General features: G+C 25.2%; 4 protein-coding genes across 8 annotated transcripts; 1 reads left to right on the plus strand and 3 right to left on the minus strand.

The window, feature by feature from the left end:
• The first annotated feature begins 4,198 nt into the window (after nucleotides 1-4,198).
• Nucleotides 4,199-10,741, plus strand: LOC135923201 (sulfotransferase 1B1-like). The gene is made up of 6 exons (XM_065457822.1): nucleotides 4,199-4,483; nucleotides 5,120-5,334; nucleotides 6,154-6,283; nucleotides 8,064-8,155; nucleotides 9,154-9,328; nucleotides 10,127-10,741. Exons 1-6 carry the CDS (start codon nucleotides 4,315-4,317, stop codon nucleotides 10,489-10,491), a joined length of 1,146 nt encoding a protein of 381 aa, XP_065313894.1. The 5' UTR covers nucleotides 4,199-4,314; the 3' UTR covers nucleotides 10,492-10,741.
• Nucleotides 10,742-11,070: 329 nt separating this feature from the next.
• On the minus strand, nucleotides 11,071-15,980 carry LOC135923785 (transmembrane emp24 domain-containing protein 10-like). The gene is made up of 5 exons (XM_065458726.1): nucleotides 15,754-15,980; nucleotides 13,217-13,334; nucleotides 12,895-12,968; nucleotides 11,814-11,940; nucleotides 11,071-11,482 (listed from the first exon to the last, which is right to left on the minus strand). Exons 1-5 carry the CDS (start codon nucleotides 15,928-15,930, stop codon nucleotides 11,361-11,363), a joined length of 618 nt encoding a protein of 205 aa, XP_065314798.1. The 5' UTR covers nucleotides 15,931-15,980; the 3' UTR covers nucleotides 11,071-11,360.
• Nucleotides 15,981-23,923: 7,943 nt separating this feature from the next.
• On the minus strand, nucleotides 23,924-25,437 carry LOC135923825 (transcription elongation factor A protein 1-like). 2 transcript variants are annotated; one of them, XM_065458781.1, is made up of 9 exons: nucleotides 25,298-25,437; nucleotides 25,180-25,245; nucleotides 25,033-25,141; nucleotides 24,766-24,990; nucleotides 24,672-24,725; nucleotides 24,446-24,600; nucleotides 24,255-24,401; nucleotides 24,137-24,208; nucleotides 23,924-24,094 (listed from the first exon to the last, which is right to left on the minus strand). In XM_065458781.1, the coding sequence occupies exons 1-9, from the start codon at nucleotides 25,376-25,378 to the stop codon at nucleotides 24,086-24,088; spliced, it is 918 nt and encodes a 305-aa protein (XP_065314853.1). In that variant the 5' UTR covers nucleotides 25,379-25,437; the 3' UTR covers nucleotides 23,924-24,085. The 2 variants fall into 2 exon arrangements, with proteins under 2 accessions (XP_065314853.1, XP_065314852.1); XM_065458780.1 differs by having other exon boundaries at nucleotides 23,926-24,094; nucleotides 24,766-24,993.
• A 3,885-nt stretch (nucleotides 25,438-29,322) lies between these two features.
• On the minus strand, nucleotides 29,323-46,643 carry LOC135923496 (N-acyl-phosphatidylethanolamine-hydrolyzing phospholipase D-like). Of its 4 annotated transcripts, none has more exons than XM_065458280.1 (7): nucleotides 46,396-46,643; nucleotides 46,082-46,355; nucleotides 45,812-46,042; nucleotides 45,689-45,762; nucleotides 45,074-45,246; nucleotides 43,891-44,005; nucleotides 29,323-29,492 (listed from the first exon to the last, which is right to left on the minus strand). In XM_065458280.1, the coding sequence occupies exons 1-7, from the start codon at nucleotides 46,570-46,572 to the stop codon at nucleotides 29,385-29,387; spliced, it is 1,152 nt and encodes a 383-aa protein (XP_065314352.1). In that variant the 5' UTR covers nucleotides 46,573-46,643; the 3' UTR covers nucleotides 29,323-29,384. The 4 variants fall into 4 exon arrangements, with proteins under 4 accessions (XP_065314352.1, XP_065314351.1, XP_065314353.1 ...); XM_065458279.1 differs by having other exon boundaries at nucleotides 45,689-45,774; XM_065458281.1 differs by having other exon boundaries at nucleotides 45,689-45,747; nucleotides 45,800-46,042.
• Between the last annotated feature and the right edge of the window lie 7,102 nt (nucleotides 46,644-53,745).

The following is a 53,745-nucleotide window of genomic DNA, read 5'->3' on the forward strand; positions in this document are numbered from 1 at the left end:
TGTTTATATATACCCAAAGTTTTGCTGGGCAATTTTTTACTACCAGTTATCCTATCATAGGCGTATTCAGGATTTTGCTGGAGCCACTATTACAATTTTATTGGAAACCTTAAGGCATTTATAGTAGGCTTTTGGCTATAATGGATTTTTATAAATGTAATTTTGAAAATTATAGTCGTTATTTTAAAAAGTTAATAGCTTTTACTAATTTTTCTTTCAAATTCTTCCTTATAATGGTATATTGTATATATTTTTTGGGAGGAGAGGAGGAGGGGGATTTGTAGGACGAAAATTTTTATTAGCTTAAAATGATAATTAAGAGAACAGGCAAATTTGGGCCTCATTATCAATAGGGAGATGCAAAAAGTTCCTTGTAAATATTCGTTATGCCCTCACCACTTAATTCTTCTATTGGTAAATAAAAGCGGTATATTTAAGATTAAACAAAGGGAGATAATCCCTGGTTTGGTATATTTCAAAAAAAAATGGTCGAATTTAATTAGTACCAAAAACCACTTTTGAGTCAAATCTATAAATAAAAACAAGTCGTTTAGTAAAAAAATTTAGTTATTTTATTAGCAGAAATCTGTAAAAATAAATAAGAGAATTCTTATACTATAGAATATACAGTAATATGTTATATTATATAAATTATCAATTTGAAAAAATTTAATAGTCCAAACTACTTTCATTCTTTCTGAAAACGATGTTTTTTTTTCTTCTCTATGTTTGGAGTTGATTTCTGTTATTTTTTCCTTACCTCTGTCAAGCAATAAGGGTATAAAAATACAAACAGTTTAGAATATAAGGGTTTGTCATCTTTAAATTTCTATATAAATTTGTTTCGACACTTTGACCTCGGCATTGTGTGTTTTTCTCAATAATTTTTTTAAAATTAATTTAAAAAGTTTAACTATAATATATTATTAACCCGCCCAACCTATAAAAAATAATAGTAAGATTTGTTTTCATTCATAATTTATCTTTATGGAAAGGTAGAGTACAAAGTCGATTTGGGGTATAATATTATCTTTATACTTTATTGTATCCTTATCCAATATTTATAAATTACTTTGATTTTTCAAATTTATTTTTTTAAAAAAAATACTTAGTTTTTTACAGTTATTTTTTTTCTAGTACAAACTTACATAATTTAATTATATTATGAAGATGATAAAACATTTTTTTTGTTTAAAAAATAAAGATATATAATGTTAATATAACATACCTATATAAAATAAAAAAAATATTTTTCAAAAATAAAAGGTTCAGTGTCCCACAATTTATAAATCAAGAATAAAATCATTAAATATATCAATTTTATTTTAATTAATTTTAATATATCTTCTTACATATTTTGGGGAGGATTGATATATATATAAATTTTAATTCCTATTTTATTAATTAAGAGTTATATATATAATTTCAAATTATCAATTAAATATTTATATATTATATAATATGACTATAAATTAGATAAATATAAATTAACAACTAATTATGATGTATATTTTTTAAGTGAATCATTATTTTATTTTTCTTCAGGTATTGATATCCGTCTTTTTTTTTATTACGGGGAAACAAGTAAGAGAGAAAGAAGAAGAAAATGAAGAAAAAAATATAAGAAGAAAGAGGTAAAAAAACATCCGATTTTAATATAATTTTTTTTAAAAAAAAAAAGAAAAGAAAATGTTATATTTTTATCTAATATACGATGTATATTAGAGATCTGCAAAAGTAGGCCCGGCCCGTGCCGAGTCGGGTTGGGCCTTAGAAATTATTTAAAATATATCTAAATTTATTAATTTTATGTTGAATTTTTTATGTAAAATAAAAATATGTGGTTTTATTTATAGAAAGTAGACCCATATAACATATATCGTTTATTTTGAGTAATCATAAAAATTAATTTCTATATTAAAATAAATTAGGGCCGTGCCGGTTTTTAAAAAAATTTCGAGTTCGGGCCGGACCGGGCAAAACTTTTAAAAAAAATTCGGGCCGGGCCTGGCTTGAAAAATTAGGCCCGATGCAGATCATTAATGTATATTTGGCGAAGAATTAACAGTGTTTTCGTTATTATTTATTTATCTTATTATTTTGTCGCATAATAAAACCCTATTTGGGATTTTTTTTCTTGATTTCTATTATAAACTTATAATATATTTAAAAAAACAAAAAAAACAAAAAGTAACACAAAAAAAATAGATTTTAAATTCTTGGAATATTTATTACCACTACTCGGTGTGGGCGGTTTTTTAAAAAAATTTAAAGAAAAAATCAGATATAAATGTGCGTCTTGTTATTCTGCTCATATTTTAAATTTCCCCTTTTTATAACAATTTACAAAATTACGGCCGAAAATTTTTCAAAACTTAAAGTTTTTTAAACTCTCTATTTTCAATTGTATTTATCAGAGGCATGCAGTATTTAAATCTTCTTTTTTTTAAAATATAACCCGTGACTAAAAACTATACCCGGGCCGGGGCGTATATTTTTAAACCAAATATTTTAAACAGCTAATTATTAGTTATAAAAATTAAAAATAAATATAAAATTTTTTACAAATTCCGGACCGGGCCGTGACCTCTGCAGACTCTGGTATTTATATATTCTATCCCTTATAATTTTTCCGAAATTAAAAATTAGGAGAGTTCATAGTTTATAGGGTTTAAAAAATATTTCAAATATAAATTTGCCAAAAAAGGTTTTAAGAATAATTTAAGATTGGAGAGAGAGAAAAAAAATAAGAAGACAAATGTTGTTCCTGTGGAAACGCTTGGAAAAAATAAAATTGCAGAAACAAATTTCTTTCTTTCTTTCTTTCTTTCTTTCTTTCTTTCTTTCTTTCTTTCTTTCTTTCTTTCTTTCTTTCTTTCTTTCTTTCTTTCTTTCTTTCTTTCTTTCTTTCTTTCTTTCTTTCTTTCTTTCTTTCTTTCTTTCTTTCTTTCTTTCTTTCTTTCTTTCTTTCTTTCTTTCTTTCTTTCTTTCTTTCTTTCTTTCTTTCTTCTTTCTTTCTTGCTATCTTTATTGCTTCCTTTAAATGGACATACTACTAACAATATACAAACAGGAGTAAAAGTTGGAACCGAGATCATACGAATATTTAGAAGAGACTGGGGATGGCGCAAGTCCTAAAAAGCAAATGCAACAAAATCAAAATTATTTGATAATTTTATATATATATAGTTTTGTTCCAATTACTTTACTTCTACATTACGTATAAATATCATAATATTTTTTGATGAAAAAGATAAATATTTTGGGGATGGTTGAACCATATTCGGGTAAGGTTTAGCCTATTCATGGAACTGTGTCGAGAAACGAAATCATTTTTTTATCATTATTTTTTAAAACATTTATCTTATTTTTTTTAAAAAAAGAATGAATTATAAATTTCTGGTTCATATTATATAAAAATTTGTGCGTAAAATGCATCGTTTCCACCTCACAAAAGTAGCCTCAAACTTCAAAAATCATTACACTTCTATTTTAAGGTAGTTTTAACCCTACATTTTTTATTTAAAAAAATAAATAAATTACTATTTTATGCAAAATAGGGGGTATTTTTCTTCTTAATTTTTCTTATCCCTTTTCTGAAGGGTACAAAAATATTAATCATATATTGCTGTTATAAATTTTTTTTAAAAAATATAACATGATCCAATAAAATAAAAAAAAATTATAGCTGGATTGCCCTATATGTAGTTCATATATTATTATTTTTTTTGGTAAAAATCAAAAAATTTAACTATGGCTAGCAAAGACCCCAGTCTCAATCCACTCACTTGAAGCAATCTTTCCGGTAAATAACTCTATAAAAATAACAATAAAGGGTAAGAAAAACAATAATGGAAAAACATTTCTTTCTTATCTTTTTTTCCTTTATTTTGGATAAATCAAAATTATCAAAAAATTATAGATTTTTCTGAAATAAATTGAGAAAATAAGAAAAAAAATATAAATTTTGAAAAATTATACTTATTATAATACATAACTTTATTAGTTATTTATTATATAATTTACAAAAGGTAAAAAAAATAAAATAAATAATAATAATTCTTATTTATTTTATAAATCATTATTACTAATATTTAATTATTATATTTTTAAAAGAATAAATTTATCTAATTTTTATTTTAATTTTTAAATCTTTTTTTTTAATAATAAAAAAAATAATGATTGGATCAAGTATAAAAAGCGACAGGCGAAAATGTAAACGACACTCAATCTTTTTAAAAATAATTAAATTTAAAAATAAAATAAAATTCAATTATAAAATAAATACTTTTTATTAAAAAAAAATTTAAATTAATGACATTGAACGAAAAATACGAATGCTACGTGAAGGAAATTGAGGAAGCTCACATATGGCAGGGCATTCTCTACCCCGGGTTTCTGTTCAAACCAGAAGTTCTGAACGATATTCAAAGTTTCAAAGTGCGCAAGGATGATATATTCATAGCTACTTTTCCCAAATCAGGTTTTTGTAAAAAAAAAACATATTTTGAAATTATTATTAAAAAAAAAATTAGTAACGGCTAACCCTATATTTTAGCCAAAAAATGTTATGCAAACCTCGAGATTTCGTTTAATAGATGTCCAGAATTTTCTGCTATATATGAGCAAAATCTCCAGGGCCGCGTAAATATTTTTTGGCTAAAATATTTTATCCTTGGGTTTTAGCCCTTTTTAAAAAATCGAGCCATTTAACAACACTAATTTTTTTTTATAAAAATAATTTATATTAATATTCATTTTTACCAGATTAAAGGGGGTTTTGGTTGTTAACAATATTAGTTTTTTTTATTGGGTTGTAATTCCATTTTGAAAACTTTGAAAAGTAGGGGTTTTTTTTTGGTTTCTTAAATTTGAGCGGTTTTAGGCTTCTAGTACCGATTTCTAAATGCTCCATTTTTACCTAGTTAAATTGGAATGATAACTTCGTTAGGTTAAAATTTTTTAGTAAAACTGCATTACTTCATTGAAAGGTTTCTAAAGATTATTTTTATTGTCAAAGCCTTTTTTTTACTCCCATTCTTACCAAAGTGTATATTAATATATCTATTAAATTATAATATAATAAAAACATTTTATTAAAATATTTTTGCGCGTTAAGGTACCACTTGGACGGCTGAAATAGTTTCTCTCATCAAAAGTGAGGTGAATATTCCTTTCGTTAAAAGTCTGGACATATCGGAAAGGGTGATTCATTTGGAGACCCCGCCAAACAGATCCCTCAAATTGCTAGAGGATCTAGGGTCGCCTAGAATCTTTGGCACCCATTTACCATTCCACTTGTTACCAGATTCCATCAAGAAAGGAGATTGCAAAGTGTGTAAAAATTCATTTATTGTTTTTTTTTAAACTTTCTTTCAGCATTTGAATGAGATTAATTGTAACAAATGGCGATTTTTTAAAGACATAATACTTTTTCAATCTAAATAAGTAGTATAAAAGGAATAACATCTAAATCGCTAAAAATTGGGTAGAAAATTTTAAAAGTAATATCAAAAAAAAAATATTAATAAATACTAGGGAAACTTGTATTAAAATTAAGTTTCAAAAAAAAATCGCTAAAAATGAAGAAAAAAAACACAATTTAAGTGTTTACTTTCTTTCCTAACATCTATTGATATAAATTTCAAGTTTACAAAAATTTTAAGAGATATAACCGATATTCTCAATTTTTTTAGCGATTTAGAACGAGAACCGTAAAGATATTATGTTTTTAGAAAAAAAAATTATATAATAATGAATATTTAAAAGAAACGAAAAGAATTAGTTTTCAAATATATAAAGTAGAAAATGTTAATTTATTTCTAGCATGCAATTATTAGATAACTTTTGAGTCCATAAAAAAAAGTCATTTTAATAAAATTCTTAAAAGAATTTCGACTATTATAAATTTGAAAAAAATTTAAAGATTAATTCAATATCGAAGTTCTTATTATATATCTTAAATAAAGATTTTGATTCAGATATTTCTTTCAAAGTCATATAATCTCATAACTTTTATAAAGGTACGGGAATAGCCGCAGTATGAACTTTTCAAAAAAATAATTCAGCCTAATAAAGATAAGAAAGATTGTGTAATAAAAAAAAATACAACATAGTATATATAAACTCCCTTTTTATTTATTTAAAAAAAAGGTTATATACGTGATGAGAAACCCTAAAGATGTGGCGGTCTCGTTCTATCATCATCATAGGATGGCTAAAGATCTAGGAAATTTTTCTGGCTCCTTCAAGGACTTCTTAGCTCTATTCTCGGCAGGCAAAAGTAATATTTATAACTTCTTTTTCAAAATTTTAACGGAAATGGAGATGGCCCCCTTAACATTTTTTAAAATATTTTTCTTTTCTTTTTTAAATATGCTGAGTAAAATATTTTGAATAATAATAATATATTTTACAAGAAGAAATAATTTTTAACTAAAGAATGATTAGAAATTTAATTCTCTGGAGAAAAATCCTAATTTATTTAAAAAGAATTATATAATCTTTGAAGTGAAATGTTATGCATATTATACCAAACTAAAATACTAATATAATAATTTATCCTTCGCATTCCTATAAATAAAGCCATTATTTTCTTCGAAAACTAAATTGTTTTGAAAATATTTTATAAATGAAAAAATGGATCGTTAAATTTAAATTTAAAAAAAAAACCATTAAAAAGATATGGAACTAAAGTTTAAAAAAAAGTTATACAAAGATTATATGTTGGATACCTATAAATAATTTCAAATATTTGCCAATAATCTTCCTTGAGTATTCAATAATTTTGGAATATATTTTCGTGTAATTTAAAATTACTTTCGAATTTTTCATTTCGACAAATAATTTTATTCACTAATCTAATAAATTTTTTAAAAATAATTTATTTTTGGTAATAACATGATTTCTAAAGTAAAAATCCAGCTTTCTTCTCCCTCTCTATCTGAAAAGTTATTAATTTATTGTTGAAGTTATATTATTGGTCAAAAAATATAATTTATTTTCGGGAAATTTTTTTTTTGGTAAAACAATTTAATCATTATATTATCATTTATTTAAAAAGATGACAAATTTAAACCCTCACCCCCTCCCCTACCAAATTTTACATATTTTTTTGCTAAAAAAAAAATTAAATTATTCCTGACGTCATATCTAGTCAAAAAAAAAATTAGCATTAAAAAAAACGTAATTCACCCTATATTTTTTTTTATTATAAAAAATTTTTGCTGCTACTTTATTACCTTTTTATAATGTCCTTAAATAAAATTTTGTTAATGTAGTTATTACGTCATTTAAGTGTTTTTTTTTCTTCAAAAATATAAATTCGTATTTAATAAAATCTTGTAAAGTTTGGGATAAAAATTATAATATGGGGTTCAAATTACCTTTGTAAAACCGTGGAAAAAATTTTTTGATTTTTTTTTTAACTCGTTACATTTTTAGTTGCGAGCGAATTATATGGTAATATAAAATTTTTTTATATATATATATATAATGATTAATTCATTAATACGAATTTTATGCCTAACAAATTCACCTTAAAAAAAAGCAAAAATTGAAGATTAAAGGATGATTTACATTTTTTTGTCATTCATCAAAAGAAATCACCAAAATATAACCAGAATTTTTAAACATGAAAGCTCAAAAATGAAATAATTAAGTTTTTTTTAAAAAATAATGTCATCCCCTTCCCCTTATTAGCCCTTAAATTTTTTTAATACTATATATTTTGTTAATATTCTTATAGAGTTTGACTTTTTTTAAAAAAAAAAATAACAGATTTTTTACCCCTATTTTCAAGTCTGTTCCTGCCAGGCTATTTCTTAAGACCCTAAATTCTTAATTTTTTTTATCAAAAAATATTGTTATTATTATAAATAATCTTGGTAATGTTTCTCTTAAATTGTTTTCAACGGGAAATTCGAAAAACTATGAAGCAGTTAAAAAATGAATATTAATTAATATACCATTCATTATATGATTTTTCCACAAAAATAATGTAAAAAGGAATATTTTTTAAATCCTCAATTTTTTTTATGTTCTTCAAAAAAATAAAAATAAAGCTGTTTGTGGATCCTGGTTCGACCATGTAATAGGATATTGGGAGCAAACAGAGAAAAACATTTTGTTCCTCAAATACGAAGATATGAAAAAGGTATTATCATCCATCACATTATCATTTATATATGTGATGGTAATGTCTTTTTTTCCTGCAATGTATTATTTTTTTTAACTATAAATCATTTGTTGAGTAAGTTTTTTTTTAACATCATATTTGGAATACCTAACCTATGAATTTCGGGCGATTTTGTCATGAACTTTTGAACTTAATATAATCTATATTCGTTTTTCCATAAATTTTTTTATATAAATTATAAATGACTCAAAGACTAATGGCAAAAATGTATACAATTCATAAGACAGGTATTCTAAACTTGCTGGAATACATTTTAGGTGAAATCAGACCTTTAAATTTATAAAAAAAACGCATTCAAAAAATGATTCAAAGTTGAAAAAATAATACATTCCCCGAAAAAACACAATCTTATATTTATTAATTGTTTTTCTTTAAATCCCTGAAAATTAATTTTTTTTAAAAATTAGCCGCTAGTATCTATTAGAACTTAGTGGATAGACGATGTATAACCTGCCCCTATCCTAAAGGCAGATTTTTTATAATTTATTTTTTGAAAGTTTCTTTTCATTCCATTTTTTCAGATCATTATAAATCAAATAAGAATTCACCCCACTCACCCTTCCCTATTAATTTAGGTTATTAGTTACCTTATTGTAGAGCCTTAAGTTTGGCTTGTGGCTAAAAAGATTTTTTTCGCTTGGTAGAATTTAGGATAAAAGTTATTAATCACTTCTTTTTTGTCTCGTTTAAATTTATAAAATTGCGTTTACTTCATATTAAACTTACAAACTGACCAGGCGTAGCTCGATCCTAAAAATAAAAAATTGGGACTGGCTACAGGTCAAGGAATTCTTCGAAAGGGCTTTACTTCAAAGTCTTTAAAACTGAATAATTGCAAATAATTTTGATAGGAAGAATTAAATTATAAAACTTTTCCCGGGCAATCAAATAAATATTGGCCCTATTTATAGTCATGATATTTATATATATATATTTTAAAAAAAAAAATTTGAAAGAATTTCCGAGAAAATATAGAAAAAATCGCAGATTTCTTGGGAGCCGATCTATCTGACGAGCAAATCTTCAAAGTGCTAAACCATTGTTCATTCGAATCCATGCAAAAGAATGAAAAGGCTAATCGCGATTGGATTCCAATATTCGATAAATCCAAAGGAAACTTTATGAGAAAAGGTTTAATTTTTTTGTAAATTTATTTAGTTTATTGAATGGCAGGCATAGATATATATAATAATCCTCAAAGAGAATTTCTGGTTTTGAACTTTAAGTGTAATTTCTCGAGAAATTTAAAATTAAGGGAAAAACTGGAAAATTTCATATTTAAAAAGAATAATATATAAAATATTGAATATTTTAGGTTTCACGTAAAATCAGTTTACTATTAACGTTAATAATATAATATTATTACAATTGTTTTTGTCGTTGGAGACTCCAAATCAGTTCTTAAACTTTAAGAATTAATCAATTAGTTAATCATAGAGCTTAGCTTCTCTATAAAGTAAATATTCGCTCTTATGAAATAACTTTTTCAACCTCTTCATTTTTTGTACTTTAATTAAATTTACTATTTCTTTAAGAATATTTTTGGAACTATTATTAATTTAGGAATAATTAAAATTGGAAGATTTATCATCAATATCCATTAAGGTTTCTATTTCCATATAATAAACATGAGAAAATTAGACACTTAAAACTTATAAAAGTGTAAATATTTAATTTGATAAAAAGTTAAAGAATCGTATATAAATTAAATTTAAAAGAACCTTGATTGAAAATAATTTAGTAAATATAAATTAATTGTCCTATGATGATCATCGTTTTGATGATGAATATATGATAATTTTAAATTAAATTTAAAAACCTTGATTTAAAATAATTTAGTAAATATAAATTATTTGTCCTATGATGATCATCGTTTTGGATATTTGTGTATATATATTATTTTTTACTTATTAACTAAATAATATAAAGGTATAGTCGGCGATTGGAAAAACTATTTTGACCAGCAGGATAACCAAGCCTTCATGTCTTTGTATCATGCCAAAATGGGGCAGTATACCAACCTCAAGTTCGAATTTGAAATCCCTCTACAACCTCGCCTTCTGCCTAACCAGCCAAATAAGAAAACCAATTTCTCGGCTAAAAATTCCACTCCTCTCAGTATCACCAACTCATCACCGCAGGAAAATGAATATTCCTCTTCCTCCACCGATAACGCCTTCAATTCTATAAACTATGAATCTTCCATAAAATTTATCAATAATAATGTCTTCGCATACCATGAACGTTCATTGTTAAGTACATCTCCAACTTCACCTTTATTTATTGTCCGATGATTCTCAAGAGGTCAAAAAGTGTAAGGGGAAAAAAATTGTAGGCAATGATCTCCAAAACAAAATATACAATTTTTATTATATATTATTTTTTTTCCTTACCTCCATATTTTAATACTTAATCCATTTAATTATACATATTATATTATCGTATTTAATGCGCATTTCAAAAATAATATATATCTAGTACTATATTGTGCATACTTATTTAAATAAGCTCAAAATGATTGACGACTGCGCTACAATTATATCCTTTTCATAACAATTAAAAATAACTATTTTTTTTAAAGATATATACATATTATAACTAACAATATTAAATTGATGGTAGCTAGTTATTTTCCTAAATTATATATTCATATTAATTATTTGTATTTGTAGAGATAATATACTATAGATATTATTATAAACTTGTATATTTATTTAAATAAAATTTATGCAAATTCAATAGTAGTTCAAAAAAATATTTTATTTATCATCATCACATATCTAAGGGTTTAAAAAGGAGATAGGCATGAACAGTAGGATTAGGCTAAGATAGGGAATTTCTTTTTAAAATCGGTTTAAAATTCATATATTTAGGTCAATTACAAAAATTCGATAAAATAACGAATGAGAGTAAAATATAATTGAAAATATGATTAGAAGAAGAAAAAATATATAAAGCAATTTAGATAACGATCCAATTTAATAATGATTTAATGTTTTAGGATGTTGATTGTGATTTAAAACTATTAATCATAAATAAAAAAATAAATTAGGTATTATATGGGTTTAAAAAAGGAAGGTGTATATGGTTGGTAGTTCAAATTTTTTTAAAAAAATATCTATATTTCGCATTTTGTGAGGAAGGAAATGAGACTATTGATTGATTAGTCTATTAATTTTTTGGCTTTGAAATATCTTCTCAGATAAAGGACTTGCCAGAAGGCCAAAGAGAACAAGCATAGCATCCCGAAAACGCTAAAATAAAACACCCGATTGCTAGTTGATTCTGTGTGATTGTGAAAATGTAAAATATTATATGTATTAGATCCTTTTAAAATGACCAAAATAATGAATGAATGATAAAAAAAAATTAATAATGTAATTTGGCCGCATATCTATTCCTCGATTGTACAATGATATTTAGCTATTCTAAGAAAAAAAAGTTTCGAATAGGTAGGACCGTTGAAGTAAGATATAGTGGAATCACAATTAACCCTCCTCCATTTAATATATCACCTTTTAATCAAAATGGACAGGGGGTTAAAAGTTAATATCAATGCTTATAATTTCCGATTAAAATAGTTACTTTAAAAAAAAAAAATTATAGAAAAAATAACCATTGTTAGATCTCATATCTTTCTCCCTTTTTTTCATTTCGACCAAATTTCGGACCAACTCATAGGATAGATCCTCTAACCTCTTCATTTCAATCTCCAGTGGTTTTAAATTAGCGGCGGCACCCAACTAAGGAATATATATATACATGGTTATACGAATATAAAAGGTGTATTTTTTAAAAAAATGAATTTTGATATCACATTTCTATTATTCTTAAAAAATTATCATTCTTATTTCTAGGATATATTAGATGGATTATATATTAGGATTACAATTTTTTTTCCCCAATGACAGTAGAACTGAAAATTTATTTTAAAAATTTATAATTTACAAATTTATTGAACCCTTGAGTGGGATGTGAAAAAAATAACGGTAGTAAGTGGGACCCTAATTTTTAAACTTTTATATCTCAATCAAATTTCCATATGATATTTTGGACATTTTTGGCCTTAAATTAATTATAAATTATAATATTTTATATTGAATAAGAATTAAAAATAAGGAAATTTTCGTAGAAAGTATTAAAAGTAGAAAAGTGCTAAATATTATATTTATAATATTATAAAAAACATCAATAATAATAATATTTAATTAATAAATATCGGAACAAAATATAAAACTCGTTTTAATAATAATTTTTTTCCTTTTAAATATTAAAATGTGCATCTTTTACCTTCGTTAAATATTTATATCTTAAAATAATTCAATTTAAAAATGCATAAAACTTTACGCAAACTTAGTTTGTAATAATATTTTGAACATTTCTGGGGTGTCAGACCCGACAACCGTGGGGTTCGAATTTACTTTGGTCTTAGGTGAGCCTTATTTTTGAAAATAATTTTGGTTCTGGCTATGATATTTTTTTATCGGGGCCGGGCTTTTTTTGGTCAGGCCTAATTATATTTAGACTCAATGCAGTTATCTAGTCGTTTCATTTAAGTAGCTTAAAAAAAGAGGAGTCGTAGTATAATGTAAAAGAATCTTAATAGTTAACGTGCCCCTAGAAGGGTATATTAAAAGTTTATATCATCTAATATAATAATTTGAAACCGATATCAAATAAAAAAATATATTATTTACATCGTCAAAATTTTTGGCGTCTACACCGTGCTTCATCTCAAAATATATAGGTGTAAAGAGCTGGGGATTTGTCTCTAAAAAAAATAAATAAATGGTAGGATAAATATTAATTTCAAAATGTTAACAATATCTGTCTTTAGAAGTCGAGCAATAAAAATTAAACATTTTATAATTAATTCACTTTTTGAAAAAAAAAATCATCGCATCTTATGAAATTTATTTCAATTCTCAAAGCATATTCAATATACTTTCAAATTTCTTCCACTTATCATTTTTAGATGTGTTAAAAATAAATAAACAAACAATATAATATTGATAAAACGTTGTGATTTGACTTGGAAACAAATGTCGCAAACATCGTATTCATCACTGGTGAAAGAAAATTTCGCCTTTGAGCCTTCATCTTTCTGGTAAAATGAATGATCTTTGGTATTAGTGACCTTTAATATAAAAAAAATATATTATTGGATATATATATATATATATATCGTTTTAAGAGGGAACAAGGAATGGTATTACTTTAACAAAGTGACATTATATATAGGAATTATAATAGGGGTGGGCAAATCTTTAAACTGCTGAGTTTTAAGCCTAAATGTGAAAAATTGAATATTCTTAAATTCAAACCTTACTATTATAAGTCTAATTAGCAATAATAAATGACAAATTTTATGATCCAAATAATTGTTATTATGAAGAATTTGTACTTATTTTTTTTTACCAAATTGGGAGATAGCAAAGGCTATTGAGAATGTGGTAAACAAACGGTTTAGTTAAATATATGAATACTAAATGAATTTATAAGGACTCTTTTTTAAGCTACTATCTTCTGATCCGCATTTAAAAAATCGAGAAAAAAAGAATAATATGGAAAAGAAGCCTTTTAACAGGATTTTGAACAGGAACCGAACCCTTTTTTCCCCAAACCCGAAAATAGTTATTATAAACTCGAACCCAATTCCCTAACCAGGCTCAGGAATTTAAGTCATTTTATTATTTATTTCTTCGAAAGGAAAAGTAAAGAATATAAGAATCCGCCCAAAACTTGATTTTTTTATAGAGGAGAATAGCACTCCTAATGCATTGCGATACAGGTCTCCTCACTTGATTACCGTTTGTTTCAAATTTTTTAGGTGTAATAAAAATAGCTACCGAAAGATTTCGAAATAAACTTACATACCTCATTCTGTTTGATCGATAGTTTAGGTAATTATAGGGCTGTCGATTCACTATTTTCACCGATAGGACCGGGTATTACTATCCGATATTTATATCGATTTATTTATTATCTATATCATAGAAAAATGAATGATTCCTATTCAAAAAAAAATACCAACTAGCCTTTAAAGAATGATATTTTTTTTCTTCATTCTCCAAAAATTAATCTCATTTAAAATAAAAGCGATTATGACTGAAATAGTGTTTTTAAGGCTGGATTTGGAATATTTTTAAAAAGGGTGAAATCAATATTTTAGCCAAAATATTATAGCCTAATTAATTACGATACTTTTAGGCGTTTAGGCTAATTTATAGCCGACTAAAAAATCGGCTAAACCATGTATCATTTTAGGGTTTTTCTTAAAAGGATAGCAGCGCAAATTTGAAAGAAACTAATATAAATTAAAAGGCCTTAATGTTAACAAATTTTCTCCAAAAGGTTTCTGAAGATTGAGCAGAATTAATCAGCATTTAGCCATTGCCCCAACTACATAAAAATAGATGCCCGGACCTTTCTGTAATTTGTGGAGAAAATTTCCAAGCTTGGGATAATTTACTTTTGATTAAAATCTAGAGTTAGCCATTAAATAAATTTTGGTTCTTTTTTATTAATTAATTATTTATGTAATAAATTATTTTAAAGAAAATATTATAATCGTATAAACATTAAATTAACCTAAAAAAATAAAAATGGATCGGTTTCTTTTAAAAAATATCAGCCCAATCCGATATTTTTTAAAAACGTCAAATCGACACAGCCCTAGTAATTTAATACTCATTTAAATTTATACCGAACCTTATTTTTATAAACTTTATGGCAGCACACTGAATCTCATTTAAAAAAAAGAATTCTAATTTGGGTCAGTACTGAACCCAATGGAAATTATGCTGGGTCCATAGAACCCCACCTTTTAAAGAAGATAAATCCCTATTAAGACAATAATTTCAATATAGAATCAGAGCATATTAATTTTTATATTTTCTATGCATTCCTATATATGCAAATTGTAAATTTAATATAACAAAAATATATTTAAATTTGTTAGTATTAAAAATAGTTTCTAAAATTTTGGAAAGAAACAAATATTTCATTTTATCATCAGCTCTTGTAAATATTTAGCTTTGCTATATTGGACCAAAGAGATGATTAAATATATATATTAATTTAAAATCTTCTAATTACCAAAAAATAATTTTTAATTGTTGTAAATGAATATTTTAATTATATAATTGATGCTATTTCATATAAAATTATGTGATATTAACTTTTTTTGCTTCTAATGTTTGCAATAACATGCTAAACTTTAACACCAATTTGCAACACTTTAAATAATATAATGTGTGATTTTAAAAATAAGAAAAAATTTGAAGAAATATTGTTGTATTTTAGAGTTGAGTTATTATATATAAATTCATACAAATGGTAAGATCAACTAATTATAATATTTGTAATATATTATTTCTCGTTAATTATGAATTAAATTAATAACATTTAGTGATATTTAGAAGTAAAAAGTTTAAAAAAAGCTGGATTAAATTCCTTAATAATCAAATAGATTATGTAATATTTTAGTTATTATTTTCAAATAATTTTCTTATATTTATTGGCTCTATATAAATATATAGCAAATTATACATTACCGAGATAGAAACATGGTTTCCATGAAGATTATCTATTTCATATTCCCCTACAACTGGAACATCCTTGTGTACTTCTTCTTGGAAGCATTTTTTTGTATTTGGCAAGACATCTACCCAAATCGCTGTTAAATCGCTGTAGAAAATGGGCAAAATTATGAACAACGTCAATATATTCATGCGTGTTTCTAAATTGAAAAAATGGATTGATGATAAATCGTCTTACATAAAAAAAACGTTTTATGCTAAATGTTATCTCGATCGACATTGTCGACCTCAATCATCTCAACACCACTCTGGCTGAATACCCCCATTATGGGCTTACCATATTTAGGATGCAAATAGAATTTAAGGCGATATATAGAAAAATTATATTATATTTATGGGGGAAGAAATGGAATTTATGGGATAAATAGATAATATATATACCCCATTGAAAATAGAATTTATAGGGGTAGATATAAAAAATTATATACCCTTATACCCTATTTATGGGTGAAATAGAGAAAAATCAAAACTATATTCCCCAATTATTGGGGAAATAGAGAAATAAAAATTCAAAATGTTTTTTAAAACAAATAATTTTTTTCAATAATTTTTATATTACTAAACTATTTTTTTCAAAAACGTTTTTGTTTTATTCAAAACAAAATATTGAATCTTTGAAGTAAAACGTATTTTTTCAAAACAAGCATTGTTTTTTATGAAAAAAATTATGTTTTTTAATCTGCCAGGGGCTAATCTTTACTACTAAATATTAATACACTATAATTTTAACGAGTTTATGAATAATTTGGAGAATCTTAAATTTTATGAATAATTTGGAGAATCTTAAATTTTATGAATAATTTGGAGAATCTTAACTTTTAACTATGTCAATCAGTGCTTAAGATAATAAAATTAATAATTACTATATTAATAAAAATATCTATATACCACTTTTTGCAATTAAATATATATTAATATTTTTTGGTCCATTTTGGAAATAATCAGAAAGATATCTTATATTAAAGTTTCCCTTAAATAAACGGCCCGTGACTAATTTTCCTTACTATTAAGAATACCCTCTATTTTTTGACGAGTTTATATATATTTTGGAAAATCTTAAATTCTCATGTCAAAAAGCGCTCAAGATTAAATAATTATGACTATTTTCATATAAATATCATATAAATTTAAAGTTAGCGACATTTAATATAGAATCAAAATTTTTTCCGAGGTTTTTTAAAATTTTTTCATAGCGAAAATATCGCAATTAATCCACATAAAGCACATGACTGATAAAATCAATCCTTGACATAGCCATGTTTCTGTTTGTATATTTTTATATCAATTTTGAAATGTTTCCAATTCAGTGTAAAGTATAATTCTACAGTCCTTTTTGAAGCATCGCATATCGATTGTTGTCATACCTATTTATCATTATAGCAAACTAATACATTATTTTCAATTTTCTCGATTGTGTTTAATTTACAAACTTTGCTTAAAATCCACAAAAATCTTTCCATTTCTATGAGTGAGGTAATTCAATTTAATTTCGGATAAAAATATATAAATGTTTTATAATATTAATTTATTGTCGATTATATCTGCTAACTCGTAAAATTCAATTATCTATATAAAAATATAGCAAATAAAAAATCAATAAAAACTTGAATTTATTTTATCATTTATTAAGAAATTAATAAATTAATAAATTTTTCTGTGATTTTTGTAGTTTTGATATTAAATATATAGTAAAAAATAAGTTTATTTAAAATAAAATACTCCCATCCTTACTTTCAATAATTTTCACATTTTTTTTTCCTTATTCTTTCTTGTTAATAAAATTACTGTAAAATTTTTTATGTCTTCCTTGTATTTTCATCCTGACCGGCAATTTGACATTCATTTTTCATCTCCATATTTTCTTTATATAAATTAATAAAAATATATTAAAATTTTCTGATTAATTTTTAAATAATGAAATCAATATTTTATATTTTTAAATAAATAAATTAAGAAGATTTTCTAAAATTGAACGAACGTAAAAAACGAACGCAATTGTCAAAAAAAAGGAATGTCATTCATCATTTTTTCCAAAAAAATAAACTTCGTTCACGTTCGTTTACAACATTATAATAGATTTATTTCCAAAAATTATAAAAAATACTTACTTCACCTTTGCAAATCATCATCATAATCAAAGGAAGTAATTATTATATGATATATCATAATTTAGCTTAAAAATTAATTAAATATTATTAATATATTTTAAATTGAAAAGTTTTGGAGATTGAAAAAAATTTTTATATATTTTTTTAGAATTCGTTTTTTTTTCCTTTCTCAAAATATAGATAAAAAATAAACAAACATTTTTAAATTTATGATTGAATTAAAATAAAAAATGGTAGATTTTACTTGTTAACCTATTTTAAAAAATTTATAAAAAAACATGAGTTTTTTTAAAAAAAATCGGAAGTAAGCTATAAAATTCGGGAGAAAGCGTAAATTAATAGAAGGCGTGTTTTGGTTTATACTAAAGTAAAATATCGGGAGATTTAAGCTAAAATCGGGAGATCTGGCTACGCTGATTAGGACCTCTGGGAGATGTCAGAAATCAGGTAGTGGATTTATAAAAAATGATACATAATTATAGTGTCCCTAATTTAAAAAGGAATTACTAGCTTATTAATTCAAATTTTATTTTTCAAATTTTATTTTTCAAATTTTATTTTTCAAATTTTATTTTTCAAATTTTATTTTTCAAATTTTATTTTTCAAATTTTATTTTTCAAATTTTATTTTTCAAATTTTATTTTTCAAATTTTATTTTTCAAATTTAAAATAAATATATTTATCTCCAAAAGAGGGCGTTAAATACATATATATTAAAATATATTAGGAAACCTGAATGATTATTGTTAGCGCGGTGTAAAAACATATGGAACACCTAAAAATTAAAAAAATGATAGGTTTCTGACATTCTATAACCGACTCATAACCGATCCAATGACTGAATAATGCATTGCCAGCGTTATACACGGAAAAATTTTCATTATTTTTCTATATGTATATATTACATCTGTATGGTAAGCATTATTCTAAAATATTTTTTAAAAATAATGTGATTTGACCGATAGTTGTCTAGCAAAATTTGTATAATGTGCTGAACCCTTCATCATTTTTTCTTTGTATAGGTTTGACATTATTCAGCCAGTACATTGTCCTTTTATTATAGGGGGACCTATTTCCATAATTTCACTTTAACTACCTTCTTCTTCAATACCATTAGTGTTATGGAAAAGTTTACATAAAATTGTTAATGATATTCTATCGAGTTACATTATGTATAAAATATATTCTTTATTTATTTCATTTTGGTGTTGTTATTTTTTTTATCTATCTATCTTAATATGAGTTGTCAAATTTCAAATTGATTTAAGATGTCAATATATTCAAATGGCAGAAAAATAATAAGGAAGTTAATACATGATTCTCCAAATTTATATTCTGTTATATGTAAATTTTTTAAACAAGAATATTTAAAAGTATCTGTATCATTGGTCAAGAAAATGGAAAAAATACAGGATTCTTTTCAGAATAAAGTTTTATTTACAGGTAGTAGTACCTTACTAAAAATGTCAAAACTGAGTACAAGATACAAAGGTATCTTGTATATTAGATACAAGTATTCGCGGTACTGCTCAACTCTGGAAATATATTAATTATGAGGTTCAATAAAAATATTTTAAATAAATAAATATTGTTCAATAATAAAATATTAACTGATATTTATCTGTCATATTTATAAATTAATAATATTTATTGATAATGTACAAATAATGAAAATTTTATGCATGCGCTTTTTATTTTAATAATGAGAAATAAAAATAGTACTTCCCTCTACTTAATTTGAATGCAGGTTTGTATTCAAAAGTCTTCAAACAAATTTTTAAAGGTTCAAACCGATATTTTATTTTTTATGAATGAAACCTAGAAACGTATTTTTGTACCATCGTGAATAGATATTTTTTTTTTGAGTTGGATCCATGTCTGGATTCCATCTGGGATAGGAAAAGTTTGCATCCAAAGAAGGGGAGAGAGGTGGGGTTAGGTATTTAGAGGGGGGGGGTAAGGGGTAGGCATTTAAGGGGGGTATTCTACTAGGCAGAGTCTACATGAGCGGGATAGGTAGGAACAGTTTGCATCCTATTTTTTTTGAGGGGGTAGGGGGTAAGCTGCTTTAATGGGGAGAGGATAAATTTTTTGGGGGGTTATTTATTAAATTTTGAGATGAAATAGGAAAAAATTTATTGCTGTAAAAATTAATACTTTTATTATAGTATTATTATAATAAAATTCATCGACCAAATCTATATATTGCAAACAATCATACACATTGTTTTCCAAATATCCTTTTAAATTACATTTAAAAGGTTTAGATATATCAGCAAGCTCATAATGGCATAATAATTAATTCATTGTAAATAATGGAGGTTTTAATTGAATTTATTATCTAAAAAATAAATTCTTTATATTCACAAAATATCGATAGTTGGTAGTAGAGATAGATTAATTTAAGTTTTCCTTTATAAATTCTTTGAAGAGAGTATCAATAAATAAATAGGTGAAAATAATGATAGCGGGGATTTTTTAAGGGAATAGACAAAAATTTTTGAAGGGGGCAGCGTCTACATGACAGGATTTTCACTGGATGCAAACCCCCTTCAAAAACTTTTGCCTACCCCCCTAAAAAAAACGCCGCCTTCGGCGGCGGTGTCTCTTTCTCATTATTTTCACATATTTATTTATTGATACTCTTTTCAAAGAATTTAAAGGATAACTTAAATTAATCTATTTCTACTAACAACTATCTATATTTTATGAACATAAAGAATTTATTTTTTAGATAATAAATTCAATTAAAACCTCCATTATTTACAATGATTAATTATTATGGCATTATGAGCTTGCTAAAATATCTAAACCTTTTAAATTACATTTAAAAGGATAGTTGATTTGGAAAACAATGTGTATGATTGTCTGCAATATATAGATTTGGTCGATGAATTGTATTATAATAATACTATAATAAAAGTATAATTTTTACAGCAATTAATTTTGTCCTATTTCATCTCAAAATTTAATAGATAAACCCCCAAAAAATTTATCCTACCCCCATTAAAGCAGCTTACCCCCTACCCCCTCAAAAAAATAGGATGTAAACTGTTCCTACCCCCCCCTCCCCCGCTCATGTAGACGCCTAAACTGTTCCTACTCCTCCCGCTCATGTAGACGCTGATTTTGATATTTGGAAGTTGAGCATTAATAAATTAAGTAATTCTTTTTTAGAATATATGGAGTATCAGTATTAACAGATGTGATTAATAATGTTGAAATATCGCTGCGAGGGTGGGGATGTTTCTTTAGAAGGGTATATATAGTTTAAGGAGAGTTTGTATTATTGAATATATTGCTATGTAAAAGTGGCTTTCATCTCACCGTACCAGATAAGACTCTGTTGTTAAAGAACGATCTTCGTCCCAATTGTACCGGTTAATATTATGCCCTATTTCACAGACATTTGTCTCCACTCGAAGCCGGTGTTTTCACCCTAAAGTTAGGCAATGGCAGACGAAGAATTTGTAAGATATGACAAGTGATTAATGTTTAATGATTAAAAAATGACTAAGATTTAAGAAATTAAAGATATTCCTCAAGTATAAATACAAAGACAATTGCTTTATGGATTCTGAAAACCAAAAATTGAAGGAAGAAATGGGATTAAATTTTAATAGATGTGAGGTGTCAATATTTGGTTTATTTTATTTTTATAATTTTTTTATAAATGTTTAGTTAATTTTTTGATTATTGATAAATTTTGTATATTCATTCTAGAGGTGTGTTATTCCTTTAATGAATTGTTTTTTGAATTATAAAATAATAATTAAAAAGAATATTCGTGTTTTGAAAAATATAAAAAATTAATAAATTAAAATATGAAAAGAATATATAAAATAGTGTTTTTAACGTAAAAGAAACATAATAATCTACTTCATTAATATTTAAATAGGGCGTTAAGTAAATCAGTGTCCCCGTTTGATTCGAATGATAGGATTATCTTATTTTCATCATTCTATTATCCTATTGGCAATGCAATTAATATTCTACGAGAATCATTTTCTCTACAATCGGGTTAAAATAAACAATTTTTTTTACTAATGTGAAAATTTTAGTAAATATAGATGGTAGTAATAATTTATGGAATTGGGGAATAAATTCACAAATTTATATTTTTGCAGATATCTTCACGGTTTGTAGTAATGCATGCATTATTTCTGAAATCAGCCTATCGCTGAAGGATTTTTTTCACGTTATCGGATCTTTTTTCCTTAGGTTATTTCTCCGGGAATCCTTCTAAATATATTATATAGCTAATAACAATTTAATATAATTGTAATAAATCATATAAAATATTATTTATAGATATTATATTAAAAATAGAATGGAACATTAGAATTAAAAATTATAAATTTGATGTGATTATTTTGAAATAAAAATAATTAATAAGTAGTTGTAGTCGTTTTATTATAAATGGAGACGAATGGAGAAAATTCCTTAAATGGAGAAAATAATTCCTTAAATTGAGAGTCAAAAAAAATTGGAGGATTTATCTACAATTAAATTTGATAAATTCGATAACAATACTTCAATTTCTAGATATTATTCTCAATGGGAAGCCAGTTTTCGGTTAATCTGAATGTCAATATTAAGATATATTTTTAACATTTTTAGGCAATAAGAATAATGAGTTGGTGGACCGTTTTTGTTATCCTGAATCGATCGAAATTTTATCTTATAAGGAAATTAAGTCAATATGTTTTAAATTATTTAAACCGACGAGAGAAACACTACGCTCCTATTGATAAAGAAGCTCGAGCACTTTTATTTGGTATTGAAAAATTTCATTCATTTATTTATGGTAGAAAATTTTTACTTCGAACTGATCATAAAACATTAGAGCAATTATTTGGGGAAAAACGCGATTTACCTAAAATTTCTAATAATCGTTTGACAAGTTGGGCCTGGAAGATGGCTTCTTATGATTTTACAATAGAATATAGACCTGGTAATAAAAATGTAATCGCCAACGCATTATCAAGGCTTCAGATATTAGACACGGAAGAGAATCAAGATTCTAAACATGCTTTGGATATTCGAAGTATTAATTTGGATGATATGCAATTGTCAGAAAATATTATACGAAAAGAATCGAAGCAAGATTTAATATTAAAAAAAGTAACAATACACTTTCAGCAAAGTTGGCGAAACTTTGATCGTCATAAAGATAAGAAATAGTTAATTTTTATAATCGACGGGAAGAGCTTTCAGTCGATCGTGACGTGATATTATAGAATGAAATGGGAGATTGGTTATTCCTAATAAATTAAGAAATGCAGTGTTAGGATCACCGGGGATATCCTAGTGAAAATGAAATAAAATCTATTACCGCATCACGTTGTTCAGCAAGAAACCGTAAACCAACAAAGAAGTTTATTGAGGAAATCTAACTTTAAAATGTTTGAAGAAAATGTAATAAAATCTATTACCGCATCACGTTGTTCACCAAGAAACCGTAAACCAACAAAGAAGTTTATTGAGGAAATCTAACTTTAAAATGTTTGAAGGAAATTTAATAAATCATATAAAATATTATTTATATATATTATATTAAAAATAGAATGGAACATTCGAATTAAAAATTAATAAATTTGATGTGATTATTTTGAAATAAAAATAACTAATAAGTAGTCGTTTTATTATAATAATATTAGATAAAATAAATATTTTATTATAAGTCAAAATTTTATGTAATATATCCGGTTATACTTGTTGCCATTCTTAAAGTAGATATTTAAAATTTGAATTAATGTTTTGCGAAAAGTAATCTATAGTTAGATATTTTTTAATCACGAAAAATTGATCTATCATTATATTTATTTATCTGATGGCTGGCTATGAAGTGTAGTTTATAAAGAATTAACTATTTTAGTTTTCCTTTATCAATTATATTATATATATAAATTGTACGTTTAAATAGTTATACTTAATTTATTTACTTTTTCATGCCATCACATGTAAAACTTTATTATGTTATAAAAAATTAATTATTGATCATAAATATAGTAATATTGTTATGCCATCTTTATTTATTATATAAATATAGTAATATTGCTATGCCATCTTTATTTATTATATAAATATATTGTATATATGTAAATCTATCCCAATAAAAAGCTTCGAAATAAATATAATTTGACACAATTTTAAAACATATATTTTTCGTGGAGCTTTAGCAAAACTAAGAAATTGATAAAATTTATATAAATAAAATTTTAATAACTTTCCATCTATTTCCACAATCTATGCAATAAACAAAGGTGGTCATTGGTTCATCTGAACTTCTTGTTTGAATCTTGATATATATATATTATTATAATATGATTTATTTAGATATTAACTTGTGAATATGTGCATTTCTTTCCTTTGCATTTACCACATTTAAATAAATCAGTTGGAGTCCCAGTGGTTATAGACATTTGATGATCATTTATTGAATCTTTTGTATATTTTTGTCTTAATATCTTCATTTCATCACTTGCCATTTCCTAGTTATAAATGTAAAATATATATATATATCAATTATGTAAACTTCAGTTGTCATAGTTGCTAGTCTTTCTGGAGTGATGTGCCCTAATAATACATTTTCTCTTAATCGAGGGTTTTTTGAATCTTTTAAATTTGCCACCTTACTCCTTATACGAGATTTGTATTTAAAATCTGTATTGCTAAATTCTTTGAAAATAGGTATATTTAATTTGAATTAAGGTAATTAATTTTCTTATAAATTTAAAAAAACTATAATTTAAAAAGGATATTTTCTTCAACACGAATAGCAATTTGTTTTGGATCCAATGGTCCAGATGGCATATCTAAATTAATTATAGATTTTAAATCTAAAATTAAAAATACCTGCATAAGTCAATGCATTAATTAATAATTCATGACACTTAATTCTTATCGGATCATTTGTTATTTCGAAATTGATAGAATCTTGAGAATTAGAAGGACTAATTTCTGAGCTCATTTGTGACAAAGTCTGTGGTATACATGTTTGAACTTCATAATTTAAATGTTTATCATTCTCAATATTAAGTTTTTTAATTTGATTTTTATTATCTTTGCTTATATTTTGTTCTGCTGTAAAAAAAATATTTAGTGTTAAAATTGTTTATTTACCTGTTAATAATTTTTTCCATTTTTTTATTAAAAATTTAGCTAAGTTGGCAATATTTTCATGAGTGGTATGTTTACGCAAAGAATTAACCGTCATTCCGATTCGCGTTTTCTATTTTAAATAAAAAATAAAATAAATGTATAACATACTTGAAGAATTTCCAATGTTATAGGTAGACTATTGAGTAAATTAAGTAAATCAAGAGGATTTTGATCCTTTATAAATATATATATAAGTAAATTTAAAACAAAATCATTAATTATTAACTGAATTCTCATTTTTAACTATCTCATCTAATTTTTTTCCAATTTTTAATACATCTGATTCGCAGCTCATAATTTGCTTCATTATAAATTTGTTTTATCAAATTTTAATGAGACACTTTTTAGTAACGCCATTTTAACTAGTAATAAAAATAAATATCCACAGTAAACATTTATGAACTAAATATATATATATTATTTAATAAATGAAAACAACATACCAGTGTTACTAAAGTAGTAATGAAAGTAGCGCACTACATTATAGATAAAATTAGCTATTCATTATGAAAAATTAATCAATATTTTAAAATGACAAAAATATTTATTTATTTAATTTTATAATTTAATTTGAATAATTAAGATGAATATATAGACTTATTTAAATCCTTCAACTTGCATTCATTTAATTAAAATTTAAAATCGTCGTAATCATAATTATATAATTAGATTTTTTAGATATATATCTTGAAAAAGGCAAAACGAAGAAGATCTTAAGATAGAAGTCGAAGAACAGACCTTTAAATATTTAATTTTGATTTTAAATTATGTCAAGAGTATTCTGCGATAGAGGGTGAAGAAGATCTACATACTGATAATCTGAAAGTACCCGACAATTAGCTATATGAAATTAAAATTATAAATAAAAGATTAGCATGTTAGTTCTAATTTATCAGTAAATGATGATGTAAATTTTCTTTTTAATAAGAAATTTTTTTTTTGAAAAATAACCATATATTTTAACTCTCCAAAATAAACTTTTGAACAGAATTTGTGATTAAAGATTTGTCAACCTTTGATGTTATTGAAGCTGAAAAGTCATATTTCATTAGACTGATTAATAACTCAAATCTAAATAGATCAGCTAATCACCAAATAACATAAAGATAATAAATATTATTGAAAAATTATTATTAATGCAGTATCACTTTGTACAATAACAGATTTTAAAGCTTTTAAAAGGTACCGCTTTACTATACTTTGTAAATAAATTATTTAATTATTGATTAATAAATGATCGATATACCAACCTCGAATTGACATGCATTAGAAAGAAAATCGGCAGCCTTGATTAATAGAAGGATAATTGTAAAACCTATTTAGAGTATTGACTGAAGTAATGAAAAGAAAGAATACTAAACTCACACAAATTTTTGAAATGACTTGCTCATTGCTCCTATTTTGTTAAATTCCTTGGGTAAATATGTAATATATTTCTATATACAACACATATATGAAAGATCAAGCTCCCATTAGGAATTATTATATAAGTTGACGAAAATGATATGAATATGGTCAGCGACTACATGAGAGGATTTTTACTGGATGCAAACCCTCTTCAAAAACCTTTGCTTACCCCTCTAAAAAATCCTCGCCGCCTTCGGCGGCGATGTCTTTTTATAATTATTTTCACCTATTTATTTATTGATAATCTTTTCAAAGAATTTATAAAGGATAACTTAAATAAATCTATCTCTACTACCAACTATCGATATTTTGTGAATATAAAGAATTTATTTTTTAGATTTAAATTCAATTAAAGCCTCCATTATTTACAATGAATTAATTATTATGCGATTATGAGCATGCTGAAATATCTAAATCTTTTAAATTACATTTAAAAGGATAGTTTATTTGGAAAACAATGTGTATGATTTTTTGCAATATATAGATTTGGTCGATGAATTGTATTATAATAATACTATAATATAAGTATTAATATTTACAGCAATAAATTTTGTCCTATTTCATGTCAAAATTTAATAGATAACCCTCCCAAAAAATTTATCCTACCCCCATTAAAGCAGCTTACCCCCTCAAAAAATAGGATGCAAACTGTTCCTACCCCTCCCGCTCATATGGACGCTGAATATGGTAGATACTGTGCAAGCCTTCTAATTTGTTGGATCTAAAAATTTAAATGCTGCTTTGGAAATATCTAACGAATATAAAAAAAATTTCCGCTCAACATTTTATCAAAGTGTTTGGACACGACAAAATTACTCTTCCATATCATCAAATTTAGTTTTAAAAAATTTGGGCGTTATCTTCTAGATACCAATATGCAAATAATGACTCCCATTATATATACATGCTTGTATTGTTTAGATTTATATTTAATTTGTATTATTTATGTTCAATAGTTATGTTGTTAATATATTAAATAATGTCTATCATCTCACCTCGTATGCCTTGCCACCTCAGAGGGCAAAACTTTCACTATAACTAAAATAATGGCCAAATCATGTGTGGTGTTTGATTTTTTTGTAGCCTAGTAGCTATCATATGATATAATTATGAAATACAAGTTAGATAAATTATTTATCGCAAAATCCTTGGCATCGTACATAGTCTCCCAAAGCTCTCTGTCGTTATCTCAAAAAATAAAATAACAGGGTTACTTTAAAAACATAAATGCAAGATACAAAATGTAACGACATTACTATTTTGACTAAATTCGATAGCTCTAGAGTTTATATAATTATGCTGTTTTATTTTTTTCCTAATTGTTTTATTTTATGGCACCTTAATGATATCATATTTATCACTCAAGAAAATCTTCCTATAGGGAATGAAGAAAAAAAGAATATTAAACGAATGTCAAATTAATTGTTCATATATAATTTATTTTCCTAGTTTTTACAGTTCTAGATTAGTGTTGTTAAAAGGTAGATTTTTAATACTTTAAATTGAGGGGCTTAATGAGTCCCTTAAGTTAGCTTTAGAGTCGGAACAAATTTATTTTGAATCTCTCTGGTATCATTATTACTCCACGAGAAAAATATAAAAAAAATTGAGCCGACCCATAGAGCCGCTCAATTTGAAGTAAATTTTATGACTCAAAATTTGAATAAAATTGGCGATCAACAACACTATTCTGGACCTAACAAAATTTTGCCTGAAATATTTCTTTCAAAAGTGGGTTTAGGTATTGATCCATGTTTGAAAATTAAAAAAATGGGGCACGATCGAGATGGGTCAAACATAGTCTAGGGCTCGACTGGATTCTGTCCAGTATAAATAGAAATTAATAGTAAATTACCAAGGCGCTTGATCGAATAGAATGTTAGTTTATTTTGTAAAAAAGTAAAATTTATTTTATAACATCTATAAAGGTTTTAATGGTAAAAAATTTTGAAAAAAGCGGTAACCAAGTTAGGACAGCTGTGCCTTAATGTATTAGGAGTAACGACAAAAAGTCTAGTTTGGACGTAACCTACTATCTTTATTTTTTTTAGAAATCAATCATAAAAAAATTTTTGCAATTGCGTTCTAAAGAAAAATTGGGTTGGTTCGAGGTTCATTAGCTTAAATATTTAAATGGGCATAGGTGACTTTAAATAAATATATTACATAAATAGCAGTGCTATAAGCTCAATTTAAAATGTAACATCGTTAATTTTTCGTTTCTGCCCGAAATAAAAAAATGTCATTACTTTTCAAAAAAACACAATAGATTATTTTTTCGAAATTAAAATGATATAGCAGATAATACATATTTACAAGATATTACGTAAAAATACATTTATTAATATAATGAATAAAAATTTACTAAATAAGTTTATAATTATTTTATTAAAATAATTTAGTTGTAACAATAATTATTTTTCAAAATCTTGAACCGATAAATAGGAACGTTTAGCACTTAATTATTTTATGATAAAATAATGTATAACCCCTATATCTAAGGTCATCCAAACAAGTATCGTTATCTTCAAATAACGAGTGACGTTACTCCACTCAATTAACACCATTAAAAACAAAATTTCATACGCCTTTAACGCTGTAACTTTTAATAAAATTTCGTTACTACTTGTTTATTAGTATAATAATTGGAAAATTATTTGGGCAAAACAATAATGAGTTTCAATTTTTTTAGATATTTATACTTTACGAATAGTGATATCTATAAATGTTTTGTTCAATAACAATTCTTTATTTAAATTATAAATATCTATATTTGAATGAATATATATATCTATGTAGTGATTGGCATGTGATTAAAATTAAATTCTCTATAATTAATATAATTAATATAATTTTTAAATTAAATATAATATCCTGTTATTATTTAGAATATAATCTTCTAATTTTCAATCGAGAATTTTAGTTTCACCATGTTTTAATGTAAAAAATTCGTCCGGTGACATTTTTAGTTGCTTCTTGATTTCTTCAAGCCGATCGCGAGGCTCTAAATAAAACTGAATCACGATATAAAATATAAAAATAATGGAAGATGTAAATATATTTTATTTTTTAAATAAAATGATTTATAAAATTTTTTTCTCAATTATATATTATTATATAAATCATTATAATATTTTTAATAGAAGAAATGCAAGTATCACCAGCATTATAGAAGATATTTATTCATCTTTTTATAATGTGATAAAAACATGAGCCTCTCAATTAAATTCTCGAAAAGGCATTCGAATAACTTTTCGATAAAATTATGTACTAAAAAAAATTCATAAATCGTTAATTTTTTTTTATCATTTTAAGTATAAAAAAAAAGTTTGATGCAAACACAATCATTGAAGAAAATAATAAAAAGGTAAATTTTCGAATTCATAATTTTCATCATTGCCAGACCGCTATTATATAAACAAATATTCAACGAGAATGGGAACAGTAATAATTCATAAGGGGGGGGGGGAGATAATATTGAGAAATAATTTTTTTTAAAATTGCAGATATCAATAATAATATCAATATTTATTTATTATGATTATTTATAAAAAATATGATCAAGTTATTGTGTATGTTTTTTTTATTCGGGCTAGGTCGGGCCTTGGAATTTTTTTAAAATATATCTTAAATTTATCAATTATATGTTGAATTTTTTAAAATTTTATTTTATTTATAGAAACTAGACGCCATATACCATATTTCTTAAGTTTGACGAATAAGGAATAGTTTGTTGACAAAAGCTGCTTTATTTTATTAAATAAATATTTTTCCCTATCAGACCAACACCAATGCTTGTAAACTTATGCTGTCGAGCGGCTGTACTGTGTAAATGTGGTAAAATTCTCTCGTGATAAAGTCTTATAAAAGATTGCAATTGTATTATTCGAATAGCATCCATTTTTTCCTGTTAAGATATTATCGTCTAGTCTAGGTTATCATTTTGCAGTCCTGTAATATCCATATATCGCTGGAAAATAGTTGGCGAACTTGAAAGGCCGAAAGACATACATTGATATCGAAAATTCCCAATATGGGTTGATATAGTGAGTTATTCCTTTGAGCTCTCTTTTATTGGTAGCTGCAAATAAGCATCTTCTAAATCTATGACACTAAATTTCAACCCGAAGGATTTTATGAATAAAGAAGAAAAACAAACTATTGGTAAAAGTGATGAATCAAACATTTTAATTAATAAGAGTGGTGAAATGAATATTTTAAGTGAAACGAATTATGGTAATCAAGTAAAAACAATTTTGAATCAATAAATATAACTCAAGTAAAATTTGATAAACAAAACTCTTTCTTACATCTAGAAGAATTATATGTTTCTTTTTATTATTATTTATACGCGACGTGGATAAGGTCGTATATTTTTATTTTTCGATTTTGTTTACGAATTTTTGTTGCGATTATTTTTAGTAATATATTGATTATTTTTATTATCGCGAAAAGAATTAATTTTTTATTATTGTTTTTTGTTTCGAAAAAAAAGATATAAATTTTTAAGAGAGGAAAAATATATTTGGTTTTATTATTTAATAAAAATTTGCCACAGTATTATTATGTTTGTAAGATAATCCAATAAAGTTACTGATTTAGTATATTTGCAAGATAATCTACAAGAAAAAACAATTTTCAAGACTCTATTGAATATATAGAATAGATGTGTTGTAGATAAGAGTGATATTAATAAATAAAGAAACCAAGAAATTATTTGCGTACTTGGGGATTAGTAATTTGGCAGAGATGAGGTCATTTATATATCCAAGAATCTTGAAGGAACTTAATTATGATGAAATAGTTGAAATTGGTAAGGCAGTGTTTAAACACACTTCAACTTTGTTTAATTCTAGGATTAAGTTTATTCGAATATAAAGAGCATGCTGAGTTTTGCAGGTCGGCTTAAAAGATTGGCACAAGAGTGTAAGTTCGAATCATACCTTGATGGGAGATTGATGGATCAGATGATCTAGAATTAAAAAGGCTGCATTGGAGTACTTAGTTATATTTATTGATTCAATATTGTTTTTTTACTTGATTACCATTATTCATTCCACCACTCTTATTAATTAAAATGTATGATTAATCACTTTTGCCAATTAAAGTAGTTGGTTTTTCTTCTTTATTCATAAATCCTTCGAGTTAAAATTTACTGCCATAGATTTAAAAGATGCTTATTTGCAGCTACCAATAAAAGAGAGCGAATACCTAACTATATAAACCCATATTGAGTTTTTCGATATCAATGTATGCCTTTCGGCCATTTTAGTGTGCCGACTATTTTCCAACGATATATGGATAATCTATTGCAGGATTGAAAAATGACAGGAGTATACCTGGAAGATATTATCATAACGGGAAAAAAGTAGCTCTGACCTCTTTTAAAATTGAAAGTGATGAATTTGAGGTTGATTTAAAACCCACTATTCACAAAGTTATATTGTGTTATCACAAAACATTGAGTTTGTTTTTTTAGCATCCAATTAAACTCGCAGCTTAACCAGTTGTCGCAAAGATGTAGGGAAATAATGGTGGATTAATTTCAAATAGATATATTCCACCAAATTTCGACATATTATTCCCAAAATATAGGGATATGATAATGTTATCCCGAGAACATTATAAAGATTTGTGCCAAACGTTGATTAATGTCGAGAAGATCAACAGAGATATGATTTGGCAAAAATCTATAAATAGCAACTCACCTTCTAGCTCCTACTCAACTGATATAGTAGTAAATAAAGGTTCATTAAATTAATAATAAAATAAATATATATCAAAATTATTTTTAATTTTCATTGGATATAGTTAAGCTAGTAGTTTTATTTAAATTTATTTATATAGCTAAAGGTATGCGCCTTTAAATTAAAAAATTTATAACGGGAAATTATTATAAAATCAAATTGGCATCTTTTAATCTAATATGTATAAGGGATTAATTAATAAAAGTGCAAATTTTCAAGTTGGGTCGAGCTCATAGGAATTCAAAATAAAAAAGTATTTGATTTATTCTGAAATAGTAATAAATACAAAATACTTTAATTTAGTATTTAAAATAGAGATCTGCAAAGCTCGGCCCGCTAAAAATTTTTAAACAAGCTGCCCGGCCCACGAAAAGTCTGTTTAACATTGAATTCATAGTGGCGCGATTGCGATTAAACAGCTGATTGATTTTTAAAATCTGTTTATGAGATCAATTTTTATTTGTTAATATTTATTTTATCTTTAATTCAAATTTTAATAATAATCTAAGGAATAATGATTTTAATAAGGAATAATTGATCTCATAAACAGATTTTAAAAATCAATCAGCTGTTAAATCGCGATCGCAATCGCGCCACTATGAATTCAAGGTAAGTTCGTTAAATTTTTTTTCCCCAACGTCAATCAGGGCTATTATATCTCTCCAACACGTTTTATAAATGAATTGTGTTTGTAATCTGTTCTGCGCATTTGTATATTTTTTCATATTAAAAAATTAATTGTTAATTTATTTTGTGAATTTACTATATTATTTATAGATTTAGTATTTTAGTTAGAACAGCTTTTAAAATACAAAGAAAAAACAATATTATAAATTTATTTTCAAATAATATTAATCAACATATAAGCTTGAAATTAAAATAATGTATCTGTTGCAAATGTTCAATTAAAGAGAAAAAATCAGATTATTATTATTTTGATAATATGTTTTTATTGAAAAATAATATTTTATTCAGTGTGTGATTTTTTATGGAATGAGTCGGAGATTTTATGAAATGAGTCAGTGACGTAGGCATGGGGAGTTTGGGGGTTCACCCCCCCCCCCCCCCCCATGAAAATTATTATTTTTTTAAAATTTATTATAAATAATAATAGATATACACATTTGATTATTTTTGATTTATTAAATAAATTTTATATAATTTTGAATTTCATAAAAGTTGTCTAGTTTGTCATATTCCATTTTATAAAAATATATATTTCTCATTTTCAATATGAAAAAACAATCATTAATTTATTCATATTTCAACAAATCACATCCTACACCTATTACTACATTAGAAAATCTTCCTGATGGTGATGATAACGGTATAATATTTTCTTTAATATTTTTAGTTAATTTTATATCATATAGTAAGAGTTCAATCACCAACATATCTTCCCATCTCAAATTTGAAAGATCAGACTATTCCACTTCTTGATCAAGGTATAATATTTTGTTTCATATTTTTATTTTACATTATATTGTAATAGTTCAATCACTAAAATATCTTCCCATCTCAAATTTTCAAGATCAGACTATTCATCTTCTTGATTAAGGTATAATATTTTGCTTAATATTTTTATTTTTTATTATATTGTAATTCAATCACCAATATATCTTCCCATCTCAAATTTTCAAGATCAGATTATTCATCTTCTTGATCAAGGTATAACTATAATATTTTGTTTAATTATTTTATATTATATTGTAATAGTTCAATCACCAACATATCTTCCCATCTCAAATTTGAAAGATCAGACTATTCCATTTCTTTATCAAGGTATAATATTTTGTTTAATATTTTTATATTATATAGTTCATTTTTATTTTGACACTTATACTTATTCAATATATATTTTTTATTTGTTAACTAGTTTTTTAAACAAACTCATAGATAAGGTTTTTGGAGTGTTTTTGATTAGTGCTATAAGAAATAAGATCATTGGGTTTATTATATTTAAAACAGTTCATATTGAAATTTTAATTTTAAAGAATTATAGACATCCTTTGTAAAAAAGATATTGTAACCTATGTACACCACAATTTTCATAATGATAATGAAAAATTAAGGTCCATTGATAATATTTAGGAGCAAGGGAATGGTTATAAGTTTCCAGTATCATTAAATATGAGAAATTTAACATTCCAATTTTCATGGCTAAAAAAATATAAGTGGCTTGCCTACTCAGCCATAAAGCAAGGGGCTTTTTGTAAGGTGTGCGTTATTTTCTCGCCAAAATATGTTGGTAAAGGGTTACAAAAACTTAAGACATTAGTAAGTACCGGGTATACTAGGTGGAAAGATGCCATAGAAAATTTTAATTCCCATCAACAAAACACATATCACATAAATTCATGCGAAATATTAGACAATTTAAAGGCAATATCAAATAACAAAAAAATATCAATATCCAAAATCTACAAAAATTGTATAAAGTTACAAATGATAGAAAAAGTATGATAATTATTGATGCTATTATTTGGCTAGGAAAGCAGGGCCTAGCACTAAGGGCACATAGAGTATTCTCTGGTCCCTTAACAACAGTATGTTCCAATAATAACGAAGGAAATTTTAAAGAATTGTTAAAACTAATATGTGATAATAATGAAACTTTACAAATCTTTTTATTAACTCACCCAAAAATGCTACTTATTTAAGTCCTTCGATACAAAATGATTCTATATGCAATAAATTCATTTTAAATGAAATTTCAAGAAAGGTGAAAGCAGCCCCTTTTTTTAGTGTTTTAGCTGATGAGACATCTGACGTAGCCAATATAGATCAACTATCTATAGCCATTAGGTTTATCATCTGGAGTCAGGAGAATTTAAAATAAAGGAATTCTTTGTTCAATTTATCTCATTGCATGACACTAAATCGGAGACTATAGGGAAAGAAATAATATCATCACTTTAAGGCCTAGATTTAAATTTAAACTTGATGAGAGGCCAAGGATATGATGGAGCTCCCTCGATGAGTGGTCATGTTAAAGGTGTGCAGTCAGATAAGAGAGCTTTACAACACCGCCCTCTATGTTCACTGTAGTTCACATTGTTAAACTTAATGATATCTGAGGCATGTGAAATTCGGGACATCAGGAACAGTTTACATAAAAATATTTTAATTTAATTAGAATTTATTAGTTTTCATAACATATTATGTATGTTTAGTGTGTATTATCTTTAATAATGCTATTATATTTTACAAAATTTAGAAACAATATCTTTGGATTGCAGCTATTTCATATCACCCAAAAAAGGGAGTTATTTATTCAAACGTATCATGATATTGACTCAAAAAATCAAAAAAAAAACTAAAAAGATTTTGTCCGACCATATTCATCGAAAGACAAGAGTCGGTGAAACTCTTTATTGAACTATATGATGTTGTCTTTGCAGCACTAGAATTTTATATATCAAGCAAGGAAAAAGATTCAGCAGATGCCGAAAATCATTTGCAGGCTATTAATTCAATGTGTTTATTTTTTATTTATTTATACATATGTTTTTAGCAAAATGCTATAAAAAATTGATTTGGATTTAAGTGAGATTATGAATAGAGCAAAGCATATTGTTGAAATATTAACAAATATCAGAGAGAATGTGGATGAAAAATTTCATGAAATATATTAAAAAGTAAAGGATTGCTAATATGTTTGGAATTGAAATTTTTAAACCTAGAGTAGTCTCTAGACAATCCAATCGATCAAATATTGATGCATATACGATTGAGGATTTTTATAAAATAAACATTTTTATTCCCCTTATTGATACATTTTTATTTAAATTAAAAGAAAGATTTATTAGTCATAATTATATTTTAAAAATCTTTTATTTTTGCCGGTTGAGTCTATACTGTTGATTACACTTGAAACACGAGAGGATATTAAAAAAATCTCAGAGTTTTATGCTGATGATTTAGAAGGTTCATATGATAAGTTACTTTGTGATGACGAATTTATTGGCCACGTCAGATGTCTCATCAGCTAAAACACAAAAAAAGGTGCTGCTTTCACCTTTCTTGAAATTTCATTTAAAATGAATTTATTGCATATAGAAATAATCTCATTTTGTATCGAAGGACTTAAATAAGTCGCATTTTTGGGAGAGTTGATAAAAAGATTTGTAAAGTTTCATTATTATCACATAATAGTTTTAACAATTCTTTAAAATTTCCTTCGTTATTATTGGAACATACTGTTGTTAAGGGACCAGAGAATACTCTATGTGCCCTTAGTGCTAGGCCCTGCTTTCCTAGCCAAATAATAGCATCAATAATTATCATACTTTTTCTATCATTTGTAACTTTATACAATTTTTGTAGATTTTGGATATTGATATTATTTGATATTGCCTTTAAATTGTCTAATATTTTGCAGATATGTGTTTTGTTAATGGGAATTAAAATTTTCTATGGCATCTTTCCACCTAGTATACCCGGTACTTACCAATGTCAAAAGTTTTTGTAAACCTTTACCAGCATATTTTGGCGTTATAAAAAGCCCTTGCTTTATGGCTGAGTAGGCAAGCCACTTATATTTTTTTAGCCATGAAAATTGGAATGTTAAATTTCTCATATTTAATGATACTGGAAACTTATAACCATTCCCTGGCTCCCAAATATTATCAATGGACCTAAATTTTTCATTATCATTATGAAAATTGTGGTGTACATAGGTTGCAATATCTTTTTGACAAAGGATGTCTATAATTTTTTAAAAAATTAAAAACACCCCAAAAACCTTATCTATGAGTTTGTTTAAAAAACTAGTTAACAAATAAAAAATATATCTTGAATAAGTATAAGTGTCAAAATAAAAATGAACTATATAATATAAAAATATTAAACAAAATATTATACTTGATCAAGAAGATGAATAGTCTGATCTTGAAAATTTGAGATGGGAAGATATGGTAGTGATTGAACTATTACAATATAATAAAAAATAAAAATATTAAGCAAAATATTGTACCTTGATCAAGAAGATGAATAGTCTGATCTTGAAAATTTGAGATGGGAAGATATGTTGGTGATTGAAATATTACAATATAATATAAAAATATTAAACAAAATATTATAGTTATACCTAGGGCTGGGAACCAATAGTAAAAACCCAATATTAACAAAATATTGTATTGGTATTGGGTCTAAAATATTGGTATTGGTTTAAACAATATTTTCTATTTCTTGTATTGGTATTGGTTTATATTGGTAACTATTGGTTTATATTGGTATTGGTTTAAATTCAAATTACTAATTAAAAGTATAGAAATAGTGATTATAAAACCCTTAATTTCTAATTTTAAATAAACATGGGAAAAAAAAAATCATGATACCATAAAATCAGGGCTATGAACCAACTCTCAAAATTTTACTGAATTCAAATTCTTTTTTTTAACTAGGAATTTATTAGGTGATGTGAATATAAAATTTTTTGATTTAATCATGTATTTTTTGTATCAACAATTATTGATTTTGAACCATTTTATTTATCACAAAGAACATAGCAAAATAAGTAAACTAAAAATGTAACATAACTGTCTATTTATACAAAATATAATGCAAAAGAATGATATAATTTTAATATAAGAAGAGAATTTTATGTATTTAAGAAGATTCTTGCATGTGCATCCAACTTTTTAGGCACAGGTCTGCTTGTATAGTATGCTCATCTAGTGAACAACGTTGGTCTGTTATAACATACCGTCCTTCTGAAAAAGCCCTTTCAGAGCTAGATGAGGTGGCCGGAATTGCTAGATAATCTCTGGCAATTTTTGATAATACTGGATATCTATTTTTATTTAATTTTCACCAATCTAATGGATTTGTATCATTGGAAATTGTGGCTTCATCTACGTATTTACTTATTTCTAAGTTGTTATTATTATGAGGTTTCACCTGATAAATTTTGTCATAAAAGGATAATTTTTTGTTATTTTGTGCTTCATTTGTAAGTTCCGCTGAATAGTTATTATTTATTTTATAAATATTGTATTCATTAGTAAGATATCCAATAAGAGTTTCCATATTATTATGCTTTAATAAATGACTTGATAGTTTAAATCTTGGGTCAATCATTGTTGAAATAATAAAGAGGTGTTTATTATAATGATAGTATTTATTAAGTTTTGTTAAGGCAGCTAAAGAAGCTGTCTTTAAAATAGCATTAGGATTATTATTATGACTCTCCACATGCTCAAAAATACTGGAATATAAAGGAATAATTGTTGAAATTGTTGGAGTATTAGCACATGAGGCCATCTCTGTAGCAAAATTAAATGGTTCCAGAAATTCTCGGTATATTTCTATATTATTCCAGGCTAAGGCACTAATATAATTTTCTTGATTGGTATTTTGTAAATGATTGGTATATGTTGTCAAATAGGGTTTTCAAATAGGGTTTGAGCAATATTGCTCTTTCAAGCATTTGGTATGTTGAATTCCAACGTGTTGGTATATCCAAAATTGGGTGAGGAAATTTTAAGTGTGGATTTTTTTCAAGATATATTTTTTCGAATTTATTATATTTAGATATAGAAAGTTTAAAAATTTTTAAAAAATTTCTTATTTTTTTTAAAGTTGTATTTAAGGGTTCCAATGCAGCCATATGTATAATATGGCAAAAGCATTTGCACACATTATCAAAATTATCTTTTTGTTTTAAAATTTTTAGAAATGCTAAATTATTACTTGCATTGTCTAATGTAATGCAAAAAAAATCAATTTCAAATTTTACTTTTAATACAGAATTAAAAATATTAATAGAATTATGTGCTGATTTAAAAGGAATTAAATCTAATAAATGATTATTTAATTTAAAATCATTATCAATATAATGAATTGTTATGCCCATAAAGGGTATTTTATTTGGAGAGAACCAAATGTCCATTGTTAAGGAAAATTTAGATGTAATGTTAGAAAGTACAGATTTTAAATTGATAAAAGAACTATGATAATGTTTCATAATTTCTATTTTTAGTGTTTTTCTAGAAACTAATGTTAGTGAAGGGTTACAATATGCTATTAAATTTTTAAAAGTGATATCCTCAACTATTGAAAAGGCTAAATTATTTTGAATGAAAAAGTTTATAATTAAATTATTTAAATTAGCTTTATTATTTATATTATTAAGTAAAAATGATTTTATTGTCAATTTTTTTACTGCCAATATTTATTTGCTCACATTTCTTATATAATGTTGGGTGGATGGATTTAAGATGTGTCCATAATCATGAGGTTCCAAAATTAAGAAGTGATATTTTTTTTTTCCATTTTTTACAAATTGCATTTTTTTTATTATCACAAGTAGTATAAAATTCCCTTGCTGAATTTGGTCTTTTATTAGATATTGATAATTCTTCTTGTTCCTTATCGCTATTATTATTAGTATCAACAGCATCTATATTTATTAACTCTATTTGGTCTTCATTTATTATAATATCCTAAATAAATAGATAAAATTGATAGATATCATGTAAAAAATTTACTTCCATATTAAAAATAAACTATAATTATAAATAACAGAAATATCGATATCACAATAGTATTTGGAAGAAATAACAGATGTAATCAGTTTTTGCAATGAAAGTAAAAAAAATACCACGATATAATTATCCACGATAAACCCAAATAATTATGTTATTTTTAATATTGGTATTGGTTAAAATTGTATTTAAACAATATATCAAAACCAATATATTTAGGTAATTGGTATTGGTTGTAAAAGCAATACCAATATTTAAATATATATTGGTTTATATTGGTATTGTAAACCAATATTATATTGGTATTGGTCCCACCTCTAGTTATACCTTGATCAAGAAGTTGAATAGTCTGATCTTGAAAATTTGAGATGGGAAGATATGTTAGTGATTGAACTATTACAATATAATGTAAAATAAAAATATTAAACAAAATATTTTACCTTGATCAAGAAGTGGAATGGTCTGATCTTTCAAATTTGAGATGGGAAGATATGTTGGTGGTGATTGAAATCTTACTATATGATATAAAATAAAGTAAAAATATTAAAGAAAATATTATATCGTTATCATCACCATCAGGAAGATTTTTCAATGTAGTAATAAGTGTAGGATGTGATTTGTTGAAATATGAATAAATTAATTATTGTTTTTTTATATTGAAAATGAGAAATATATATTTTTATAAAATGGAATGACAAACTAGACAACTTTTATGAAATGCAAAATAATATAAAATTTATTTAATAAATATAAAAATAATCAAATGTGTATATCTAATATTATTTATAATAAATTTAAAAAATAAAAATCAAGCGTTTATTAAGAATTTATTAAATTAAAATTAAAAAAAAAAATTTTTTAAAAATAAAAATTAAAAAAAAATAAAATTAAAAAAAAAATAATCTTTTTTTTCATGTTTCATGAGGGGGGGGGTAGCGATAGTGGTAGCGCGCTACTTTTTTTAACTAATAGCGATAGCGGTAGCGCACTATTTTTAAAAGTAGCGTTTAACAACTCTGGAAGCAAGGATATTGTTGAGCAGATGGAGGGGTTTTTGGGAGAACCCGTTGACAAATATTTGGAGAGAACAGGCATGGCTCAAAATGCAACTTATGGAACAGAGGTGGAGATAGTTGCATTGAACTATGCTTCAAACAAATATAATTATCCATACCATTTATAAATGGGCATATTACACGCCAATTAAAAAATTAAGTTACATCAAAAAATTTAATTTGAATATATATTTAAAAATTATCGCGAACATTTTGACCGCATAATAAATTTTAATTAATCTTTTAATCGCAAATTAATCTTATTTATATCGTATATCTTTATAACGCATGTCTTATTTACATCGCAAATCTTTATAACGCATGTCTTATTTATATTGCATATCTTTATAACGCATGTCTTATTTGATATTTATATCGTATATCTTATTTATGTCGCATATCGTTATAAAACATGTCTTTTTTATATCTTTTCTAATCTTTATATATGCGTAAATTTTATATACAATTTAAATAAAGTATTTAAATTATTTAAAATTTTTTATTAACTTATATATTATTTCTAATCCTGTTTTAACTCACATCTCTATATTAAGCTTTGACATTTTCGAACTTAACCTTAAATTAATATATAAAACTTTAAGAGTTAATTTTAAATACAAATTAAGCAAATTTGCCATAAATATCAATGTAATAGAAAATATAATACTTAATCTTTACACGTCAGTCATAAATGTCAGTATTAATAAAAATATTATACTTAATCTTTATACGTCAGTCATAAATGTCAATATCACAAAAAATTATATTTGATCTTAACATGTCAGTCATAAATGCCAATATCACTAAATTAGAATCTATTTAAAACAGAAATTAACTTAAATATCTATAACAATAGAAAATATAATACTTAATCTTTACACCAATCATAAATGTCAGTATCACTAAAAATATTATATTTAACATATGCGCGTCAGTTATAAATGTCAATATCACTAAAAAAAATTATATTAAATCTTAACATGTCAGTCATAAATGTCAATATCACTAAATTGGAATTTATTTAAAATAGGAATTCATTTAGAACGTTGCACTGGGCCGGGCTTGAAAATAGGCCCGATGCAGATCACTAATTCAAATATAATAAATATAATTCAGTTAATGAAAATGAATAAAATTTTAATGATTGAAAGAGAAAGTAATCAGTGTTCATGTCCTCTTGTAAATATAAAATGTGATAGACAAGATATAGAAATGTTGTCACTGGGGCAAGCATTTCAATAATGTCTAGAGCAAATTATTATAAATATTGGCCTGAGGGTACACTCGAGAAAGAAAACATGTGTGTTAAACAATTTGATGGATTTGAAATTGTGGTTTTGAGTAAAGCCAAATTAAAAGTGATAATATATTATAACCAAATTTTTCATAAGGGTAGTAGTATATGGAATATTTATCTTAAGCGACAGAGAAGATTATTTTAATTTAAGAATTAAATTGTTATTAATAAAATAAAAAGATTTATTTTAATAAATTCATGTGAATAATACCATGTGTCATGGTATTAGAAAGTTCAATGAAATACAATCTTTTGTGTAAATTAATTTTAAAGAAAAAATATTTTAATTTAAAGAGACATTGTCGTGAAACAATGTAAAATAAAATTTTTTAAAAATAATATGTGATAAAAAAAACTTTAAATAAAAAGTTGGTGGACAATAAAAGATTTTAAACTTTGACCTTGTGGTTGAATTATGAAAAATAAAAGAGTTTTAAAAAAGGATGGAATGTGATGTGATGATATTGTTTATAGTTTTAATAGTGATAATTATAAAATTTAATTTTTTTTTATTCATCGGCACATCTTTAAATTTTTTTTGGTAACAAAAAATATGATTTTGGTGACATTATATATATAAATATGTTGTAGTTTTGTATTTTTGTAATATGACATATATTTATATTTTTTTTTTGTGGTTCATATTATTTTTCTTAATTGATATAATGATATTCCATGTATGTAGTTTTAATAGTGATAATTATAAGGATATAATGATATTCCATATATGTAGTTTTAATAGTGATAATTATACATTATTATTTTTTATCCATATTAATATTCCTTTATTTTGTTGTGGACAATTATTTGTTTTATAATTGAAAATTACGAAAAGGAAAAAATAGTTGTAAAGGATTGTTGAATCCAAATTTATATATTTATATGTATTATGAAACAAATAAATTATATTAATTATTATAATTCGCATGTCGAAAGAAGACTATTCAAGAGTTAAAAGTTAGTAATGTTTGAAGATACAATTCGATAAATGACGAGGAAATGATCAATGTCCTAAAAGAACGATAATTATATGGTATCTGGGCTTTTGAAGGGTGGGCGTGCTGCAAATGTTCAATTAAAGAGAAAAATAAAAAATGTTTATTTATTTTCAAGAAATGTCAATCAGATTTCTTTTGATAATATGTTTTTATTGAAAAAAAAATATTTTATTCAGTGTGTGATTTTTTATGTAATGAGTCGGAGATTTTATGAAATGAGTTATATATTTATGAATTGGAATTTGAATTGTTTGATATTAATTAATTTTTATGGAGATTTGTGAAGTGATATTTTTTTGATTCAATAAAAGTGACTTTAAAAATTATTCATAACCAGGATGTTCTGTTAAAATTTTATGAAAAATCAGAGATTTGCGAGGCTGTGTCTGATATTTTGTATATAAATTATCTGACCAGACCCCAAAATTTTTAAAAAAATTGCCCAAAATGGCAGGGTTTATCAGATCTCTAGTGTTGTTAATCGGCTAAACTTAGCCGATTATTAAACATGACTAGCTCAATATTTTAACAAGAAAAATATTGCCTAAGCCTTGAGGTTTAGACACTAGATGTCCATAACTTTGTGCCACCTATGAGTAAAATATTTAGTCCTTGCAAACAATTTTTCTGGTTAAAATATTGAATTAGTTACTTTCAAAAATAATTTTAAATTATTTTCATTATTTAGTTTTGAATTTGCAGTGCGGTTCACTGATTTGAATCAAGCAAAAAAATTTGTCGCAAGTTATTTATATAAAAAATGAACTGACATTTTATGATAATTTTTTTAATGCCATTATAAGGGCAAATCAATATACTACTTTGTACCTCGTCCGTCATAACAAACGTTCCCCAGTGGATAGCCAAGGAACGGCGTGATTTCAGAATTTTATGAATTTCAACAGCTTCTTCGGGATTGACGTGATTGTATTTTGTTAACCATCTTTTTGATAAATTTATTAAATTAATGATTGACATAGATTGTAAAATTATTTTTGGAATTAAGTGACCATTTAACTTATAGGCTCAAGGAGTCTTGTTGTACTGCATTCGATTTTTGTTTCTTTTTCTAATCTTAAGTATGGTCCAAATTTTAAAAAAAAATTCATTTCAAAACCGGCTCAACAATTTTTTAAAATTCATTTTTAAGGCAAAGTTAGATTCCAAAACTTTTATTTTAAGTTTTAGGCCAAAAATTATCGGCAAATTGTGTAATCCCACAAAAATATCCAATTATCGTTTATTTTTTAAAATTAAAATGGAATATTTTAACCTATTAATATAAGACTCTTTTAAAGTTTCATGCGATGTTTTGTTACCATTGTAAAATGAGTATATGTTAGCGGCAATGTATTATTTTTACAACTCAAATCATTTTTTAAGCGAGTTTTTTTTTTCACATTCAAAAATCTGATTTTAAGCTAGTGTTTGCAACGGTCCAGTCTGGTCTTTTTTTTCTAAAATGGGACAGGACCGATAGACCGTTAAGTCAAATGAGACCGGACCGTAGGACCGTCGGTCCAGTCCAGGCGGTCCGGTCCCACCTAAAAAAATTTTTCCTATAAAGCTACAAAAGTTTTATTCTACATTTAAATTTATTAAAAATGAATAGTTAAACTCCCTATTAATATTTCAATTATATCATCAATCATTTTTATTATATTATACACAAAGGCCTAATCAAAAGAATATTAAAATACAAATTTATTTAATATAAATTATATCAATATGAATATGATACATATTTAATTAATTTTTTTGATATATATATTTGGTTATAAAATAAATTGTATATAAATAATTTAATTATTTTCTAAAAAATCAAAAATGATTCCATTTTTTATCCATGATTCAAGTGCCATCATAGATTATACATTTCTAAGTCAGATATTAAAATTTAAAAAAAAGGGCTCAAAAAAGGATTAGAAGTTGAAAAAATAAAATATTGCTGCTCATATATATATACATATTTATAAATATAAAAAATTCGCAACTAGAGAATTTTACGAACCTGGGCTCATAAGCTCCAATAGGTATGGCGCAAAAATCGAAAGGTCCCATGAGGCGACTTATTTGTTCGAATAAGGGAGCGTGAAAACCGGTATCGCCAGCAAAATAAACGGATTTATTTGAGGCCGGGCTTGAGGGATGCCTAGATTTAATGGCCCAGCTTCCCCATAACATCTTGAATGATTATTATAGAAATATAATTTACGAGATTCTTAAAAAAAATTTATGGAGAAAGAATGGGGATGGAAAAAATTATCGAAACCCTTTAGTTTTTTTTGTCTTGTACCGAACGAGATTAAAAGTGTTTTAAAACTTTGGTTTAAAGTTATGGCTAGGTAAAAAGAATATAAATGATGATTAGGGGAACCCACTATAGTTTTTTCAGCTGAGTTCGGTTCGAGTTTCATTCAGGGGATAAATACTTTGAAACCATATTCCACCCCAAAGATGTTTTTTGGACTTAATTTTGCTAAACAATTATCTACTCTTTCGTATTTTATAATAACTTATTTATGATTATGAATATTTATATAAAATATATAGTACAAAGATTAAATATTTAACGCGCTAAAATTTACTTAGTTAATATAAAAATTAAGAAAAACTTAAAGGTAACTTTATTTTCATCATTCAGAGTCCTTTTACACCAATGTTGAGCAGGTAAAAGTGTAAATTCTATTTGAATATTTTCTTGTAAATTGTCTAAAATTTTTTTGATAAACATTACCTATTATTTTACCTTTTGATGTAAATGAAAATTTCTCTCTTTGCCACCAAGTCATATCATATATATTTGTGAAAAATGTTTTTGATTTAGAATCATTGCTTTTATTTTTTATAAAGATTAATGGTAGATATGTGATATCAGAATAGAATGCATTTTCTATCAACCAACACTTCATATTTTTGGGGACAAACCATTTAAGATTCATTCCAAATTTTTTGTGTAAATCTTTAATACTTGGTAGATCTTGAGATATTATTAATTTAATTATATATTAAAATAAACCTAAATGATCAAAATGTGAATGGCTGATTATAACAGCATGGATATTGGGAAGCTGTTCAACAGTACATGGTATTTTTCTGTACCTTTTAGGCCCTAAATGAGCTATAGGAGAAGAATATTCACTAAATATTGGGTCAGTAAGAATAAATATTCCATCCAAGTATATTAAAAGTGTGGAATGACCTAACCACGTAACTTCAACTTGGTGATCTCTTAATTCAGTTAGATTATTGATAAAATAAGGCATTATTATAGGTAATGTTTCATCCAAGATCTAGATATAATTGTTATATTTGATAATCAAACATGGATACCTTTTTATCAGGTATACAACTTTTATCATTACCAAATAACTTCCATTTAAGCAAATCTATTATATTGGGGCAATCATTAACAAGCCAAGAATTGTGGAATCTTTCATCCAGGATCATTGGATGATAAAGATCAGCAGATATAACATTGTCATTCTGTTCCTCCTTTAACCTTTCCATTTTTAAATTAAAAATAATAAAAATTTTGCTAATTCAACATTTGGCCCTGCTACTAATATTTTACAATACGATCATAAATAGGACCTGTCTACTGTCAAAACAATATGACATTAATACGTTATATTATTTTTTACTCATAATTTGTAAAAATAATAATTTAAATTTAAAAGGATATTAAAAATCAAATATCATAAATATTACCAATATTATTTTCACATTTGATTGATACCAAAGAGCTGATATTTCTGAGGGTTGTATCATCTATTTCTATTTTATACGATAAAATATATGAATAAATTCATACATATACAAATAACAATTTCATTTCATTCTTTTAATATTTTTTTTGATTTACATTTAAGGTAATTAAAAATATAACAAATAAACGAATCTTTAGAAATCTAGAGATAATTTTTTTTTAGTTATAAACCATTTTTAAAGAATCGTTATTCCTCTTTAATTAAAAGGGCCCCACCATTAGGGTAAATTACAATCAATAGATTCTAAGCAACAAGAAGCAGAGTTGTACATTTGCTCAAAATAACCCATTAAAATTTTATAAATATTTTTTGTAAACCATTATCCTGGTTCGGGGCACCTATTTCGTAATATTTGAAAATCTTTTATTTATAAAAAAATTTGAGCATCGATCTTAAAAGATCTAGATCTTTGAAGATCGTAAAATTTGAAGATCTTTTATTTTTTAAAATTTTTGTGTAACGATCTTCAAAGATCTTCATGATATTTATTTTTTTACCCCTTTATCCAGATGTTTTTCAATTTTATTAATATAATATTTCTTTTATGTTTTATACCTCTCCTCCTGCCTTGGTGAAAGAAAAAAATAAATTTTTTTTAAAAAAAAAATATTGACACAGCATGTTTCTAAAATTTTTGATGACTTTATTATTAGATTGCAAAATATTAAAAAAAGAGTGCCTACAAGAATATTTTTTTTGATTGATATAAGAGTTTTTAATATTATCATTGAAAAGTGAAATAATTTTTATTTATTTGAATTGTAAAAAAAATATTTAAAAATTTCTTGAAAAGCTTCCTTTTCTTCCGAAATTTTTTAAAAAAAATATAAATATATGAATAATTATAAAAAATTAATTTTTGCTGGCTTGCTTGTAAATTTTTTTTAATCGGGTTCGAGCCGGGAAACATTTTTTAAAAATTTTGGGTTGGGCTTGAAAAATTAGGCCCTATGCAGATCACTATAATACATTATTATAATATATTTTCCTCTCGCTAATTAATAAGTAATTACTATGTTTAAGATAACACATTTGCATTTTATATATCCAGTAATAAATTTTTATTTCATTTTTTTTATATTTTTAAATCAAAATATAAATCTTTTGTGAGTTTTAAAAATAATTTCCGTTATTGAAAAAAAGGAATCAAAAAAACAGACCGGTCTATGGGTTTAGGAAACTTTCTTAGAAAGTGTGTCAGCATACCCTGGCTTAATAAATTAGTATCGCTATGCCAATTCCCCTTACTACTAGTTCAGATTGAGGTGCTAACTTTCTTTTAATTTCATCGCTATTTTTTAATATTGATTTTTTAAATAATTTTAGAAATGTATCTATTGGACATATATATTTGATAACATTAGTTCCTAAATTTGATTGAGATAATTAGAATACTTTTGGATATTCGTATTATTTGAGGGGGGGGGATGTGCCTATTCTAAAGTCAAAATATAGTATAATTTATAATATCAATTTATACTTTTTATCTTTTATTAATTAATAAAGTTTAATAATTATTATTAAGGATAATTTATCTTAATGAGGGTCTGAACCCCGGGTCTGTGCTCAGAGCTGGTTTGGTCGATTTTTAGACCCAAACCTCGGGTCTGGTTTTATACAACTAACCAATTAACAACACTTTAATATTAAGTAAAAGTCATGCTTTTACTATTTACAACGATATAAAATAGCAAGTTGCGATTTTAAAAATAAAAGTAAAACAAAATTAACACTTTCCCAAGATGTCTAGGAAGTGTCATAAAAACCACCAATAAAATCAGAATGATATGATATATTTGTCATATTATATATCCTTAAAATAAGCTAAATTTGAATAAAAAAATTAAGCCCAAGCCCAGCCCAAGTCATATTGCATAAAATTTCCAAAGAACCCAAACCCGGCCTAACCCCGCTAGAAAATATATATTTAGGTCTATACCCTATCCATGTTTCTGATATAATTATGGGTTGTTAAATTCTAGACCCAACTAATTAAAATGGGTCAATTCAGTTTTTTTTATTCTGAAAATATTTTATATATTTTAATTTTACTCTACCAACTCGAGTCGCGAAATGCAGTTGTAATTATGATTCTTTATTTTAAACTTAGGGAAATAGTTCAATATTAACATCAAATTAATTATCCTATATTCTCTTTAGTATCTCTCCTTTTAAAATTCAACTCATACTTCTTCATCCCAATATATTAAACTTTTACGCAAATTTCAAATACCTCTTTGTATCTCTGATTTTACAATTCATCTCAATATAATTATAATAAATTCTTGCGCATATACCTTTTTTGTACCTCATCTTTTATAATTCAACCCACGTATATATTTCAATTCAAATCATTCCTTGATTCTCCCAAATATATCCCCCTTTATTAAAAGCCCAAATGGTTTTCAATTTTTATAATTTCTTTTCTTTTATACCTCCCCTTGCCTGAAAGAAAAAAAAATTATTTCGTTTCGTTTTTTTATTTTTGGATATATACTTTTTTAAAGATTAAAACTCGTAAACATAATCATTAATTAAATTTTTTTCTTTATTAAATAAAATAAATTTTTTAAATTATAATTATGAAAAAAAATTCTGTAAATTCTAATTTTTTTTTATTTGACAACGACAATATTTTTGCGACATGCAGCTCATGCCATAAAAAGCTCAAATCAATTCCATGTAAGATATTTTAAATATATTTTATTTTTATTATTGGTTCTTCTTTTTATTATTGGTTCTTCTTTTTATTATTGGTTCTTCTTTTTATTATTGGTTCTTCTTTTTATTATTGGTTCTTCTTTTTATTATTGGTTCTTCTTTTTATTATTGGTTCTTCTTTTTATTATTGGTTCTTCTTTTTATTATTGGTTCTTCTTTTTATTATTGGTTCTTCTTTTTATTATTGGTTCTTCTTTTTATTATTGGTTCTTCTTTTTAATTAAAGTTACATAAACCAAATTTTTATATTTTCGTCATTTAAATTTTAGAACAATTAGGGTGTGTAACGTATATATTTAAGCTAATAAAGACTTTGGCCAATTTAAAATTTTTGCAAATTTCTGGCTATACCTGTAGAAAAATATCTTCACAAGTAATTTTTTTCCTAGTCCGTTGTTTTCGCCCAACTCTCATTAGTTAATCAAACAAAATCTTATGAATTAAAGGACAATTAAAAAGAGGCTTATAATTTTTCTTCTATTTTTATAGTCATTCACCAAACCTAGTTAACAAATGATTTATAGCGAAATTAAAATTAATTCGATACCGAATATATATACTTTTATAACAACCTCCAATTGTTTTATTTTTACACAGCCTACCTAGTTTAAAAATGATTTAATAACCTTATAATTCAAATATATTTGCATTTTACAGCTAATCTTAAAAGACATATTTTAAGTCAACATCCTAATATTGCAGCTAATTTGAAATCAGATGAAGTTAACATTTGTGATACGTCAACAGCAAGTTCGCAGTCAAACGAGAAGACAACCCAAACAATTAAAATCGTCATGAGCAAATCGAAAGTATTTTATTACATACATTAAACAATAAATCATTATAATATAATCAACTTTTTGTTGTTAAATCGTAGAATTTAATTTTTTAAAATAATTTTTAACTCGGGTTTAATTTATTTTTAAGGAATCTAGGAAAATAATTCCCCGTGAAGAAAAATCCCCGGAAGATTACTCCCCTGAAAAAAATTCCCTATGAAAATAATTCCCCTGAAAAAAAAATCCCACAGAAAATAATTTCCCGGAAAATAATTTCCATATTTTTTGATCCCTATATAATATTAAATTATTTTTAGAAAATTAAAAAAATAGTAAAAAAAATCCCCGGAAAAAAAACCATTTTTAAAATAAGCCCTTGTAATCATTGATTTGGATATATACTTTTTTAAAAATTTATAATCAGATATAAATTTTAAAATCAATAGTATTGTATTAAATTAACATAAAAAACATCCATTTTGTTATTTTTAACCAGGATTCAGACTGATATAAACGTACGGAACAGAATAGTGTTCTGTTATTCTTATCTAATGTTATATAAATCATTTTTACCTTAGTGGCGTTTAGGTTGGAAATACCCCACCCCCTCTTCATGGTAAATATTAGAGACCTGCAGAGGTGCCATTTGTACGGCCAGGTCCAGCCCGGATTTTATTTTAAAAAAATTTTCGGCCCGGCCCGGATTTTTTTTCAGAAATTATTTTCGGCATGGCCCGGCCCGGATTTTATATTTTCAGACCCGGCCTGGACCGGCTTTGTTTAAAAAAAAATTTTCAGCCCGGCCCTTATTTTTTAAAAATATATTCTATTTATTTTTGATTTTTATGGCTAATAATGGCGATATAATATATTTGGGTTTTTTTTAAAAAAAAAATTTCTGGCCCGGCCCAGGTATATTTAAAAAAATTAAAATACGGCCCAAGCTTAGGGCCGGGCCTGCAGGTCTCTGGTAAATATAATATGGTTAATTAATATTAATTATTGAAATCTAGATAAAAAGTAGATCGATATAATATCCCTCTTTCTAGGAAAAATTTGTTTTCACTATTTTTTTCAATTTTAAATTGAATTAAAACTATAATTTTCATCTATTCTATAAAAATCTATCTGATTGATTACCAAATAAAATATAAAAGGTATTTTTGAATCTGATTTGACCTGAAAGTTGAATTTTGCAGGGTTCTAAAATAATTATTAATTTTAAATATCTTATTATTTTTTTAAAAAATAAATTAGGTTTAATAATCGGTTGTGGGATTAATTGCCATTAACAACTTGCCAATTAATTTAGTAACATATGAATCATTCAGGCTATTATTAGATCCAATAGTCCAATCGTTGAATATGACTATAAACAAACATATCGTAATTGATAAAATAAAATATGCTGCGTCAGAAATAAGATGCCAGATAATGCAACAACTAAAAAATAAGCTCATTTCTTTGAAGATAGATACTGCCACAAGATTTCAAAAATCAGTGTTGGGGGTTAATGCCCAATTTATTATGGATGATAAGATCGAAATTCGAACTTTGGGTATGTTAGAAATTGTAAAGGCGCACACGGCGTCTAATTTAAAGGAAGAAATAGATAATTTATTAAAACAGTATAATATATGTTTGAGCCAAATATACAGTATAACAGTTGACAATGGTGCTAATATGGTTAAAACCGTTGAAATGATAGCCGAAGAACAGCTAATTACTCATCTTGATCTTTATGAAGATGCCTTCTCAGAAAATTTGTCCCAAATGAATGATAATGAGTCTTCATCGCAAATAATTAACGATTCTCTAAATGATAAAGAGATCGCCCAGGCAAATGACAGCCCTATTTCAAATATAAATGATAGTGATTCGTCTATGGAGTATATTATACATAATCAAAATCAAGATGATCTTCAACACGATGATGAAGATGAAATAAATGATGACTTGGAAAATTTAATAAATGATCTAAGAAAATCATTTGGGCTGATTTGTGTGCGTTGTTGTGCCCATACAATTCAATTAGGGGTTAATGATTTTATAAAAAAATTTATTAAGGAGGACCTAGATGAAATAAGATCGATTCTTAAATTATTTAAATCACAAAAATATAAAAATTTATATACACTAGAAAAAGTTAATAAACCAGTGTTGGACACTGTCACTAGGTGGAATAGCACCTATAGAATGCTAAAAAATCTGAATGATAATATAATTTTTTACATTAAAATGGGGCAAATATATTCTGAAACATTTATTAATTCGCGACTGTGGGATAGAATTCAAACATATCTCACAGTATTATCGCCGGCTAATACATGTACAATAAAATTACAAGAAAAATCTTGTACCATAGGGGATTTTTTTAAACTCTGGCTGGAATGCAAATTAGATTTAGAGGAAATCAATAACGAATTCTCTAATGATTTGATAAAATGTTTGGATAACCGTCAGGTTAGAAATATTTATTCGATAATAATGTATTTAGAAGTGGGATCTACATGGATCCCAGATTTAATTATCAAAATGGAATCTATCCATCTGAATACGATAAATTACAGGCTAGGGTAAATTTATAATATTTGACTTTAAATTAAATATAAAAAAATTTATTTTAGGACCATCTGATGTCTACGTGGAGACAAATTCAAATCTTTAATAAGCCAAAAGACAATCAATCTCTGAATGGCTCTCCTGTTATTCCTATCAGTTCTAAAAAAACCAGGCTGGATTTATATTTGAGCGAGAAAGCGCGAATGCTCCAATATACCAAAATATTGAAAGTATTGATATGAAGACCAAAATAAATGGTTTAATATATGGCCAAAAATTGCCATATGATCAAAATATTTTGCAGTATTGGCAATCCAAAAAATATCAAGATCCTGAATTATATACCCTCTCTCGAGTAGTTCTAGCTGCTCCTTGTTCTCAAGTGTCGGTTGAAAGATCCTTCAGTGCCCTAGGATTGATCGTAACGCCTTTACGAACCAGATTGGACAAATCTACTTTAAACGATATTTTATTAATCAAGCTTAATAAAAATTTATTAAACAACGTTATATTTTGATTTTTATTTATATAAAATATTTATTTGAATATTTGTAATTAAAAATTTTATATCATGTCTTATTTTTTATTTGAATAAATAAAAAAAATTATTTTAATGAAATTTTATTTTTACAAGGTGAAGGGATACTAATTTTAAAATGACAATTAATTTAAACACAAAATAAAATATTTATATATATAGGATGTAAGGCTTAAACTTTTGAAATACTTAAAAAAATCAAAATTAATTTTACTTTCGACACATACTTGTTTTAAGTAGGCCTACAAAAAAACAAATTGAATCGAATAATACTATTATTCGTATTCGATTCGAAAATACGAATCGAATAATT

The sequence above is a fragment of the Gordionus sp. m RMFG-2023 genome, chromosome 2, assembly GCF_954871325.1.
Source record: "Gordionus sp. m RMFG-2023 chromosome 2, tfGorSpeb1-WG-v2, whole genome shotgun sequence".
Classification (NCBI taxonomy): domain Eukaryota; kingdom Metazoa; phylum Nematomorpha; class Gordioida; order Chordodea; family Parachordodidae; genus Gordionus; species Gordionus sp. m RMFG-2023.

What these genes read in the sequence shown, in the direction of transcription:
- LOC135923201 (XM_065457822.1), top strand. Translation starts at nt 4,315, where the DNA reads ATGACATTGAACGAAAAATACGAATGCTACGTGAAGGAAATTGAGGAA. An exon ending in TCTATTCTCGGCAGGCAAAA is followed by an intron (nt 6,284 to 8,063) that starts GTAATATTTATA and finishes ATAAAAATAAAG; the next exon opens with CTGTTTGTGGATCCTGGTTC. An exon ending in AGGAAACTTTATGAGAAAAG is followed by an intron (nt 9,329 to 10,126) that starts GTTTAATTTTTT and finishes AATAATATAAAG; the next exon opens with GTATAGTCGGCGATTGGAAA.
- LOC135923785 (XM_065458726.1), bottom strand. Translation starts at nt 15,930, where the DNA reads ATGAATATATTGACGTTGTTCATAATTTTGCCCATTTTCTACAGCGAT. An exon ending in TTTCCAAGTCAAATCACAAC is followed by an intron (nt 12,969 to 13,216) that starts GTTTTATCAATA and finishes TATTTTTTTTAG; the next exon opens with AGACAAATCCCCAGCTCTTT. An exon ending in AGATATGAGATCTAACAATG is followed by an intron (nt 11,483 to 11,813) that starts GTTATTTTTTCT and finishes ACAATCACACAG; the next exon opens with AATCAACTAGCAATCGGGTG.
- LOC135923825 (XM_065458780.1), bottom strand. Translation starts at nt 25,378, where the DNA reads ATGAAGCAAATTATGAGCTGCGAATCAGATGTATTAAAAATTGGAAAA. An exon ending in ATGGAAAAAATTATTAACAG is followed by an intron (nt 24,994 to 25,032) that starts GTAAATAAACAA and finishes TTTTTTTTACAG; the next exon opens with CAGAACAAAATATAAGCAAA. An exon ending in TAGCAACTATGACAACTGAA is followed by an intron (nt 24,402 to 24,445) that starts GTTTACATAATT and finishes ATTTATAACTAG; the next exon opens with GAAATGGCAAGTGATGAAAT.
- LOC135923496 (XM_065458279.1), bottom strand. Translation starts at nt 46,572, where the DNA reads ATGGAAAGGTTAAAGGAGGAACAGAATGACAATGTTATATCTGCTGAT. An exon ending in GTTGTATACCTGATAAAAAG is followed by an intron (nt 46,356 to 46,395) that starts GTATCCATGTTT and finishes AATTATATCTAG; the next exon opens with ATCTTGGATGAAACATTACC. An exon ending in CTCTGAATGATGAAAATAAA is followed by an intron (nt 45,247 to 45,688) that starts GTTACCTTTAAG and finishes TAATCATTCAAG; the next exon opens with ATGTTATGGGGAAGCTGGGC.